The sequence below is a fragment of the Nicotiana tomentosiformis genome, chromosome 5 (genome assembly GCF_000390325.3).
Source record: "Nicotiana tomentosiformis chromosome 5, ASM39032v3, whole genome shotgun sequence".
Taxonomy (NCBI): Eukaryota; Viridiplantae; Streptophyta; class Magnoliopsida; order Solanales; family Solanaceae; genus Nicotiana; species Nicotiana tomentosiformis.
The window spans coordinates 44,942,174-45,014,262 of record NC_090816.1 but is presented as its reverse complement, the minus strand read 5'-3'; the positions used below and the strand labels follow the sequence as shown (position 1 = coordinate 45,014,262).

Sequence of the window (72,089 nt, the reverse complement as noted above, 5' to 3'; positions counted from 1 at the left end):
TGGACGATCTAAGTGGCAATCGAAAAGACAATGCTACCATGGCAGAAAATGCTGAAACCTCATATGGAAGAAGTACGCCAGGTCAGAATGAGTTGGTCCTACATTTGGAACAGAAAATCTTGGAACTACAAGGTGAGCTTGAGCAGGTCCAAAAACTCACAAACCTCTCCCTTACTCTAAACATCCCAGACATCAACCAGCAAAACACACCCACTCAGAACCAAACACCACCGCAGTGTATCTAGCCAGATGTGGAACTGCTAGAGGATTACAAACCCCCTAAGTTTGAGATGTTTGATGGCAACGGTGATCCTAAGGTGCACTTGAGAACCTATTCTGACAAGCTTGTAGGAGTGGGAAAGAATGAATAAATTCACATGAAATTGTTCATGCGAAGTCTTATAGGAGATGCTTTATCTTGGTATATTAGCCAGAATCCGAAGAAGTGGGAAAATTGGGTAAGCATGGCATCCGATTTCATGGATAGATTCAGGTTCAATACAGAGAACGCGCCGGATGTTTTCTATATCCAGAACCTCAAGAAGAAGCCAACAGAAACCTTCCTCGAGTATGCTTCTCGTTGGAGATCAGAGGCTGCCAAGGTGAGGCCACCACTTGAAGAAGAACAAATGAACAAGTTCTACATCAGAGCTGAGGATCCACAGTATTTTGAAAGGTTGATAGTTATAGAGAATTACAAGTTCTCCGATATCATCAAGTTGGGAGAAAGGATAGAAGAATGGACTAAGAGTGGTATGATGACCAACTTCGAGGCACTGCAAGCCACCAACAAAGCTTTATATTCGGGAGGTATTTCAAAGAAGAAGGAAGTAGGTGCTGTGATGGTAGCCCAAGGCCCTAAGTCTCCTCTTAACTATCAAACACATCCAGCCACATACCAACCCTCACCTCTAAAATACCAATACCCTGCTACCACCTACCATACCTATAACACCCAACCTACATATTACCATTCACCTCCTCCTGCCCGCCAAAACTATCCTAAACCACGACCAAACTTTGACCGCAGAGCTCCCAGACAATATAACCCCATCGCTGAACCTATAGCCCAACTACATGAGAGACTAAAGGCCACTGGTTACGTCACCCCCATACCTGTTATTGCTGTTGAAAACCCTTCCTAGTGGGTTAACCCCAACAAAACTTGTGCCTACCATTCAGACATGATGGGTCATACCATTGAGGAATGTCGCATATTGAAGGACAAGATCCAGACGTTGATTGACACCAAAGTTATACAAGCAAAGGAGACCACGCCGAATGTCCGTAATAACCTTATTTCTGATCATAGGGGCGAGGGAATGAATGTGATAGAAACTGATGAAGAATGGGACCAGGAGGGATCCATCGGACTGATTAGAGAAGGGGACGCTCCCAAAACATCTCTTATTACCCTTTTGCCGATTGTGGTGCAAACCCAGGTGCCATTCGAGGTCGAGGTAGCTATACCTTTTACTATGATGGTAGCTCCAACACCATCTTACAAGTCTGATGTTGTCCCGTGGGATTATGTGGCTGAGGCAAGAAGAAAAGGAAAAGCCAAGATGGAAGAGACAGGTGTTGCGCAAGGAATGACCAGAACTGGAAGAGTTTATACACTTGACAATCTTGGAGGAACAAGCAAAGAAACCACATCTAAGCCACATATCATGGAGACAAGCACTAATGATCTTTGGAGGAATGTACGGGAGAGGGAATACTCTGTTGTTGATCACCTAAACAAGACTCCCGCCCAAATATCCATCTTGTCGTTGTTGCAAAATTCAGATGTGCACAAGAATGCCTTGATTAAGGTATTAAGTGAAGCTTATGTGCCTATCGGTATCACTAATGGGGAGATGGATAATATGGTAGGGCAAGTACTGGAGAGTCACAAGATTACTTTCCACGAAGATGAGATACCATCAGAAGCGTTGAATCACAACAAAGTATTGCACATCACTGAGCAATATAAAGACAGGTTCATTGTCAGGGTTTTGATAGATGGGGTTTCTAGTCTAAAAAAATGCCCGCTGACTACTTTGAAAGACTGGGTAAAGGCCTGCATGAGATACAGATAGAAGCATGAATGTGAAGGCATTCGATGGATCTCAGAGAGCCACTATCAGAGAAATCGACCTTGATATGCAGATGGGCCCGACCTGGTTTGATGTTGAATTCCAAGTGCTAGACATATCCGCTACCTACAACTTGTTATTGGGACGATCATGGATACACGCAGTTGGGGCAGTCACTTCTGCTCGGCACCAGGCAGTGAAGTTCGAGTGGAATCATCAAGAGGTGATTATTCACGGAGATGGAAGTAACCCTATCTGCACCAACCAGACTGTGCCAACTATCGAGAATAAGAGGAAACTGGAAGGAGAAACATACCACTGCATTGAGCGAGCAAATGCAATTAAGAAGTGTCGATGGTGGAGCAATAAGATAGAGAGCAAACTGATGTGGTTGGGGTATGAAACAGGCAAGGGTCTTGGCCCAAAACTTCAAGGGATCACGGAACCAATATGACCACAATATCATGGCACAACCTTTAGTCTCAGGTATGAATATATCGTGCAAGAATATCAGGATTAGATACCGTCATGACGTGCCACTTACTATCCATTGGAACAACCCATACCACCGTTGCACTAGACATTCTTCCAAACTGATGTAATTTAGGGATCCGAGGAAGACAAGGTTTTGGTCGGTATGAGGAAGCTATTTCTGGACGAGGAAGATATGAATTGCAGTGCAATCTTAGAGGAGAAGGAGGAGGAGGAGGAGGAAGACCTTACCATTCAGACAATGAGAGAAGGAGTTGTTCTCAAGAACTGGAATGTTGCACCATCCAGGGCTAGCCGAGTACCTGGGTAGCCTTGGCAGAATTAGCATGGTTTATTTTAAAATTATTTTTGGGCATTTAAGATATTTTCAGTGTTGTGTTTTGAAATAATTACTCAAGACATCGAGTTGTACTTGTTGACAATATTAAGTTTTGTTAATGCATTATTGCTTTTCGTTTATTTATTATTATCTTTCTACATTCTTTTTCGGCGTAATTATTACATATCCTGATGAACCTACGACTGTGACATGTAATGAGACAACGCAACATAAGGAACGTGATTCGAAATATTTGGAGGATGATATAATACCTGAGGAAATCGTCAAAGAGGTAGAGAAATTTGAGAGCAAACCAAAGTCCAATTTAGAAGAAACTGAGGCAGTTAACTTAGGGGATTTTTAAACAGTCAAAGAAACTCGCATTAGCATTCATCTATCGTCGTCAGAGAAGGAAGAGTACATCAGGTTTCTAAAGTAATATAAGGATATTTTTGCATGGTCCTACGATGACATGACTAGGTTAAGCACATCCATAATAGCTCACAAGCTACCTACCAACCCCATGTGTCCGTCGGTAAAGCAGAAGCTCAGAAAATTCAAGCCAGATATGAGTTTGAAGATAAAGGAAGAGGTTACCAAGCAAATCAAAGCCAAGGTCCTTCGAGTGGTCGAGTAGCCAAACTGGCTAGCCAACATTGTGCCAGTTCCAAAGAAGGATGGGAAAGTCAGAGTGTGCACTGACTATCGATAACTGAACAGAGCAAGCCCTAAGGATGATTTCCCATTGCCCAACATACACATACTGATCGGAAACTGTGCCAAACACGAACTCCAATCCTTTGTGGATTTCTTCACAGGATATCATCATATTTGGATGGACGATGAAGATGCCAAAAAGACACCATTCATCACGCCATGGGAGATATATTATTACAAAATGATGCCATTTGGTTTGAAGAATGTTGGGGCTACGTACATGAGGGCCATGACTACTCTTTTCCATGATATGATACACAAGGAAATAGAGGTGTACGTGGATGACGTTATCATCAAATCTAAGAGGAGTTCGAATCATAAAGCATACCTGAGGAGGTTTTTCGACCGGCTTCGAAAGTACAATCTAAAGCTAAAATCTGCAAAATATGCTTTCGAAGTACCTGCTGGGAAGTTGTTGGGTTTCATCGTCAGTAGCCGCGGCATTGAGCTAGACCCATCAAAAATCAAATCCATCCAGGACTTGCCACCGCCGAAGAACAAGAAGGATGTGATGAGATTTCTGGGATGCCTCAATTATATCAGCCGTTTTATAGCACAATCAATGGTAATATATGAGCCGATCTTCAAAATGTTGAGAAAATATGTTGCGATGAGCTGGATCGAAGAATATCAAAAGGCTTTAGACAAAATCAAGGAGTATTTGTCTAAGCCACTTGTGTTGGTCTCACTAGAGCGGGGAAGGACTTTATTGCTATATGTATCCATGTTGGATGGAGCCTTTGGTTGCGTCCTGGGGCAACATGATGAAACCGGGAGAAAAGAGCATGCAATATACTATCTGAGTAAGAAGTTTACACCTTACGAGGCACGGTACTCTTTGCTGGAGCGCACCTGTTATTCTTTGGCATGGATAGTCCAGAAATTGAGACACTACTTCTGCGCATACACTACATATCTCATATCGAGGATGGAGCCATTTAAATATATCTTTCAGAAACCCATGCCTACAGGCAAGTTAGCAAAATGGCAGATATTGCTAACTGAGTTCGACATCATCTATGTAACCCAGAAGGCAATCAAGGGCAAGCATTGGCCGATCACCTAGAAGGAAACCCTATAGATGGAGAATATGAATCGTTGAAGACGTATTTTCCCAACTAGGAAGTGACATTTATAGGAGAAGATATCGATGAAACATACGATGGTTGGAGGATGTTTTTCGATGGAGCCGCTAACTTCAAAGGAGTGGGCATCTGAGCTATTTTGGAATCATAAACCGGTCAATATTATCCGGTATTCGCAAAGCTCACGCTCCTATGCACCAACAATATGGCAGAATACGAAGCTTGTATCTTAGGACTCAGATTGGCCATCGACACGAATATTTAGAAGTTACTGGCAATCGGAGATTCAGATCTGCTAGTACATCAAGTAGTTGGAGAATGGGCTACCAAGAACACTAAAATATTGCCATATTTTCATTATGTGCAAGATTTGATCAAAAGGTTCACAAAGATAGAATTCAAACATGTTCTGAGGATTCAGAACGAGTTCGCAGATGCGATGGCTACCTTGTCTTCCATGATACAACATCCAAACATGAATTTCATTGATCCTATCCTGATAGAGATTTATAAGTAGCCAGCTTATTATGCTCATGTTGAAGAGGCGTTTGATGGAAACCTATGGTTTCACGATATCAAGAAGTATTTGGAGAAAGGAGAATACCCAGTAAATACTACACACACTCAGAAGCGCACGCTTCGAAGATTGGCCAACTACTTCTTTAAGGCAGAGGAATTTTGTATAGAAGGGCTGCTAACTTGGGATTGCTGCGATGTGTCGATGCCAAAGAGACATCTAGATTGCACAAAGAAATACATGTCGGAACCGGTGGACCTCACATGAACAGGTTCGTTCTAGCCAAGAAGATATTAAGGGCAGGGTATTTCTAGATGACTATGGAGACAGACTGCATCAAATATGTTCAAAATTTCCACCAATGCCAAGTACATGCCGATATGATACGGGTGCCACCAAATAAACTCAATGCAACGAGTTCACCTTAGCCTTTCTCTGTCTGGGGCATGGATGTCATCAGACCGATTGAACCCGCTGCTTCAAACGGACACAGGTTCATTTTGGTGGCTATAGATTACTTCACAAAATGGGTCGAAGCCGCTTCTTATAAAGTTGTGACTAAGAAGGTCGAAGAAGATTTCGTTCGAGATCGTATTATTTGTCGATTCAGAGTATCTGAGTCAATCATTACCGACAATGCCTCCAATATCAACAGTGATCTGATAAAAGCCATGTGTGAAACATTCAAAATCAAGCACCGGAATTCCACAGCATACAGGCCGCAAATGAATGGATCTGTGGAAGCCGCCAACAAGAACATAAAGAAGATATTAACGAAGATGGTGGATAACTACAAGCAATGGCATGAGAAGCTACAATTTTATTTGCTCGGGTACCGCACCACAGTTCGTACGTCAACTGGGGCAACCCCCTATCTACTGATCTACGGTACTGAAGTTGTTATACCCGCTGAGGTGGTTATTCCTTTCCTAAGAATCATATAGGAGGCTAAGCTCAGTGATGCGGAATGGATACAGAGTCGGTATGAGAAATTGGCTCTCATTGACGGTAAAAGAATGAATGTAGTGTGTCACGATCAAGTCTTCATAGTTCAAACCTTCAACACCCTTTCTCCTTTTCAAGTGGGGCCAAGTTTTCATGACATTCGCCATGGCATCATATCCACTATAACAAAATTTGTGGACCAAGTTTTCATGACATTTTCCATGACATCATATCTACTATTAGGCCAAGGATTTCTTGCTATAAATAGAGGAGCTTCTCCTCATTTGTAAATACACCAATTTAAGAGTTTTTCACTCGTCTTTCCTTCTCTTCCTTTATTTATTAAGAGTATTTTAAAAGAGAGTGAGTGTTGGAAAATACTTGTGTGAACCTTTTCTTTGGAAAGATCTTGTGAGATTATTCTCTTGGGGTATTTGGGATTAATTAGAGTATTTAAATTAATTTTGTACTTTTGTTTGTAATCTTGCTTGGGCTTTCATCGTGGTTTGAGTCACATAGATAATGTCAAACTCTGTGAGAAAAATCTGCCACTTTGCCAGTCTTCCTGTGGGCATAGCCTTCTAAAAGATGTACTTTAAAGGATCCATGAGAGAAATAAGGTAAGTAGCGTAGGACGAAAGATAATGCTTCAACTTTTGTGCCACCCAAGTCAGGGCGCAACATGTCCTCTCAAGAAGGGTATACTTAATCTTAGAAGGAGTGAACTTCTTGTTGAGATAATAAATGGCTTGGTCTTTCTTTCCGGTGATGTCGTGTTGAACTAATACACAACCAAAAGAATTATCCAGGACCGTTAGATAGAGAATTAAAGGTCTCCCAGGCTCCGGCGGGACCAGCACGGGTGGGTTTGACAGGTACCTCTTAATCTTATCAAATACTTCTTGACACTCGTCAGTCCACTTAGCCGCAACATTCTTCTTCAACAACTTAAAGATGGGCTCACAGGTCGTCGTGAGTTGAGCAATAAACCTGTTGATGTAGTTTAACCTTCGAGCAGGCTCATCACCTCGGTTTTATTCTTTGGCAGTGGTAATTATTTGATGGCTTTGATCTTCGACGGATCCAACTCAATACCGCGTCGACTGACTATAAATCCCAGTAGTTTCCCGGACAGGACACCAAATGCACATTTTGTCGGATTGAGCTTGAGGTTGTACCTGCGGAGCCTTTGGAAAAACTTTTTCAAATCCTTGACATGGTCGGACTGCTTCTTTGACTTTATGATCACATCATCTACATAAACCTCAATCTCCTTGTGTATCATGTCATGAAATATGGCAGTCATCGCCCTCATGTAAGTTTCCCTAGCATTCTTCAAAACAAATAGCATTAACCGGTAGCAATATGTCCCCCATGGCGTGATGAACGCTGTCTTTTCTGCATCTTCCTCATCCATCAAGACCTGGTGGTATCCCGCATAGCAATCCACAAAAGACCCGATCTCATGCTTGGCACAGTTATCAATCAGAATGTGGATGTTCGGCAATGGAAAGTTATCCTTTGGGCTTGCCTTGTTGAGATCACGATAATCAATGCATACCCTGGTCTTATCATCTTTCTTTGGTACTGGCACAATATTAGCTAACCAAGTGGGATATTGAGTGACCCGAATGACCTTTGCCTCAATTTGCTATGTGATTTCTTCTTTAATCTTCACACTCGTATCAGTCATAAACTTTCTTAACTTTTGCTTGACAGGAGGGAATGCAGGATCAGTTGGCAATTTATGAACTACCAAATAAGTGCATAAACCCGGCATATCATCATACAACCGTGCAAAGACATCTTTGTATTCAAACAGTGCTTTGATTATTTCTTCCTTGATTTGCGGTTCCAGATGCACACTTATCTTAGTTTCCCTGACATTATCTTGATCTCCTAAATTGATTGCTTCAATTTCATTCAAATTAGGCTTGGGTTTTTCTTCAAAGTGTTTTAGTTCTTTACTAATTTCCTCAAATGTTGCTTCTTCATCATATTCTGTTTCATCATCACACTCTACTTCTTGGATTATTATTTCAGAATTAGATTAGCTTTTAAGATTTGGCTGAAAATTCCTTATGCATGTCATGTCATTGAAACCAGCATAAAAAACTGTACAAAAGAAAAACAAAAATGAAACGCTATCAGGAATAATGGAAAACGGGAACTTGTATTTCATTGTAAATAAAAAGGATAGAAGAGTTTGAACATCATAACAAGCAAAAAATAAAAATCTGGATTACAACCCTGAAATAACCCAGATAACAGAAAGGAAAACAAAGTAAACTACCAAAACTCCTTCTGGGTAGGGAGAGGAGTAGCTTTCCAATTGCTAAGCTTCACATTTGGCCCAACGAGCTGCACATCTGCGTTACTGGAACCTTCCCCAATTTCTACCATATTAATATCATCAAACAGACTCTGGAACCTCTTGATCAGCTCTTCGTCAAAGTCGACCACAGGTTTCGGGACTAATGATATTGGACGTTTTCCGTCCCCTGGCTTGACAAAAGACTTGGAGATGTGTGGAACAAGCTTATAGAGTGACTATACCTTCTGCTTCAAATTTTTAGCCCTTTTCACGTCCTTCCCTCTGGGCGTGAATCCCAAACCAAATGTACCCAAACTTTCACGTGGACACACTGGATGCACAATACCTTGTAGAGATGAACCCAGACCTTTGCCCGGCACAAAATAATTCTTCAACATTTTATTTGCTACCATGACGGACGCGAAGGGCAGCTTCAGACCTGGAATGCATTCTCCCTCAGGAATCTTCTTAACAGACACTGTTTCAAAAGTTTGGTAGACCCAACGCCCTTTATCATCTTCATCTTCAATAAATGGAGCAGTTGTGTCATTGTAAGCAGATAGGTTCTCATCACTGTGTACAACTATTTCCTTCTTGTTCCATTCGAACTTTACCATTTGATGCAGAGAAGACGGGACTGCCTTAGCGGTATGTATCCAGGGCCTGCCCAACAACAAGTTGTAGAAGACAGCCACATCTAGCACTTGGAACTCCATAGTGAACTCAACTGGCCCTTGTTCCTCCATTTACTGCTTATTTTGTGCTTTATAGCTGTTATATGACTTGTCGGGTTAGTCGATTCGGGTTCGGAGAGATTTCAGAATGAATTGAGACACTTCCTCTCAAAGTTGCAAGCTTAAGTTGAAAAGATTGACCGGATGTTGACTTAAGTGTAAACAAATCTGTAATGGAGTTTTGACAGTTCCTTTAGCTCTGTTGGGTGATTTTGGAGAAGTGTGTCAGGATGGTGGTTTGGAGGCCCATAGTGGAATTAGGCTTGAAATGGCAAAAGAGAGATTTTTAAAAAGTTTGATCGGGAATGGACTTTTTGATACACACTCCTAAGTCCAAAATTACCATACGGAGCTATCGAAACCATCAAAACTCTATTTCGGAGCCATTTACTCAATAGTCTACATCATGTCAACTCTTTTAACTTTAGCTTCCAACCTTGGGACTAAGTATTCCAACTCATTCCGAAACATCCCCGAAACCAAACCAACCACCCCGGCAAGTCACATAACAAAAAGTGAGCACAGAATAAGCAATAAATGGCGAAACAGGGCTACAACACTCGAAACGATCATCTGGGTCGTTACATCCTCCCCCTCTTAAACAAACGTTCGCCCTCGAACGAGTCTAGAATCATACCTGGAGTCTCAAATAAGAGTGGATATCTGCTCCGCATCTCCCGCTCGGTCTCCCAAGTAGCCTTCCCCACTGGCCGAACTCTCCACTGCACCTTCACTAAAGCTATGTCCTTTGACCTCAACTTTCAAACTTGCCGATCCAAAATGGCCATTGGCTCCATATCATAAGTCAAATCACCATCCAACTGAACCGTGCTGAAGTAGGAAATATGAGACAAATCACCGACATACTTCCAAAGCATAGAAACATGAAACACTAGGGGAAGACTAGATAGACTAGGCAGAAATGCAAGCTTGTAAGCCACCTCTCCGATCCTCTCAAGCACCGCAAAAGGCCCGATATATCGAGGTCGCAACTTGCCTTTCTTCCCGAACCTCATAACACCCTTCATGGGCGAAACTCTGAGCAGTACCTTCTCCCCATCATGTAAGAAACATCACGAGCCTTCCGATCAGCGTAGCTCTTCTGTCTAGACTGTGCCATGTGAAGTTGATCCTGAATCAACTTAACCTTGTCCAAAGCATCTTGAACCAAGTCTGAACCCATTAGCCTAGCCTTATCAAATAGAGTAGCAAGGGCTTCCAAAAAAAAGGTTAGATCGAAGCAATTCACACCTGGGCAATTAGTGTTGAATTGGATCTTCCCGCACCAGAAAGAAGCAAAAGGAAAGTTCTCACCAAATTGGCAAGGCCGTTACATGGTTCATAGAGTACTGATAGGAGGAGCGCTTATACTTGCAGAGATGGATGGAGAAATATAGCCAAAACCTATCAATTCGGATGCTGTCAAGAGATATTATATTTAAGATTGTATTTGCACTTTATTTTGATGTAACCTGAACTACGCTTGACCTTATTCCCGTTTAAGAGGGGATACGTAGGCAGCCCAGTGGGTTCGGTCACATCATAATAAAATCTTCATTCCCCTCTACGGTCAGGAACCGGGGTAAAATTTCGAGTTTTGTCAGTCTTATTACGTCAAGGATCGCTAAGAAGTGTATTGTCGTAAGTATGCATTTAAACTGGGGCAGAATTTTGAGGAGGGTCCTCAAAATTCCGAGTTGAGAAGGTTGCAATGTCTCAAAGCGTGTCACAAGTCTCCGATTCGACAAAATTATTTGTTTTATGCATCATCACATATTTTAAACAACTGAATTTCTCACAAATTATTTATCACAAATGTATATTTTCGAAATTTTCATTTTTGTAGTAGCCAGATGTTACCCAGGGTGACGTGAACAAGGCGTCAAGGCGAGGAGCAAAGGCTAACTGAGGAATCAAAGGCACGAACCGACCTTTCCCCCAAAAACTCATGATTTTTCCTTGGATGCAAGCACAACGGAAACAACAATCACGACTAGAAATTAGAAATATATACAACGAGACCACTCTCTTCATACCGACATATGTCGCCAAGCGCAAACGTGTCAAGCTAAGAATCACTTTCTTAATCTTCGCCTTTCTCTGCATAGGGCTAAGCACTGCCCTCATTCTTTGCATAGGGCTAAGCACTGCCCTTATCATTGCATAAGGCTAAACACTGCCTTTCTCTGCATAGGGCTAAGCACTGCCCTCATTCTTTATATGAGGCTAAGCACTGCCTCCACTATTGCATAAGGCTAAGCACTACCTTCCTTGCATGAGACTAAGCACTGTCTCCATTACATTGCATGAGGCTAAGCATTGCCTCCACTATTGCAAAGGGCTAAGCACCGCCTTCCTTGCATGAGACTAAGCACTGTCTCCATTACATTGCATGAGGCTAAGCATTGCCTCCACTATTTCATAAGGCTAAGCACCGCCTTCCTTGCATGAGACTAAGCACTGTCTCCATTACATTGTATGAGGCTAAGCATTGCCTCCACTATTGCAAAGGACTAAGCACTGCCTTCCTTGCATGAGACTAAGCACTGTCTCCATTACATTGCATGAGGCTAAGCATTGTCTCCACTATTGCATAAGGCTAAACGCTGCCTTTCTCTACATAGGACTAAGCACTGCCCTCATCACATACAAGGCTAAGCGTTGCCTTGTCTCATTCTCGCATATGACTAAGCATCACCTATTCCCTCTATCAAATGATTGATATCGCCGCATCTTTACATTTCATAGGTTGAAACATTGCCATATTGTCCAAAGGCATCATAGTCTGAAGGCATCATCCTCATAGCCCAAAGACATCATGCCATAGCCTGAGGATCTCTCGAAACTGCATATCATTATTCAAAGGCATCATCGTCCAGAGGCACCATCCTTATGGCCCGAGGGCACCATTTCATGGCCTACGAATCCCTTATTATACGCTTCATGGCCTAGGACATCATGGTCGAAGGACATCATCCTCATCGTCCAAAGACAACTCTCATGGTCCGAAGGGAATCTACATCATGTTTAAATATCTGAAATAACCCTATATATTCGCGTGCATTGTGTATTAAATTTTTCTATAACTCCGGAGGTAACTGTTCTACAAACGGGAGCTATTCTCGCTCCGGTTTCCGTTCGCAACGTTCACGTCCTTTGGTTATCTCAAACGTAACCAATGATCGGTAATTGATTACCCTTTGTTCCGTAACCTCCAAAACATTTATCTTGAATATCCGTAACATTCAAATTCGCATTCATAGTTGCACCTGAAATTATCCGTTACTCACGACACTATCCTATCCAAGACATCCTTTTTCGAAACACATGGCAACTCTTATAACAATTCCATCGGTTTCGTTCATCGTTGGATCCAGAACTACACACGCCCTAATTCCCGTAACACCGGAGATATGTAGGCAACTCAAGAACTAGGGTTCGGCCCCTATTTTTTCAAACACACGTCATCCTTGCTCCTTTCCGACAAAATTGGTCATCATTTTCTTTACCCGCCAACTCTTTCATCATTCCCGGGTGAAGAGGGGCAACTGTTGATACCCAATTTTGCCCTCATATTTTATAAAATATTCCATATACTTTCAAAATACCATTTTTGCATTATACTACAATTTACAAGACTCGTATAAGTATTTTTTATAATTTTTAAAGCTTTAAAATTAATTTTCTTGCGTTTAAATTATTCAAATATTTAGTAATTATCCCTTCAAATTATTTTGGGGTGATTTAATCATCCAAATTTATTATTTATACTAACATGTATGTTTTATAATATCTTTACTTCATTCTATATGATTACATTTGTATTTTGAGTTATTTACACAATTTTTGTAATAATGACCTATATTTTATACATAATTATATTTATTGCATTATTTATGCTAAAAATAGCATTTTATATTCTTATAATGTTGAATTATTATTTTCAAGCATTGTTTATAGCATAAAAAAAATTCATTTATTAAACGCTTTAATAATTTATTTAAATTAGTTTTAGGGGTTACAAGAGCTGGCCCAAAAGCAGGCCAATTTTTCGGACCAAAGACAGGCCCAAGGAACTTAGCCCATCCCATTTAACCCTTTAGTATCCCAAACCAAACAACCTATTCATTTAACCCAAACGTGACCCGTCTCATGACCCGCCCCGCTCCCTTTTCGATCCTAGCCGTTGATCTTAAATGATCAACGGCCCACAACAGTCCTTCCCCTCTCTTTATAACCCTTGTCCAAACCCTATACACCCGTTTTCCCCACCCATCCACCTCGGTATCCTCTCATCTCTCCACTCTCACACTAATCCCTAGCCGACCATAGAGATTCTCTCTTATCCCTTCCTTGTACGCGTTCATATGCAGATTTTACTTACCTTTTCTACTATTATAACTCATTTGTGGTAACTTTCGTTAACATTATACTAATGGAAAGTTCGATTTTCATAGATCTGGCTTTGATTCTATGGTTCTAGGTGCGATTGTGGTTCTATACACTTAAGAAGAGAAAATTTCTCTTTTATATGGTATGTCGGAGATTCTGTCGTGACTAGGGCCTGTGAACGATTTTCCCTAAATCCGACTCCAACTAGGATTTGGAGTTCTTACTTCCTCTGTTATTTTTAAGTATGCATGGGATATATTCTTTCCTTTTTTGTGTTAGTTGATTATATTTCCTTATTCGCCCATCTAAGTTTGCTACTATATAAACCCCTTCCCCGTTCCCCTTCGAGCACTGGAAAAACCATTTAATTTACTACTACTACCACTACTATTCTCTCACTCTCATTCATAATATTCTGAGACATTTAATTTTGGCCGGCTGAAAGCCAAGGCCACCGGAATCCTTTTATTAGCTTCCTCTAGTGCAAGCACTGCTCGGAGCCCACTTCAAGGGTCTTGTGAACTCTGAAGCACTGGAGATTTGGGGTTTCATTTTTCTCCTGCAATCGCCGCTATTTCTGAGATTTTGAGTTTCTCATTCTTTGTTCGCTTTGTTTGCAACTGGTTAGTGCTTCATACCCTCGCAATTCTACTTTCTTCGGTTTGTGTTTATGTTATGTGCACTAGTGCTACTTGAATTTCTTTGAGTTCATGCAATTTCAATATTATGCCACTTCGTATACAAGCTTGTTTGTCTTAATACTATTCTACAGTAGCTTCAACTCTGTTCAAGTCTTGATTTTAACTCATGCATAGTTAGCTAAGTTGATTCATGACGTTTTTCCGGTTCGTAATTAAACCTGATTGATATTTATTGCACCTTGTTTTGATTTCTTATACTAAAATCCTTAGGAAACTATGTTCTTGCTCAGAATTACTCCCTTCCTGTTGAATCCTTTATGTATAATTTGTTGTTTCTCTACAAATCATGTGATAACATTATTTAAATTCTTAGCCCAATAAGCTTTCCTGACATTACTAGCCTTAATGCATGCCCATTATAGGTATCCAACTTGATTGATTGCTCATCTTTATGTTTAAGTATAACATGTTGTTGCTTATCATGAATCCATAACTTAGAACCTCCTAGGGAGTTAATGCATGCCTAGACTTAGTCTAAATGAACTGCTTTCTGTCAAGTCCTTCATGTACAATCTACTATTTTCTTAGAGTCAAATCATGAGGAATCTATATGCTAATACTATCCCAACTAGGTCTCTCTGTTATTTGTAACTCTAATGTTATGGTATTACCATCTACTCGTCGATTGCCTAAGATTACTAGGAGGAGTCTCAATATATTCAACCTATTCTCCCTATATGGTCAACTGGAATAGTACTAATGTCTATTTAACATGTTAGTATGGAGTTAATGTGTCTTCCTACTATGATACTTTGGACTTGGGGATCTTTGTGTTACACTCAGCATGACTAGGCTTCCTATTGATTGTTTTCTTGTCTATTTGTTATGTGTAATTGTCATTCCCTAACCATGACTCTGCTTGACCATCATAACTTAGACTCCTAGGAACAAAATTTTCTTTTAGGCTAACTATGGATCATGCTCTATTCTGAACTCATTCTGGAAAACTTAGCATGTTCATCTCGTATGTGTCTAGTGTGTTTACCCTGTTAATCCCAAATGGCACGTCTCCCTAACTTTCCTAGTGTTATGTCTATCTTTAGCATGCTATCACCTGCCTAATGGTAAAATCTATGTTGCATTTACCATGTTGGAAAACAAGTCTTTTGGTTCACCTAGTTTCTTGTTCTTTGCTTAATCAATCATGTCACTCTTGCTCCTGAAATGCCAATGTGTTTATGAATCCTGTTAAATATCACACAATCATGTCTCTATGAGGTATTGCTCTAGGGTTGTTTAGTTGATTTCCATGTGTGGTCCATTAACTTATTTGGTTAAGTGGTCAATATTGTAAGTGTTGGGTTTGATCTGAGTCCATATGTGGCTTTGGGTTGGGCAAATGGACATACTCTCCAATGTTTGAGCTGAGTTCGGGTATGGGTCTGCTACTTATTAGAGGAACGAGCATGTTGAATGCCCAGGTAGTGCTGGGTTATCTCCTCTTGGGTCTACTCTTTTTTTTGGGCTTGTAGTCATCTCGATTATGTAATATTGGAGTTTGTTTCTTCTTTTATCATTGGGCCTGTAATAATTTGTAAACAAACGATGTGGAATATTAATGAAGGGGGGGTTGGGGTATCCTAATTCTTGAATGAACGGGTAAAGAGCATGCCTATAGAATCTACTTATTTTGTTTGCTACTTTGTTCGACATGCTTTATTTCTGTACACACATAGAAACCATGCCAATAGGAAATCACACACTTCACTTAACTTGTCTAATACCCGTACACTATTCAAAGCATGTTGGTTTGAGTAAATGTTGTAACCGTTTCCATATCTACTATTGTGCACTATTAGGCAGCATGTCCATAGGAACCAAACGCCAATAATTACTTATTTAATTATTAGACAACATGCCTATATAATGTAACAATATATGTCTTTTTTAATGCTCATCTAGATACCATGACTATAGGGCTCCAATTAATTAACTAATCGACCACCTATATTGTTTCATTTCTTCCACTTAGAAAGCATGCCTATAGGAATAAGTATGGTAAAACCAAGTTCAAATACCAACTATTAAAAATCTTGCCGATAGGATACTGTTACTCGCGTAAGGAGCCTGTCTATAAAATCAATTGCTGGTAATTCTGAGTTTTCGAACTGTTTTACTGCCTCATTGCGCAAACAATTTAGAGATCCTGCCTATAGGGTTTGTAATATATGTAATCTGCAAATTCGTTAGTCTAAAATAGCAGTACTGCTTGTAAGACACTTGAAATCAGAATCACGTAGAAGCCATGCCTATAGGACTTAACGACTTTAATGCGTCTTAATTCTGAAACTGTCTACGGCCTAATATAAGAATCTGCCCACGTGCATTTATTGTTTGTGTGTGGAGGCTAACTTGAGCCACTTATTGTCTTTTTATGTAGTCCTACATATTTTGAATGTGCGCCTAGTTTTATCATTTTGAGCACCCTAAGTAAAGTCTAGAACCACCCAAATAGTAGGTCCAAATCCTCCTGGACCATAGGCATGGGACGGGTAATGCATGCATAGGACACGGTTTAGAATTGAATTAGAGTGCTTTAGGTAAATAACCTTAACATAGTAATTGGATAGCAGGAGATGATAGTCTATGCCCGCTGAATAATATGAGCAATCCTACCCTAAGAGAGTTGTGAAGTATTATTTATGTTGTACGGGGTGATCCTATAGGCTAAAAAACTTAGGACCCTCCTCCCCCTCCTTTATATGTTTATTGTTCACACTGTGTCTTTTGAACGTAGAATAGTTAAGTTGCATCATGTAACTGCTAAGTACTTGTACTGATTATTTATATATAATCCAATTCTTGTACAATTCTCTTTATATTTGTTTACATCATAGTAGAACTTTTAAATTCCTTGCCTTTCCTCACTCACACGATCACATAGGACAATTATAATCCAACAATCCCACATAGCATAATTTTCGGACGGGACCCACAGTTGTGGACCTTGAAAAGTATCTAAAACATTCTCTTTGAGGTAATTTGAGTCCTTACCCGATCTTTGGTGACACGGACTAGTTAAAACAGAGTTATTTACAAACAGGTGCCCTAATACACCTTAAAATCGTTAGGTGGCGACTCTTTTCTTTTAACACCCATTTAATGGAGTTGTCACCTGTCGAAACCTGCTTTCGCTAGAAAATAGGGCGTGCGACACTCAAAATTCCTAATTTCTACCTAAATCCCTTATTTCTAGCAAGAAAAATCAGAGATTAAAGATTAAAATCAATGGGTGTTTATGGAAATGTAATAAAAATAATTTAAAATCTACTAACCAATAAAGTTGGGATGAAAAATCTGTTCGAAATCGCCTCTAGGTCGAGCTCAAACTTGAAAATGGATAAAAATAGTGAAAGCACCTATTTTAGAGTGTTTTAGTACCTAGGCGTCAGGTGTTCTTCGTGTTCGGGAAGCACTTAACACGTTCGCGAAGAATAGCGGCCCAAATGGCCAATGCGTTCACGATGTACCCTTCTTGTTCGCGAAGGCTTCTCCCTCCTGGCCTTCGCATTCGAGAGTCAGGGCTTGCATTCGCGTAGAGTACCAGACTTCCTCCCCCATACCCCATTAACTCTTCGCATTCGCGAGAGGACAGCAGCATTCGCGAAGGGTAAGCCCCTCACTGCTTCGTGTTCGCGACCTTCGCGAATAACAATCGCGAAGCACAAGGCATCAGACACCACCAACATTTGAAAACCAGCAACTTTCTAAGTCCAAAATGGTTTGTCACCTATCCGAAACTCACCCGAGCCCCTCTGGCTCCAAACCAAACACACAAAATGCATGAAATTTTTAAAGAAACTCAAGAACTTCAAAAATCACAACAGAGCATCCGAATCCTATCAAACCAACTCCGATTTGTACCAAATTTTGCAGACAAGTTTCAAATAGCAAAATGAACCTATACCAAATCTCAAAACTAAAATCGGAACCCGATAACCACAAAGTCAACCAAAGGTCAAACCTAAGAATTTTTCAAACCTTCAAATTACTAGCTTTCGGCAAAACAAGTCAAATCAAGTTAGGGACTTCCGATTTTAATTTCGGGCATACGCCCGAATCCAAAATCATGATACGGACCCACCGGGATTGTCAAAATATTGATCCGGGGTTATTTACATAAAATATTGGCCGTAATCAACTCACGTTTTTTTTAAAGCCAAAAATTATGTTTTCTTCAAATTTTCACATAAAATCTTATCGAAATAAGACACGGACCGCGCACGCAAATTAAAAAATATTAAATGGGGCTAATAAAGGTCTCGAAACACGAAAATAAGAGCTAGTACTCAAAACGACCTATCGGGTCATCACACTAACGGAAGCTCAAATAATAAGAACGAGAAAAACAAAAAAGGGCTAGAGAAATCAATAGTTTCTTGAGGCGTTCAACTATAATAATTATACCTTAATTAGGATAAAAACCTTTTGAAACCAGAGGCGGATATAGAGTTATAACACCGGATTCAACTTAACTCAGTATCTTGCAAAGCATAAATTTATGTGTAAAAATTTGTTAAAATTGTAGTAAATAATAGGTTTGAACCCATAAGTTTAAAAGTGCAATGGGTTTCATGACAAAACTTCTTCGGGATTGAACTCATAGAGCTTAAATCTTACGTCTGCATCTAATTGAAATTAGAAAAGAAACACCCCAAATGCGAACCAAAAAGTTTGACATAAAAACTCGGGGTCGTAATATTTTAATGTTCTTAAATTTAAATTGTCTGTCATTTTGTTGGCATAACTTTATTTAATAATTTCAAATAATTTATGTAAGTATGAAATTATTGAAAACATGCTGAAGTTTCTGAAATTACTGGCATTTAAATTTTAAAAAATTGGGCTGCCCGCATAAAAACAATTGTGTAACATGCAGAACTTCATTTATTATTATTTTATGTAAAAAAGAGGAGGAGGGTCTATTCATTCTTTAAAGCTATCACGAGATCCTTGGGGCGGCACATACTTACAAAAAGAAGAGTCCAGAACCTATTTGTGGTTCTTTTTGACAAAAAAAAATGAAAATATGTGTTAAAAAAAGAGTGACCTAGCTATGTAAAGAGCGTTATACCTTAACGGACGTTTTGGACGTTAAGGTATAGCGCTCTTTAAAAGAGCATTATAAATATATAACGCCCTTATAAACAGCGTTATGCCCTGGCTGATAAGACAGTTATGCATAGCGCGGTATATAAAAGCGCTATATGTATAGCGCTGTTATATACCGCGCTATACATAGATAAAAAGGGTCTCATTCCCTTCTTCCCCACGATTAAAACCAGTCCCCTTCCCCCATATTTTTAAAAATCTTCAGCGCCCCCTCCCCTCCCCCCCCTCCCATTTTGTCGATAGAAAATTCGAGTGGACCCCATTCGTCCCATAAAAAGATATGATTGTTGGTCCCACATCCTAGCCATCCATTCCTATTGTTGTGGTTTGCTTGTTTCGGACTCAAATATTCAATTCTTCAACTTTCCGAAAAAATAAATCGAGGTATTCCGATTTAGTTTATGTCGAAACTCGTATAAATAATGCATATTAGGTGTTTTGAATGTGTTCCGTGTTGTTTTGTATTTTTTTTTTGCGTTTAAACTGGTATGTTATTTTTATCCGGACTAAGATATTAGTGTTCTAAAAAAATATGTAAAAATTGAGAAATTATTATTATTTGTTAATAAAAATGTTAATAAATTACTTTTACTATTTTATATGTATTTTCGTGTATGTTTTGTGATTAAAATATATTTGTTGATTTTATCTAGTTTAGATTATTTATTTGTTTAAAGACTAGTAATATAGTGCCCTTTTAGCTTAGTAAAATATAGAGCCTTTTGCGTAGTATCCCTGTTGTTTAAGTATATCTTATACTGATAGATCAAATACAAACTCTGTCCAATATACAAAAATTAATTATTTAATTTACAAACAAACATATAAAATTATGAAACTAACATGTAAAATAATAAAATTGACACACATAAGAATTCAGGATAGCTTGGTGCTACTGGGCCTCAAATATCGAGCCTGGAACCTATATGTGAATACTTTGTCCAATTAAATATTGTATAATTATAAAAAATAATTATTTAATTTACAAAACAAACATACAAAATTATGAAACTAACATGTAAAATAATAAAATTGACATATACAAGAATTCAGGATAGCTTGGTGCTACTGGGCCTCAAATATCGAGCCTGGAACCCATATGTTAATACTATGTCCAATTAAATATTGTATAATTATAAAAATTAATTATTTAATTTACACAACAAACATACAAAATTATGAAACTAACATGTAAAATAATAAAATTGACACATACAAGAATTCAGGATAGCTTGGTGCTACTGGGCCTCAAATATCGAGCCTGGAACCCATAGATATATACTCTATCCAATTAAATATTGTATAACTATAAAAATTAATTATTTAATTTACAGAACAAACATACAATTAATGTTGTTTAATTTACAGTAGACGGCATGGACTTGCCGCTTATGCATCCCGGACCTTTCTGCGATGAGCTATTAGTATTACAGGACGATCATAGGTCCGCCCACATATGGGAGGGAGAGTTACTGGCCCAGACTCTCCGCTCCAGGAGAGTGGACGACATGTGGGATTTTATGAAGGACAGAAATCTCCATCCTCGTGTAGTCCAGCGCCTGCGGGTTACGGGCTTCTACAAAATTTTGGAGATCGAGCGGTTGCAGCTCGACTGGTCTTTGGTCACGGCCCTGATAGAGCGGTGGCGACCGGAGACGCACATATTCCACTTGCCCATTGGCGAGGCCACCATCACGTTGCAGGACGTGGAGGTTTTATATGGGCTGTCCATTGATGGACTGCCCGTTGCATTGCCTCAGGCCATGAGAGAGATGACGCGTGTGAAGTATTTGGACATGCTGCAGCAGCTCTCTGGTTTCAGGCCACAGGATGATACTGCACACTCAGGGGCCAGTCGCATGAGTTTGACAGCTATTCGACAACATTTGGAGATATTGCACCCCGACATCACTGGCGAGACAGATGATCTGCATATTCACCGGTATACGAGGTTGTTGCTGCTCTTTATGTTTGGAGGGGTCTTGTTCCCGAACACTTCGGGGAACCTAGTCAGCTTGAGATTTCTTCATCATCTTCAGCGGCTAGATGATTTACCCCAGTACAGCTGGGGTGTTGCTGTTCTCGCCTACTTGTACAGGCAGATATGCCGGACAAGCATGGGCACCCAACATGACGTATGTGGATTTTTGCCGCTGTTACAGGTGACAACATATTCGAATACTCTATTCATTATAATATATCTAGTAAAAATTTATCTTAAATTTTACGTCAACTTTGTATGTTAGGTTTGGGCCTGGGAGCGGTTCCTGCAGTTACAGCCACCTCTACCACCATTACCTCTGGATGTACCACCTTCTTTTCTTCCTCTAGCTAGGAGGTGGGTTCTCCGGCGGGGATACGTACATATCTACGAGGCTCGGCATAATCTCCCTCTTTGTAGGGATTTGTTGGATATGTTGGAGGGCGCACAGGTAAATGCATACCTAAGTTTACTTGGTATAACTTCACATATATTGCGCATACTCATATTTTCTGTTGTTATTTAATAGTTCATCTGGACGTCATACAGCGACGACTTGAGGGTATTTCTACTTTCCGTCAACATGCTAGCTTGCACATGAGGGTATTTTCGGTATTTCTCAGATTTTATGATGCTGTACTAAATGCTATAGTGGGTGTGCTTTGTCCCTATGGGCCCCACCTGAGCCTCCTTTTCATATCTGATGTCAACAAATGTACTCTAACGCAGGCTCTATTAGCAGCCTTTTGATGTTTTATCATGACCATGTGGGCCCCAACTTAATTTATCATTTCAATAACCAGCTCTCTATTTGAATTACAGATCAAATTACCTTATTTAAGAGTAACTTATACCCCTCGGAAAGAGTAGTTAAGTTTGACTCTTTATGTAATTATAGAGAATTTACAAGAAAAAACATGTAGGACAACTTTGATTATTCATGATCACTGAATTTTAAGAAAACACTTGATCATCCGAATAAAAAAGGATTAGATAATTATTTATAATTCAAATTAAAAAAACATGAGAGAAAACAGATGGACTCAATCCAAGTAAACAACTTAGCCGAGATTGATCAAACACCCAAGAAGAAAATCGCCACGTAGCTCAAGAATCAAATAAGGTAAAACTAAAATTCCACATGGTATTTCTAAAGATAAGAACTCTACTTGAACAGAGAGCGATAATGCACTGAAGGACAAAAAAATTGAGTGCCTAAATCAATATAATAGGAGTTTCTGAGTAGTAACGAGGATATATGCCAAGTGACTTAATCACTAATGGGCCAAGTTTTTCCTCATTCCCCACGGCCCACATTACACGATTAGTGTTCTCACAACTTTGACCAGTTAAGATACCATGTAAGGGTGGCATGTAGGCTGGTTAGGATCGGGCTCGGCTCAGGACCGCAAGCTCAAATGGGCAATGGGCCTAAACGGTTCTAACCGGATAGGATCGAGATCGTGGGGAGGTGGGCTGGGTAGTGGGCCGGTCTCATACGCGAGGCCTGCGAGATCGGGACCGGCTGGGAAGTGGGCCGGTTCAAGCGGTCCTAAACGGGCCTATCCGGGCCCAAGGGTTAATTTTAAAAAAAAATTAAATCTGTCACATTATAGCCTTTATGGTATTTAAAATATGGCCGTTTTACCTGCCAAAATAGCCGTTAGCTATTTATAAATAGGTATTTAACCCCCTCCTCCACCCCCCCTCCCCAACTTTGTTTTAAACCCAATTTTTTTATAATTACATTTTTTCTTATATATATATATATATATATATATATATATATATATATATATATATATATATATATATAAGCACATTAAATAAAAATGTATGAGCACACAAGAGTCAAACAAGATTAACAATAAAAATAAAAAACCATTAAGGACATGAATAATTAAGCTAGAATAATAACAAAGCAGTGATATATTCTGCTTCCTAAGAACACAAATATCAGGGAGCTGGTAGAATTGTAGCAATAAAAAGTACATCCACATTGTATATTTTTTATTAGTTTCATTTCAATTTGACTTTTGATGTAGCTTAAAAGTTAATCAATTTGTATTCTTAGTTTTGAAATATTTTGAATCAAATTGTATAGATTTCTTCCAGCTTTGTTTTATGACCTGTAAACAAATTTTTTTTTTATGTTAAATAAAAAATTAATAAGGTTCTTGGGCCAGGGCACAGCCCGGACTACCTCCGACTAGTAGATGAAATATAAAAAGAGAATGTTAAAGCAGTGCTTATCTTTTTATACATAATTAGTAAATTGAGAAGGTCCAACTGGATAACAGTGTTCTCTCACGTTTGAAGGACCATCACGGATAGACTTATCAAATTTTATTAGCTGAGTTTGTTCCTCTAGTCATGATTGGCTCACTATATATGCTTCTTCAACTTTTACCTCTTATAGGAACTCACTCTCTTTGTCGAGTTGAGGTTGTTCTTGAAAATTGGCCATTAATTCTTCCACTCTAACCTGCAGTACTTTGGTTAGACTTTAATCCCTCAAGAAAACTGTCTAGGAGATCCATCTTCAGAAAAAGTCCAAAATTTCTGAAATTTCTTCTCAATTTTTTTTTTTTTACAAAAATCACTACACTAAGAAAGAATATTACAATTAAGCTAGGATAGCATAGAAAATCACCCAAACAATCTCCTCACCTCACACTTAAAATTGTGCAATGTCCTCAATGCACAATGTAAATAACAAGAGGGTAAAAGAGACTCCCTGGTAGGCCACAGGTCGAAGCATTAGCAGCTCACGGGATACTTAGACTTCTCCCAGGTATGATCCTTTGTGCGGGTACCTCACACTTAGTTTCAACTGCCTACTCGCTTTTGCACACGCCTATTGGCTTTGACTCAATGCTCCTACTCTTACAAAACACAAAAATAACACACACAAAAAAATAATAGAATTGGGTTGCCTCCCAACAAGTGCCTTATTTATAGTCGTGGCACGACGCCATCACTTTCACCACTTTTCCTTCCACTTTGAGGATATGAATTGCGTCCCCAACTTTGCATCAATTTTTCTATCACGTTCTCGTGGCGGTAGTGTGAAAGTAAACCCAACCAATAGATATCGCATCTTACACTTCTTGGTATTTAAGTGAGGGATGTCATTTTGTCTCCTTGGCATTGCAAATCTCAGAATATATATGCTTTCTTCCTCATCCATTGACTCCTCCATAGGCTCGAATGGATCAATTCTCGTATCACCAATCAAATACAATGTTGAAAAATGATTAGAATGAGGTCCAATACGCTCCAACTCTAAAAATGCTTCAATTTTAACATCCTCATTTTTGCACACTTAACATTGGCATCATTAATAATATTTTGGTCGAATGGTTGGAACTCCTCTTTTTGCCCTACAAGCTGGCCAGTATCCACAATAATTTGTTGTTGGGCATCAGAATAATCAATCTTTTTAGGAAATTTTACCTCCTATAGCAAAGGTATACACCCTATTTATTATAAATCAAAATTATTTTAAAATATTATTTTCTGTAGCTACCTTTTATATTTTATAGCAAAATAAGTATTTATGGTATATACTACCATTGAGGCATGAAATAAGGCATAAAATATGCTATTTATGTTTTTCCTCTATCTTAGACAACCGGACATACCTATTTTTAAGGTGATTGTCGATACTGTATTCATGAATACATGGCACGAATACATGTGAATACATGCGCATACAGCTGGACTGCCCTGATTTTAGGCACTTTTTACTGATGTATTCATGAATACAGCAACGCGAATACATGCGCGTACAGTTGGACTGCCCTGATTTTAGGTGCTTTTTGTTGTTGTATTCATGAATACATGGCGCAAATACATGTGAATACATACGCGTACAGCTGGACTGCCATGATTTTAGGCATTTTTTACTGTTGTATTCATGAATACAGCAGTGCGAATACATGTGAATACATGCACGTACAACTGGATTGCCCTGATTTTAGGCGCTTTTTACTGTTGTATTCATGAATACATGTAAATACATGCGCGTACAGCTGGACTACCCTGATTTTTAGGCGCTTTTTGTTGTTGTATTCATGAATACAGCAGCGCGAATACAACGAATACACTACCATAACAACTGTATAGTAGATATAAGAAGTAATTATGTATATGGTAGCTATAAGAAGTTAATAGCCACTAAACAATAATGGTTTCTGAAAATTCCTCATCTTTTTATTCAATTGAGCCTGCAGGTCATGGATATCTGAGCCAAATTGGTTTATCTCTTGTCTGAGCTTAATTCTTCCTTCTATCAATTGTTCTATCATATTTGAAGGACCATCACGGAGAGACTCATGAAATTTTATTAGTTGATCTTGTTCCTCTAGCCACGATTGACTCACTATATCTGCTTTTTCAACTTTTACCTCTTGTAGGAACTCACTCCATCCGTCGAGTTGAGGTCGTTCTTAAAAATTGGTCATTAATTCTTCCATTCTAGCATGCAATACTTTGATTTCTAAGGCAGTCTTTTTCTGAATTTCATCTTGTTGCTCGGCTACTTGCCTCACCATGTCCATAATACGGGCAGCACGTTCCACATCTTCCACCTCATTGCTCCTATCAAAGTCATAAACATTATTAGAAAAATCATAATAAGAGCTCGGAGAAGGATAATAAGAATTAGGATAGCCATCCCAATGGCCACCTTCATAACCACACACATTACAAAAATTTCACTCATAAGATTGAGATGGTGCACCCAACTCGCTCCCGAAAATATTCTCACAATTTTGCCACAAGTGCGGTCCTCCACAATATAGATAAGGATTACCAAAATAAGAATAACCAATATTTCACCAATTCTTATTCCAAGATATCATGTCAACAACGATAATAAAATATTAAACTAAGATAAAATAAAATAAAAACTTGAATAGACAAAAAATAAAAATCTAATCTAGTAAAATAGTTAATTTCTAAGTCCCCGGCAACGACGCAAAAAACTTACTCCCAAACGCACATGCAAGTATGCATGGTCAACAAGTAATATATGATTGTAAGTTCAGATATTGTACCCACGGGGACTTGTGATTAACTATTTACTAAATTAAACTAAGACAATTAATATATTCAACTGATCTTCTAAAATATGAATATTTAACTAAAACTAATCTAGAGTAGCAAACTAAGCAATTACAGATAATAAGTCGGCAAACTTAGAGACGAATTCAATGGGAGAAAATATTTCAGAGTTATGGATTAGCTAACAATCCCGTTGAGTTTTTCACTTAAATTATCTAATTAATTTTTCTAGTTTATTGATTGATAGGGTTAATATTACTCGTAGTATTCTCCCGAAGTACTACTCGCCTATTCAAGTTAACCTAACGCCTATATTCCTATGGAATTTAGATTAACAAGAACGCATTAATAATTTCCGTATAATAACCAAACAAGGCAATTAAGTATATCCCTATCCTAACCGCAAATCTGTTCCCCGTAATTCAGGTTCAAGATCTCGCTCTACTCAATCTTATATGCAATCTAGTATTCCATCTCCCGAGTGCAATCCTAGATTCGTAGATAGTATTCAATTGGTGATCAATCAATCAAATAATTAAGCTTAAGATCGAATAAATAAACCAATATGATAAAATAGTAAGAACAATCTAAGTTTCAAAGTACAACGTTCATGTAGCACCAAAAACTCTAGAACTAATAAACTATGAGATTAAAGGAAGAGAAGAGAAGAAAAACTAGTTAGAAGCCTCCTCCAAGCGTGGTATGTATTCCCCCACGTGAATTTTCCTTCAAAGTCTGTTAGATATCCTCCAAATTAGATTTAGGATCCCTTTTATACGAGTTGAGAATGTGTAGGGGCGAAATAACTTTATCCCGGACGAAATAAAAAAAATAAGGCATGCAAGGTGTGACGCAGAAACCGAAAACATTTTCACTTTCAATTCCTTCTTTGCTTTCACTTGCATTGCCCTTCCCTTTTGTGGGGACAAACACCAAAGGTGTCCCCCCTTTGTCTCCTTATTTTATTCTTTTATTTTCCTTTTTTTCGCGTTTTATTTAATTTTGCTCCAAATCTTTTTATATTCACGCCGCTTTATTTTTATATGGTTAAAATATAATATTAAATATAAAATAATATAATTAATACTCAAAAGATGATTAAAAATATTAAAATATGAAGCAACAACGATTAAATATATATATTTTTGACCGAACATCAATTTCTTTTTGAAAATTTAAACTGTGAACTGTGAAGGAGACACGAGGTGCATATGGGTGCAACAATGTCACGCTCTCATACGTTATATTACTAGATGAAAGATGAAACTCAAAGTCATACATAATAGTATATGTTATTTTAGTGGTCTTTAGGAACCTAGCTATCCACAAGGATTATTTATATTCCTAAAAGATGCTTCTAATTAACAACGTTAAATTCTCATAGCACGTTAAGCTTATTTAATTACAACGTAACAACCCTGTCATTACAGATTCATTGATCAAATTACATATTAAATATAACTAATATGCTAAGGTATGTTCAATTCTATCATCTATTTTTACAGAAAATCGTGAAATTCTCCGTTCACAACACAACAATAAAATAAATGACAATTAGTATTGAGCAAACTCGAAACTAGTGAGAGTTGAGAACCCATGATTTAATGGTCAAATGACTTTAAAATTTGTCATTTGAATCGGATTTCATGCGGCAATATGACAAATATAATTATTGGAAACTCTATCAAGAAAATATTGTTCTACATCTCGATCTTAGCTACTCATAAAATGATATGCATTCTTCACTTTCAGATCTCTTAAGGAGAAAAATGTGTTTTGACCCTCTTACTCACTCTCTCGTTCGTGCTACATGTAACATGATTTTGTTTGGAATTTTTATTTGTTAAATTTATTTACTAGTAATGATATTAATAATATTTGTCTGATGTGTTAAATACATTTTCAATTAAATCAATATTTTTATCAATTATTCATATAATTTGAACGGTTTAAATAGTTCAAATATAAAAGCATGCAATGTATTCATAAACGATATATGGAGGAAACAAGAACAATTAGTGAGCAATTATATATGGTGGATTGAAGATGAGACATAACAGCAAGTCCACAACCGCACCTAATAAATTGTTCACCTAATTAATCTATACAAGCTGGATTTGAAGCTGTCACGCCCCCCAAACTGGGTGGGACGTGATTGGCACCCAATCTATTTTAATACATTGAGTGAACCCTGTATAACTAGCTGAAGATCTGAACTAAACGCCATACTTAAGAAAGTTCATAATAAAGTCTTAGGATAATATTAATCTGAAATCTAAATACTAACTAAACATGAACATGTATGCAATCTAACCCACCAATAAGTCATGAGCCTCCATTAAAAGTCCGAATACATATGTCTATGAGGTATTCCCCTGGTATAAATTATAATATCTGAAAGAAGTAAGAGTCTAAAATGAATCGCTACCGCTGGGATGAAACCAACGGAGCCTGCTAGCTGAGTCCGGAACGTCTACCCCTAGCCACGTGCAAGTCACCTGCACACTCAACGCCTTCCATACGACATGGCGGACCCAAACGGGCTAAGTACCACCAAAGGATACCTAGAAAGTCTCGTTAACAACTCCCTAAGCGGAGGACAAGACTAGCATGGGCTATACACAAATATAATAAAATGCAACAAGCAGAGCAGACAATTTACATAACAAAAACTGAATAATTTGAAAACTAAAACTGATTGAGAAAACTAACTACAAACTGGAAACTTAGAGCTAAAGCTGAAAACTGAGTCTGTATCTAATAACTGAAAGCTAAGTCAAAAACTGATATTTAAAACTAAAGTTAAAAATTGAGTAAATTTTTAATAAATAACTTTTATGAAAACTTTGCGCTAAGTAAATTTTGAGCATAGAGAACACGCACGGGAGAGTGTCAGCCTATCTCCCCAACAAACAATAGCCCCTGCGAGTGTGGGGTAGCTAACCGTGGTCCTTATGGCACTCACGCAAGGGGAGGTCGGCTAGTTCTCCCTTTCTTAATGTAGTCACATAATCTAAATCAGAACTAAAGGTCTAACAAGTAATTGCACATAAGCAAATAAATGCAACACATCATTTTCTGTCATGGTAGTTTATATTTGTGTGTATTTTGAAAAGTAACTCAAGCAAAAATATGTGCATTCTACTCTAGTCCTTGACCTAGGGAAGAAACCTCAACTCACCTTGGTCCAAGCCGATGTGCTGCTCTTCAATTCGCTTTCCCGTGTCGAACCTCTTCTAATAACTCTATTCTTGATTGGAAAAAATAATATATTAGCCGTGTAAGCTTTCGGAGTTGTTGTGTGCTTAATCTAACGATGTACTTGGATTTGTAAACTGATAGCAAAACTTCATTTTTCTTCAACCGCGCGTCTGAACTATACGCAGCTACTGTTGGAATCATAAGCTCGCTGAAATTTTTCCAATCTTGTCCAAGCATCCTTGGTCGTCACTTTATAAAGCCCAAGCTTTAAGAGCATGTTCTCATTTATAGAACAATGATTTAACCTTCCCCTAAGTATATCATTCTATGTATTTCATAAACCAGCTTCAAAATTTTTAATTACCACAATAGAAGGACCACATGTCGATTTCCTTTCCAAATAAGCCAAAACTTGATCTTTCCTCCAAGAATCTACATAAATGATCGATCCCTTTTCGAGACTGATCCTTCATTTAAACAAACTGTAGTACCCCGAAAAATTTTGAAGTACTTAAGCGTTATTAAGAAAATTAATATGCGCTAGTTATATTATTTTGTGTGCAAGCGAGGACTATTATTATGATGAATATTAATAGGATATGATAATAAGTGTACGAGACATATTATAAGTGATGTTGGGTCTAAGGATAGCCCTAAATCTAAGTCAAGTTGAAAATTACATGATAGACTAAAGCTCCAAATGAGTACGCACAAGACTAAACTTTGGATGAGTATATCTATATATATATATATAAAGAGTTATGTAATATACAACCTATAAAATGAAAGATTTTTGAGTCTAGTTTCTAACTCTTCAAACCGTTTGTCATTTGGACATTCTTACAAGAAGTTATGATCAAATTACCAAAGGCTAGCAGAGGAGTCTACGGATGCGAAGCATCCGAGGTCGCGTCCAAAAGAAAGACTGGCAATGAAGTGCTGCCATAGCATCCAAGTCCGCATCCGAGCTTCAAAGAGGAGTGAAGTGGGGATGTGAAACATCCAGGGCCACATCCAAAACCCAAAACTCTCGGCTTATAAATACAAAATTGGGGGAAGAGAGTATTTTGTGTATTGGGGGTTAGGGTTCTTAATGGTGAAAAGACGATTTTGAGCTCAAATCAAGTCCAATCAACTAAGGTAAGTTGTTAATGATGTTTTGAATTGACTCTTACTCAATATACATGAGCTCTAACATCATTCTTACATCCAAATACTAGATTTCATCATCAAATCCTCAAGAATACAAAAATCACCAAAGTTGTGATTTTTCAAGATTGATCTACTAGAGGTAATTCCAATGCTTCAAACTCGTTTATTATAAGTAGTTAGAAGTATTTGAAGCATTTGTTACAAGTTTTAATGGTTGAAAGATTGGATTATAAAAAACTCTAGTTCATGGCATGAATAGTACATTTGAAAAAATAAGAGAGAAAATGAATGGTAATCTGGGCGATGAAATTTATGAATACAATGAACCTATGGAATTATTTGTTAGTAAAAGATCGAAGTGATCAACTAAGTAATCACCCGAATTGTATATTTTTCAAGTGTTGATTATGGAAGACGATGAATAGTAACTTGGTGGCAATGGACAATTGATGTAGTATTAAAAACTTGTGAATGGAGGAGGATTGAAAACTTGTGAATGTTAAAAAAGCGAAAGCGATGTAAGTTGATTAAAACTTACTCTTCTTGAGGGACTTTCTCTAAAAGCATGTTTCGAGTTAATACTTAAGCTGTTTTGCAAATGTGCTTTCGTGCTTGTGGGGACAAACAAGTACGGATGTCTCCATGTATTAAAATATTATGTTGCATATGTAGTGTCATACTGTTTTATAAAATTTTATTTTAAATCTTGTTGTCAAAATGACACTCAAGGTAAATGTTATAAGTTTTTATCAAAACTTACATATTTACAAGAGTATACATATTTGAGTGCTAAAGATAAGTTTTTGTGGAAAGTATTTCTTTTGAAAATTAACGAACATAATGGCACTTGTGGTATCTTTTAAAGATTGATGTTAAATTGCTAAAGGCTTTAGCATGTAAAAGGTTATTTATTTAAATTTTGTTCAAAGGATTTAGATTTTCTATAAATGGTATGATTTGATAAAAATAGATCATTTGAGGCTACTATGCTATGAATCTATTTTTGAAGTATCAAATATTTTGGGAGTAACTTGTGTTCACCGAAATTGACTTTGGATATATCGTATTCGTTGCCATAAAACTACATGTGTTGGTGTAGGCGTAGATGGCCACTTTGTGGTATAGACTACGGCAGAGTGCTCTCCCTCGAGAGAGTACTATTTTGTGTCATTATTAGTATGTCTGAATCGATTCGTACGACACTACGATGAGACGACCTGAGCAAGTAGGTTATATGATACTTGCCGCTAGGTACATAACCTAGTTGACCTTCTTATGTCGGTGATGGTATAGTACTCCTAGTGAAAGGTAAGGATGATTTTCTTATGTTTAGGCCTAAGGAACCGGAAGTGATTTCGATGACTTAAAGCAAATGGAATGATTTTGTATGATTTTATCTAAAATCTTGGATTGACGTAAATGTTTTAAAAGTTTATATTGTGGGTTATATTTCACTTGATTGTTATTTAAAATAACAAGGGTCGTGAATTGGTAAAATTTCTTATTATTTTATATCAAATATTGGTGCATTATTTTTTTATAAAGTTTGTCCCAAGAACTTGAGTTAGAGAGAGTCTATGACACTTATTGAGTACCGATGTGGTGTACTCAGCTCTTAGGGGCCTGCTTACATGTTTCAGGATGATGCATGATACGTGGCATGCGGTCAGGCTAGGATGACTCTCTTTCCGAGGTATTATAAAGCACCACTTTTATTTTGTGGTAACTATCATGTTCTTCATTGTTTTATTTTGTTGGAATTACTCCAATCGTTGGTTCTATTCTTTGGTATAGAGGCTCCATAGATAGTTGTGAAAGGTTGTAGTAACGGGGTTGTACACGACATACATGAAAGTATATTTATTTTACTTAGTCTTATTGTTATTATCATGAAAGGCGTCATGTGTGATTTTGAATTGGAAAATATTTTATCATTTAACTTGAAAATGTATATGATTTTCAAGGATCTTCCGCAGTTAAATTTGTTTTCATGCATATGATTTGGGTGCATTACATGGTTTGGTTCGCTCGGCTCGGATAGTATGCCGGGTGCCGGTCACGTGGTTTTGGGTCGTGACACAAACATTATCAGCTCTAGTGTTTCACCGTTTGTCTCTATTAAAATGGGATATACAATTGATCCAAAAGCAACTTCAATCAAGATTGAGTTTTTTACATGCTTGATAATTTTTTAACTATTATTTAAAACAAAATAGAATCATTTATTGTTTATTTCATAAAGAGTACTTTTATTTTTATTATTAGCATATTATAAAAATTAAGCTCAATATTTAATAAGTTAACTGACTCACTAATCACAGGAAGTACTTTTTTTGTCCATCTTCATTCTCCCTTTCCAACATTCATCTTCTTCACTTAACTTTTGAAAATCTGATGCATATGTGAATGCCACCTAAATTCAATATGTATTGATTTATACGTCTTTTATACTTTGTATATTAATTATCACTTTAATTCAAAATATATTTTTATATATATAATTTTTGTATATTTATTTGTGAAGTGCCATCTTATTTTAAGATGTATTTTTAATGTATATTTTAAATATATTTTATATGTCAAGTACCATTTTAATTTAGAATGTATTTTTTATGTATATTTTTTTGTATATTTATATGCCATCTTAATTAAATTTAAGATATTTATTTTTATGTATATTTCACATGTCTAAGTGTCATCTTAATTGAGGATGTATTTTTAATGTATATTTTTTGTATATTTTATATGTGTTAATTCAATGTATATTTTTTTATATATACGTTTTGTATATATTAACATATATTATTATCGAAGTAAGATCTTTATTTTACGAAAGGAAGAAAGAAGGAAGAGAAAAACTTAAGAAAGATAATTAAAAAAAACAAATAGAATAAATTTAGAAAATATATTTGCTTCGGCAGAAAATAAAATTAAGAAGATAAAGAAAAAGAAGGAAAGCTAATAGATAAAGAGAAAAAAGTATGGTTTTTGTACAAGGAATTATTGACTTTTCATTCAAATTGCTTATGTTTACGAATTAATAATTAATATTCCTATTTTAATGAAACTGTGTGATACAAATATAAATATTTTTTTGCTATAACTGTAATATTGGATTTCTTGCTAAGAGTTATATTTTTTTTAAAATGTGACAGAGTTACGTAAAGTTCCCAGGAGTGTCGCAGCCGTCGTCAAACCCCAATAATCCCTGATGTAGTCTTTTTCTTTTTTCCTCCTTTCGCAGCCACTTATACCCTTCGTTTATTTCTTTTTGTCCTTCTTAGGGCTTTGCAACGTGAGATATCCAAAAAGAACGGATTGGCCCATCAGTTTAATTAATTAATTAATATCCATCCTATTTGGCATATGCACATCAGCCCATTAATTCTATTTCACTAAAATCTTGCATTGCATAATATTTGTATTTACACAACTTAATTCCATATCATCTTCTATCTAAGCACTTATATCAACCGAGGAGTTAAAAATCAATCTTACCATGTGATTACTAACGAATGAGTATAATCCAAGACTTATGGAATCATTTTAAAAATAGGAGGCTTTACAGAAGCTGCACAGCAAAGAGCAGCATTGATAATATTGGTCAACCATAAGTTTTTTAATACATTATTTGAAATAGTAACTTTTATACCATACTGGCGTACACTTTTTATTTTGGAACATCAAAAAGTACGTGGTATGATTTTAAAAATAACATAATAAAAACAATGAGTATATCTCAATCTCAAGTAAATTAGAGTCGACTATTTGAATCCATCATCGTATATCAGTCTGTCTTAGTTCAATATTATTTTTAAAAAAATGTAGTTTCTTAGTATTATTCTACACAGTTTTCAAATATTTATTAGTTTAGGTGCTTTTTATTATTTTATGTGATATTTTCTTAATGAAAGTAAGTAACTTTTTAACTATTAATTTAGTATTTTATGAGACAAATTTAATATTTTAAACTTTGGTCTCCAATTAAATATCGCCATACAAAATTGATAAGGTGGAAGAAGGGATTACAGTTTTTTTGTTTTGTTATGTAAGCCTCTGAAGCACAATGTGTTCAATTGCTCTCTAATGTGGATTATACCATCATTTAATGAAACATTAGCGACAAACTAGCAATAAGAGGGTGGACAGGTAAGCCGCACAAGCTTTTTCGCCAACCACTAAAGCATTTTGGAGAAAGACAAATTCGATATTTTGCCTTAATTCACATTATGCCTCCTAAATTTAACATAATTTCCTAAATTGATCCCAATCTAATTGAAGCTTCTCAAGCTTTTTTTGTTTGAAACAATGAGGAAAAGTAAAACAAAAGAGAAAAATAAAAAAATACATTTAACAAAAAATCTTGCAAAAAATTAAAATTTTACTTTTTTTATCCCCTCACTCTCTTGTATACACTCTACCTGCCACGTGGGATTAAAAGGGGTAGTTAATACTCCCTAGTTTGAAGTTGTTAAGGGGGTCACAAGACTTCCCAAAAGTATAACTATTCAACTGATAAGGTGAAACAATTTTATAGAGATAATAATTATGTATTATCCGTATAATTTACATGCTCTTTGTCATGAAGCAGAATTTGGGGTAATAAAATATCTTGCAAACATAGAGCCTGCATACATATAATGATTACATCATGAAAAGCTGAATATTCAGTAATCATAGTTAGAAGTAACATTACTCATTTAATTTATCCTCATTTTCGTGGAAAATTGAGAAAAGTAAATTTATATGAAGTACCTTGTCACTTTTCTAAAGTAAATTTTATATGAAGTACATTTTCACTTTTGTCTCTTGATTTCTTCACAATTTTCATCACAAGAAAATTTATATAAAGTAATGGCAAATCTATGGGTGAACTTCGGATTGCATATGAAAATTTCGGTTTGCATTTTCGGTTTTCGGTTGAAGAAATGACAATCCAAATCCAATCCAAATAAGTTCGGATTGGATTGAATTTTTTAAGTTTAGTTTCACATTAATCGGTTTAGATATTTTGAATTTTCGGTTTTGCACTTATAAGTTGAGATATTTCTTCTTTTTATAAAAATGAATATCCAAATGAAATACTCATGTTACATTGTGTGAAAAATTCATCATTCTCGCCACAATCATTCAAATGAAGTATTCAAGTAATGAAATTATTGTCAAAAAAAATATAATAGAGAAATTAATACGATCGATAAGAAGTAGAAATAGTAAAATCATGTCCAAATAGAAAGTATTCTTACAGTAACTTAGCAATTAATATTGAATATATGAGATAATATCTAATGGGTAGGGTATTGAACTTATTACTATTGACATATGAATAATGTACTAAATATAAAATTATAAGAATTTCGGATTTTCGGATATCCAAAAATTCGAAGTACGAAATCCAATATCCAAAATTTTTTAAAATTAAATCCAAAATCTAATCTGTAATTCAAAAATTCAAAAAAATCGGATTTCGATTTGAATTTCGGGTTTGCCTAAACTATGCACACCCCTATGTCAATCTCTTATACAAAATAGTGATATGTCATATTGAAGGCGACACAAAGAAGGCTTTATGATTTGATAAAGAAAAAGATTCACCAATGGAGAAAAACCAAAAGTATTTAAAGGTGAAAAAGGAAAGGTGCTTTTTTATCTCTCAAAATAGAGAAGTACTTGCGTTAAAATTTAAAATTTAAAATTTAAAATTTGATATTAAGAGTCTTATACTAAGATAGCTCTTATAAATTACATGTGTGTTACTTAAAGTACATACAAATTATACATTCATATGTTAGGACAATACTAAAAAGATTATTCTCACGAAGCTTAGCAAACCCAAGGACTACAATTTGAGCAACAGTGTCAGTGTGTATAACATAAGGGACTAAATACAAAATAGCCAAAAACATAGTATACGTAGTGCAAATATAAGAAGAAGAGGAGTGAGTGTGACAAATACTCTCCATTTCCTATAATAATTTATAATTTATAATTTATAATTTGAAACTTCGAATGAAACATCGTCACGCCAAAACATAGAGAGAGAAGATTAGAGAGAGAAACCTGAAGTTCTCTTGACAATCAAAGTGTCGAAGACTCTCCGTAAACATCGCTTACTCCTCTTGTAAGAATTTCAGTCTTTTTCTTCTTACTCAATTTCTTTGACCAAGTTTTTCTACTTTGATTTTTTTTAAATTTTAATTTATACATGAAAAATGAATCTAGAGCCTAAGATTTTGATTCAGAGGCAATTAAACCTGATAAACTGATCTGGGTTTTTTTTTTTTGTAGTAAAAAAAATCTGCCTAAATGTACAATTTTTTCAGCTAAACCCCTGAAAAGGCTAATCTTGCTTAAGCATGGAGCTATTTGTTTTGATTTTTTAATTTATTACATTGTATTAGCAAATTATAAGTTGTATTCTCACGATTTTATTTTGGATTTTGTGTAATGTTTAAATTTTGTTAGTTTTGTAGTTTTTTTTGGAGAAGAATGTTATCAAGAATGGATTCTAGGAAGAAAATTGGTGAGAAGACTGGAAATGGGAAGTTGTTGAATGATATTGAAGCTATAAGTAAAGCCCTATATTTGGATAAAACCCAGCCTCGGATTTTGATGTCTACAGCTAGTAGTCGTTCTAAGTCTGTTGGGAAAGCCCGTTTACCCGACCCCAAATCGAAGAGCAAAGACAATAATGGTAGAGATTTGTTAGACAAGGATAGTAATAAGAAGTCCATATGGAGTTGGAAGAGCTTAAAGTCCTTAACTCATGTTAAAAACCGAAGGTTCAATTGCGGTTTTTCGCTTCAAGTCCATTGCATTGAAGGGCTGCCGCCATTTTTTTATGACCTTAGCCTTGTCGTCCATTGGAGGAGGCGAGATGGTGAGTTGATGACATATCCGGTTATGGTTTGTGAAGGTATAGCTGAATTTGAGGAACAGTTGAGTTATACGTGTTCTATATATGGCAGTAGGAATGGTCCCCATCATTCAGCAAAGTATGAGGCAAAACATTGCTTGTTGTATGCTGCAGTTTATGGCACGCCTGAACTTGACTTGGGGAAGCATCGGGTTGACCTTACCAGGTTGCTTCCTCTTACATTAGAAGAATTGGAGGATGAGAAGAGCTCGGGTAAGTGGACAACTAGTTACCGGTTGTCAGGTAAGGCTAAAGGTGCAACCATGAATGTTAGCTTTGGGTATCACATAGTTGGGAATGGGAACACTTCTGCCATGCTTCCGAGCAATAGGGACGTTCGAAACTTGAAGCAGAGCAGTTCAAGTGCTGCAAAACTTCTTGCACAATCTGAGCAAAGTGATGAGCTGAGCATAATAAGGCGAGCTGGAAGCCTTCCTCCCCGGTCTTCTACTTCACAGCAGTACGCAGAAGAAGTAAAAGATCTTCATGAGGTTTTACCAATGCGTAGTTCTGACCTCTCCAAATCAGTAGAAGTTCTGTATCAGAAGCTCAAGGAAGAGAAGCTTGAAGTTTCAGATATTGATGTTTCCTCTAATGCTGTTGAGAGCCTCAAGCCAGAACTATCCTTGCTATCAGAACCTGGGAAGGGAAGTGTTGAAAACGAGTGTGAGTTTTCTGTGATTGAGCAAGGCATAGAACTGCCCTTGAAGGAACTGGAGCAAAAAGAAGATGATTCTGTGAAAACTATTGATTACCCTGTGTTGGAGAGGCATGTACCTGCTAGTACTGTGAAGATGCCCATTGAAGAGGAGGCACAACCTGAACTATTGGACAAGGGTCTTGACAGTGCAAATGACCTACTTCCGGTGAATGCCAGCAATTTTGAGACAGAAGAATTAATTATGAAAGAATTGGTGTCTGCATTATACAATGTCTCTGACTTAGCAAACGAGGGATTAGATTCTCAAGAACATGACAATGAAGTTATAAATCATGATAGTTACTTGGATGCTAAAGCGAATTATAGAGAGGTTAGGAAGGGAAAATCCCTCAGCATGGATTACGTTACTGAATCCGTGGCTAGTGATTTCCTGGATATGCTAGGGATTGAGCATAGTCCATTTGGCCCAAGTTCCGAGAGCGAGCCTGATTCCCCAAGAGAACTATTATTGAGGCAATTTGAGAAGGACACTCTGGCTAGTGGCTGTTCTTTGTTTAACCTTGATATGGGCATTGAAGAATTTGCTTCTGATGCTCCAAGTGGATCTCAATGGACGAGCATCTCCGAGGAATTTGGTTATTCATCTGCCGAACCGTCATATGAGGAGATGCCCAAGATAGAAATTGAGGCAATGAGTAACAAAACAAGGGCTTCCACATTGGAGGACTTGGAGACGGAGGCTTTGATGCGTGAATGGGGCTTGAACGAGAAGTCGTTTCAATATTCTTCTCCCAAAAGTTCAAGTGGTTTTGGCAGCCCAATTCATATGCCTCCTGAAGACCCTTACCAATTACCTCCTCTTGGAGAAGGCTTGGGACCCTTGGTACAGACTGAAAATGGAGGATTTTTAAGGTCAATGAATCCTGCAATTTTCAAGAATGCTAAGGGTGGAGGGAATTTAATTATGCAGGTATCCAGTCCAGTGGTGGTGCCTGCGGAAATGGGTTCTGGTATAATTGACATACTGCAGCATTTGGCCTCCATTGGAATGGAAAAGCTCTCCATGCAGGCAAGTAAATTAATGCCTTTGGAAGATATAACTGGTAAGACAATGGAACAAATAGCCTGGGGAAATGCACCGAGTTTAGAAGGACCTGAAAGGTTTGTCGTTTTGTTCACATTATTTTTTGTAGAGTTGGATTGCAATTAGCGTACCGCAAATATACATGCACCTACTTATATCTCGTTTGAAATTGTTTTGCAGACAAGATTTATTGCATCATGAATTTGAGTTTGGGCAAAACATGGCCAGCGGTCGGAGTAAAAAGGGAAAATCGCACGGACCAATGCCAAGTAAGTTGGAATCAAGTTCTACTGGGACTCATATGGACGCTGAATATGTATCCTTAGAAGACCTTGCTCCTTTGGCAATGGATAAAATTGAAGCCCTTTCGATTGAGGGTTTGAGAATACAGTCGGGCATGTCAGATGAGGATGCACCTTCAAACATCAGCGCTCAATCCATCAGTGAGTTTCCAGCCTTTGAGGAACAAAAGATCAATTTTGGTGGAGCTGTAGGTTTGGAAGGGGCAGGTGGATTGCAGCTTCTGGATATTAAAGACAATGGTGATGAAGTTGATGGGCTTATGGGCTTATCTCTAACATTTGATGAATGGATGAGGTTGGACTCGGGAGAAATATATGATGAAGATGTGATTAGCGAGCGAACCTCTAAACTGCTAGCAGCTCATCATGCTATCAGCACAGACATGTTTCGGGGCAGGTCGAAGGGAGAGAAGAGACGTGGAAAAGGTAAGAAGTGTGGTTTGTTGGGAAACAACTTTACAGTGGCACTAATGGTGCAGCTCCGTGATCCTTTACGGAATTATGAGCCGGTTGGTACACCTATGCTTGCACTTGTTCAGGTAGAGAGAGTGTTTGTACCACCTAAACCTAAGATATACAGCACAGTTTCTGAAGTTAGAAACAACAATGAAGATGATGATGATGATGATGAGCCTCCTAAGAAGGACCCGAATGTGGATATCAAAGAAGAGAATATCACCACCGAGGTTGAACAAATACCACAGTACAAAATAACCGAAGTGCATGTTGCAGGTTTGAAGACAGATCAAGGTAAAAAGAAATTATGGGGTTCCACAACTCAAGAACAGTCTGGCTCTCGTTGGTTGCTTGCTAATGGGATGGGAAAGAAAAATAAACATCCATTAATGAAGTCAAAGGCTGCTAACAAATCTTCAAAGGCAGCTGCTTCATCAGCAACAACTACAGTGAAGCCTGGTGATACACTATGGAGTATATCTTCTAGGGTTCATGGTACAGGCGCTAAATGGAAGGAAATAGCAGCACTAAATCCACATATCCGAAATCCAAATGTTATATTGCCAAATGAAACAATCAGACTGAAGTAGTGGTTCAAACTGGGGGCAATGAAATTTCAGAATTTATGGTGAAAAAACTGGGCAATACAGCTTCAAGTTTATATTGAAGGTCAAAGAACGGGTGATCGTGCTGAACCAGTATATTTTTGTGCAATGACAATGTCATGTCAAGGGATGTGCTCTTCTGTTCTTGAAGTATTCTCTTCTGTAAATGTGCTTGATTTGTACAATGTTGGCAATTCGTTGTTGTGGTTGTCATGGGGAACATTGTTTTCCTCTTCATCACTTACAGAAAAAAAAAATGTACCGACTCTTGTGACGCCTTGTGTTTGTTGCAATAGCAGAAAATTTGTTCCTAAAAAGGGCATCTCGGTACACAAAGCATATCGCATTCATCCAGGTACGGGGAAGGGCCGTATCTCAAGGAACTGCAAAATGAATCGTACCCTTTTTTGGATATTAAATGTGGGTGCTTTATTTCTCTATGTCAAGAGCCATCGATGGCAAAATTTCCTATTAAACTTTTCTGGTTGATCTGAATTTAATCTAAATCTTTGTTTTAAGGAAATACCAATCTGTTTTGAGCTTTTCATCTGAGACTCTCCAACCACTAAAACTATAAGAAAATGTCTTGTTAAGTTTGGCGAAAGGATGTTTTTGAGGAAGGAAAAAAAGAAACAACTAAAAACTCATACTAGGAAACAAAAGATGCTCAAGACGTTCTTCTGGTGTAGTGTAAGACATGATTGAGATAATAGGGAAATCGAAGTGGGTGAACACAGGTAGAATAAAGGGGTTAGGGGTACTTATTGCACAACCTTTAAATGGTAACTTTGAAGGAAGTTGCTGGCTTGCTGCATACATAAAAGTCTCAGGGATCTAAATAAGTAGTGATACCCCACAAGAGAGAAGTTAGCAGATACAGATCTTAATATAGAAAGCTGCTAAGGAACGAACACAAGCACCTTTCAGTTCCCACACTGAACTCATTGACCTCCAGTTTTAAGCATCGGGCTTGTAATTCGTCATTCCTTATGTTTAAATTGCCTATTATATGCCTTGTCAATTAGATCACAAGCCGCAACCACGAAAGCAGAGCATTCGCTCATAGAATCATTCAATTGATTGACACCAGCACAATTTTCAATTAAACATCAGGCTGCAGATGCTTCAACTAAACTATACCTGCGAAACCACACTCCAGCTAAGTTTTACAAGTTAGAATATATCACAGGAAGATGCTTTCCTACAAGATCCCTATACGTCCAAATTTTAACTAGTAGATTATCCAGAAAAACAAAGAGTAAGGACGAGAACTTTGAATGAACATGCCCTGCTGATCTACGTAAGATGGCAGTGTCCTACAGGAGACAAATACAAGGGTGGAACTTTAGCAAATTCAACAGGATGTCAAGGGCGTGGCCTCTTGTTGCTGCATGTTGGGCATTTGTACTGCTTTATATGCTCAGCCTTCGCAGGTGTGATCTTCACACACTTACCATGGAACCACCTCTCGCATATGTCACAACAAATCCAGAATTCATCTGAAGCATAGTTCTCACCACATGCCCCACACAGGGTATCGCCGTGCTCTTCCTCCTCTTCATCTAATCCATCATCCTCATCTTTTACTTCGACCTTTGAGTATTTACCCTGGATTTCAACATGAAACTATTTTCATACACCTATTTGTTAAGTTCCACACCAAGCATAAGAAAACACACTCAATTCATGGAATTGCTTTTAATGATTTCTCTATGATAATCTGGAAAATGTATGGTAGGAGACATGGTATAGTTTCAAATAAGATAAACAAAACCCCGATGCATACAGTGAAGAAGTGATAGATAAAGTGATGGCAACAAAAAATGAGGACTATAAGAAAGTAGTGAACTTACAGAATATATAAAGCAAACTGAAAGTAGGCACAAACCTCAATTTATAAGGCACCTTGACCAAAAAAATATTAATGAAGAGCAAATTCAGTTGTGAAGATTCAGCAACATGAAATGCTAAGTACAATTGTGAAAACAAGACATTAGAATCAATTGAAAACTGTAGGTCAGTATCAAACACAGCTCAACTGTTGAAAATTTCCGCGTTGCCTCTAACAAGGCACAACCTCTTCAAACAACGGGCATATAAGCATACACCCAGAAATGTCACTCCATTAGTTCATAACAACTCAAAATAACTTCATTATTCACTTACTGCTACTACATCACCAAACCTGAAGCCCAGCTAACTCCCACAAGTCACAACTCACATAGCAACATATAAACCTAAGCCCTTTTGATACTAGATGTAGTACATCAAATAAGCCTCCATACTTCAAATAGAAAGAAAAATCAACGTTTATCAACTTGAGAGGCTTGTGTAGAATTCCGGGACTACATAATCTATAGCTGGTTACCACATGGTACGCAAATCCTTCAAAATCACCCGTTGCACTCGTGTCGATCCAACACAATTTGGGTGTGTGTTGGATGCACCCCGATCTTGGTCAAGTCACCAAGGGTGAGTTATAATACATTATAATACAATTTAATAGTCATACCTCAACAACGTACTTGTATTACTACTCATATCCTCCAAGATCTAGGATTTAGGTTATGACAAATTCAATTTTTAGATTCATAACTGTATCAAATATGTACACCCGTATCCATGTAACATATAATATAACAGGTAGAGATGGTTTTGTCACTGATTAATCATCAGAATCATTATTCCAATCTGTTGGCTAGTAAAAATCACTACAGATTTGGGGTTTCTAGAACGTAGCTGATGAGCCAGTGGTATGCCCTCTTGATATTCACCTGATTGTTGTTCCAATTTGGTAATTAAATTAGATGACCAGCGAGGTATTATAATTTCTTTTATTCCAATAGATTTTTTTTTTCTAGATTTGTCCCATTAGGATGAATTGCATTGAATACAAAATTCACAAATTCAGTTCTGTTTTTCTGAATTCACTTATCAACCAACATCAATCTCAAACTAGTTGTGGTGAGCTCTAATTGACCCCACTTCACCAATACACTATAGGAGAAAAATGCACAGATTCTTGTCTCGTTCATTTCATTCATGTTAATTATCTGTCATGACAAAATTGTTCTAATCACTATAATCGTTCTCTTTGCACTGCTTACTACGCATATGAGTTATCAGTCATCATAGAAAATACAAGTCCCTAATGCTGACGTAAGGAATTCACAAACATATAAGCAAATAGAGATGGGTTGGAATAGTTGTTTCATATCTGTGGGGTCAAATCCCAACTCCTGTTGCTGATCTCTTGATCAATACTTTCAGCCCCCCCCAAATATTTTTTCCTTATTTAGGATAAGTACCTTCAGGCCACAACCTTAAATTTCAAGTTTACTATTTAATGTTCTCGTTCCAAGAGTCCAAGGCTTATGTCAGAAACTATCCACTGCTATCTTTGTTATGAATACTGCATAGCAATGGGTTATCAAAGAATCAACATTTTTATTTGGGAGAGGGTTGAAGAGTGGTAGTGTTGTACCACTTTAGAGTTTGACTTGGATTTGGTGCTGCTATGGTTAGAGACTGATGATCTCTCCTTTACTTGCTTCTTGGCAGCTCCAGTGACAACCTCATATATTGTTGGCAGATCATTTATCATATTGAACAGGCGTTTCCTGAACCACAGATACCACAAACGTTTAGCAAAAACAAGAAACTTTTCAATTTAGTAAAATGAGTAGGTAACGGCTCTTCTGCATTCATGACCAAGCACATGCATCGCTTGGGACCATTCACATACAATGGCTTTACAGAGTGACGCTGTTTAGTTACTTAACAGAATAAGCAACTTCTAGTAGGCTATATGTCCACAATAAAATCAAGAGAAAAGGGCCAAATATACCCCTCTACTTTCATATATTGTCTATATTTAACCTCTGTTATACTATCGGGCCAAATTTACCCCTACCGCTATACTATTGGGCCAAATTTATCGCTACAATCAGCAAACTTTTAAAAATACCTCTTGATCTGTTAAGTAATCCAAAATCTCCCAAATTCTTTTTATTTAAATCACTTGTTGTTCTTCTTGCTCCATTATTTTCAAAAATTACTATTGATGCGATTGTTAAAGTTACTAGACTATACAAATTATTCATAATTTTTTTTTAATTACCAATGCACCAATTTCTCTTCTTGTAATAAATAAAATTAGTATAGAATTTTATTTATTTTTCAATCATATACACACCGTAGAATTTAGTGGGCCTATTTATTGTGTATTATATGTAGCTGATCATCATGTATGTACATGTATATTCAAATATATTTTGTCATTGCCTAGTTACTATAGAGTTCGATCGACTAACTTAAGAGTGCACAATGTGTAGGCATTTAATTAAAGCAAAGTTGAATCAGACAATGTAAAGTCTCCGAGGAACTTCAAATTCAATCACTGATACTTGCAAAGTCTTCATACATTTGGTGCAACGAATTCATTAAAATTGAGATGTTGTAAATACTTTTAGAATTTAAAAAAGCTACCTAATTTAGATTTTTCAATTTACTATACTTTGTTTATTCTGTTGTATTATTTAATAATTTTTTCTCTTTTTTTTTTCTCTAATTCAGAAAACAGGTAAATGCCAATTATTTCAAAAATAGTGGACCAAGAAGAACAACAAGTGATTTAAATAAAAGGAATTTGGGAGATTTTGGATTACTTAATAGATCATGGGGTATTTTTAAAAGTTTGCTGATTGTAGGGGTAAATTTGGCCCGATAGTATAATGGTAGGGGTAAATTTGGCCTGATAGTATAACGGAAGTTAAATATAGACAATATATGAAAGTAGAGGGGTATACATGCAAAAAGAATTCATCAAAGGAAGATCGGATAAACACAAAAAGGGCAGGCAAAAGGCAATGCAACTGTTTTTGTAAAATCTGTCAAAAAATCAAGTGTACCTATCAGCTTTGTCAAAGCCAAATCTGGCACCAAAGTAAAAGGCAACAGAGAGTAGCCATGCATCACTGTGAACAGCAACTAGAGCCAACCAGTCCTTTTCTTGCATCCCATCTCTGGCGAAGTTTATACCCAGTGCTGGCTCTGGAAGCTCAGGAGGCACCTCCTCAGCTGGCAAATTGACTTCCCATTGCTCGCTTGGAAATCCATAGAGGCAAAGATTTTCCTTTTCTGCAAGGTTTTCATGAGAGAGAAAGAGAGAGGGAAAAGAAAATTTTGAGATTGCGATATCATCAAATAGTTTCAGATGAGCTAATCAATTTTTCAGAAAGCACTTATTCAATAAAATAATATGTCAACGAAACCATAAAAGTCCTTATCGAAAGAAAAAACCATAAAAGTACTTGAATATCTGTTTTAATGTGTAAGGTAGACATTACAAGATTAGAAGTCTTGTTGAGCTAAAGGATATTTCAGGCTTTATGCTCAGGAGTAATGTTGCATTCTTTTCATGGATTTCATATGTCAGGATTATGAAGAACTATAAGATTTTCCAAAATCATAAACTATCATGAGGCATATAAAACAAAGGATTTGCAATTTGTTTGACCCAAAAGATGATAAATAAAGCACAAAGCTTTGCTGTCAAGTCAAATGTATTAGACAGATTTTGAGCCCTATATTTATGGACCAGTCCACATTTCAAGCCATAAACAAGACCAATATATTGAGCCCAAGTCTTCCAAGATATTTCTGCTTAAAATGCCCAAACATTGGAAGCTGGAGTCAGTTTTGAGACAACAACTGAGTGATGAACAAGGAAACATTTGCTACACTTTTAGACCAGCTCAAGCAACATATAAGTAGCAAGTCCAATGGACCAGCTAGTTTAAAAAAACATATTTTTCGGGCCCGTTTGGACATAAAATTTGGTTGAAGATTTTTCCAAAAAAATTTCGTTTTTTTTCGAAATCAGCGTTTGTTCATAAAATTTTCAATTTTCACTTGAAGATGCATTTTGGAAATTTTCGAAAATTTGAAAAACTGCAAAAAACTGTTTTTCAAAATTTTCACTCACAAAACTTCAAAAACAACTCAAACTGAAATTTATATCCAAACACAATTCTAAATTTCAAATACCATTTTCACTTGAAATTTTTTTTCACCATTTTTTCGAATTTTACAATTCTTATGTCCAAACGCCTACTTCCAAACTTGCATTTTCAATTATACTCAGCTTTGTTTGTTTTCTGATGTCTTGCTGTATTATTTATTTCCCTCATCATACTAGTAATTGTCAAATGATTCACATTGCATTCAACCCGAGACAAGAGGAGGTCCCCATTCTAAGAAAACAATTTTGTAGGTTGGGGTGGGGGTGTAATTATGGCCAATATTTTGGCTAATGGAGTCCATCTCACATAAGCATAAGCATCTTTGCAAAGTGTAGACTTTGTTGGCAATATTCTTTGGGACCCAAAAATATTGCATTGTGTGTTGGACATCATTTGCACAAGTTGTATCTCTTCTTTTACACCTAAGAGGCCAAGACTTTTTTGCCTATAAAAGAGAAGGCTATTAGTTCATTTAAGACACACCAACAAGACTTGAGTCTTCATTTCTTGTTTCTTCCTTTCTTCCTTTATTAAGAGTGTTTTGTATGAGAGTTAAGTGTTGGGAAGCACTTGTGTGAACCCTTTCTTTGGAGTGATCTTGTGAGGTTATTCTCTTAGGGTATTTGGGATTAATTAGAGTGTTTACTCTAATTTTGTACTCTCTTTTGTACTCTTATTGTTATAGTAAATTGCTCCTCTCCGCTTGTGGACGTAGGTCATTTTGACCGAACCACGTTAAATTTGTATCTTCTTTATATTCTTTAATTGCCGTTATTATCAACTTCCATTGTCTTTGTTATTGTCATTATACCGTTGTTTGGCTAAATTCCGCACTACCCGGGTTCCCGATCTTAACAAATTGGTATCAGAGCCAGGTCTAACCGGGTTTGTTTCAGTAGCCAATATGACTCTAACAAAGTCTTATGTTGAGAAATTTGATCGAAGTGCAAACTTCGGAATGTGGCAATTAAAGATGGAAGCTATCCTAATTCAGGATGGCTTAGACTTGGCGTTGCAAGGAAAGGAGAAGAAGCTGGATAAAATGACGGATGAGGAGTTTGCCGTCATAGACAAAAGGGCAAAAGCAGGTATCATTTTAAATCTCTCAAATGAGGTTTTACGTGAAGTTTCTATAGAAACCACAGCTAAAGGCATGTGGGAAAAATTAAAAACCTTATATATGAAGAGTACGGTAGAAAATAGACTTTACCTGAAGCAAAAGCTTTATACAATTCGTATGGGTGAAGGTACCTCTATTCTCTCTCATCTTGATATCTTTGATTCCATTCCTATAGATTTGAGTAATATAGATGTAGAAATTAAAGATGAGGATCAAGCTGTGTTACTGCTTTGTTCTCTACCCCCATCTTTTAAGCATATAAGAGATACTATGCTTTATGCAAAGGATAATATCTCTTATAAGGATATTAAATCTATCTTAAAATCAAAAGAACAGATAGATAGTGATATTACTGGGAAGCTAGTGGAACTCAAGCGGAAGTTGGCTTGTTTGTTAGGGGCAAATCTGACTCCATATCCAGATACAATAATTTACAGTGTCGCTATTGTCATAAGAAAGGTCACAATATCTCCGAATGCTATAAGCTGAAAAATAAAGAAAAGCATAAGGAAAGGAAAAATGAGCACAAAAATACTGACATTGCCGAAGCAAGTGTAGCTGCTGATGAGACTGCGGGAACTATTTTTTTAGCAACTAATAATAGTTTCAAATCTAACAATGAGTGGATTTTAGATTCGGGTTGTTCTTATCATATGTGTCACAATCGGTATTTATTTACCACATATGAATCTATTAGAGGTGGAGTTGTCTTGATGGGCAACAATGCTGCCTGCAAAGTTTTTGGAAAAGGTACAGTCCGAATCAAAATGCACGATGGTGTGGTGAGAATTCTCACTGATGTTAGACATGTTCCTGACTTAAAGAAAAATCTCATCTCTTTGGGCACTCTAGAATCTCTTGGGTGCAAGTACACAGGTGAAGGTGGAGTTCTGAAAGTTTCTCATGTTGCTCTTGTGATCATGAAAGCACACAGATTTGGTTCGTTGTATACTTTATTGGGATCCACTGTTATAGGCCTTACTACAGTTTCGGTATCAGACAACTTGTCTGATTTTGATGGCATTAAATTTTGACATATGCCCATTGGGGCTTTTTGCGGAGAAGGTGGAGAAAATTTACTATATCAGCCAAAATTAGGCCAAGGTGGAGATTTGTAATTATGGCCAATATTTTGGCTAATGGAGTCCATCTCACATAAGCATAAGCATCTTTGCAAAGTGTAGACTTTGTTTGCAATATTCTTTGGGACCCAAAAATATTGCATTATGTGTTGGACATCATTTGCACAAATTGTATCTCTTCTTTTTCACCTAAGAGGCCAAGACTTTTTTGCCTATAAAAGGGAAGGCTATTAGTTCATTTTAGACACACCAACAAGACTTGAGTCTTCATTTCTTGTTTCTTCCTTTCTTCCTTTATTAAGAGTATTTTGTATGAGAGTTAGCATAGTAAATTGCCCCTCTCCGCTTGTGGACGTAGGTTACTTTGACCGAACCACGTTAAATTTGTGTCTTCTTTATTTTCTTTAATTGCCGTTATTATCAACTTCCATTGTCTTTGTTATTGTCATTATACTGTTATTTGGCTAAATTCCGCACTACCCGGGTTCCCGATCCTAACAGGAGGGCTGATCTGGAACCAATGAGCTATGACCTATATAGACACTTCGAAAAAAAACCCTAATTTCATGTCTCCCTCCCTCCCCCCTCTCCACTTTCGCTCATTTTCAAGTGCAGAGTGTGCCTTCCCACTCAAAGAAAAGATTTTTTTTCAATAGTTTTGAAGGAGCGGAAAGACCCAATCGTGTATTAGGCTTGTCCCTTGGGGACATCTAATAAAAAGGTTTAATTCAGGGAAATCGTAGCAAAGAGAAGATGTCCACAAATAGAGCCCCATCTAATAAGTGAACAGAACATAATTCAATATAATCACACTTATATTCCAGAACTCATGAGCACATAAAAGCAATTACATAAACAACCCGGGAAAACTGAAAAGAAAAGGAGGTTAAAACAACAATAATGCAGCAATATTTAACAGCAGAAAATTAGCAAATATTTCTTAACAATAGGAATCAGAACCCACTGCAAATTTATTCAATTGAAATTTTTTTTTTAAGAATATATTTATTGCAGTGAGCGAAAACTTACCAAATAAATAAATAGTAAATGCGAATAATACTTAAACACGAGCTAATGGGAATTGAAAACAAAAGTAAGGATCCCTAAAACTCACCAGGGTCACACTGCTGATAAAATTCCTCCACATCTGCAAAAAGAATTGCCCAAAATTAAAGTCTCACAGAGTACAATAATAATACATGCTAAAACCCAAAAAAGAAAAACTCAGAAAAAGAAGAATTTTGGACAGCAAAAACAAAAATAATGATATACATGCAGTTTGCAGATAAGGGAATGTGTGTGTGTGTGTGAAAGTATACCAGCGGTGAGGGCTTTGATTAAGCCGGTACGACGGCCTTTGAGATCCCTAAAAACTTCCTCCACAGTGCGAGGATTATACTGTGCGCCTCCTTCCATTGCCCGATTTCCACACTCACTGCAGCTGCTTTTTTCCTCTGCTTCAACTTCAGTGTTTTCAACGACTTTTAAAGGGTACGAAAAGAATATAAAGGTACTACTCCTAATTGGAAACACAGGGGCATTGTCGTAAATTTGATGGCCTTCAAGGATAATTTCGGTCGGCTATTATTGAATTCATAGCCATCTATACTTCACTTGTGGGATTACGCTTAAATTTATTGTTATTGTTATTATATTGAATTCATACCTGCATTACACAAAACTTGCAAAATTTATTCACTTTAAAACACACTTCAAAATTCGCATTGAACTTTCAAATTTAGGATTTTGTAAGATTTGAAGTTCTTCTATCACTTCAAAATGTGACTTCATAATTGAATCTGAATTTTTTCTATCGCTTAATTGCAACTTAAAAAAATTGGATCTGAAATTCTTCTATCGCTTCAAAGTGCAACTTCATAATTGGATATGAAGTTCTTCTATCACTTCAATACAACTTTAGAAAATAGGGATATGAAGTTCTTCTATCGCTAGCAACTTCAGAAACTATCACGACTCAAAATTCCACCAATATCGTGATGGCACCTAACCCAACCCGCTAGGTAATTCAAATAACATATAATACAATTTGAAGAAAAATCATCAAAAAAATAATAAAATAAGAATGCATAAATTATTACAATTATCCCAAGAACTGGTAGTATAAGTCATGAGCGACTACGAATATGATTACAACACTAATATGAAGAAAGATCACATTATCTATTTGAAATATATATATATATATATATATATATATATATATATATATATATATATATATATATATATATAAACAGGAGTACAAGCCCTAAACTACCCTGAACAAAGTGGTGGCTTGCAACTGAAGCGCTGGTACATCTTTAATACTAGCCTTCGTCATTCAGAAAAGTTCAGTACCTCTGCACGCAAGGTGCAGAAGTATAGTATGAGTACAACCGACCCCATATACTCCATAAGTATCAAGATTAACTTCAACAAAGTAGTGACAAGGTTTAGTCAAAAGATACTCAATTTATATAACATGTCAGCTCAATAACATGTATAATAAAATACAAATAAGCATGGAATAGTCAAAAAAACAACGGCAATCAATAATAAGGTACATAAACTGCAGAGAAGACAAAAAGCATATTGTCAAATAACCAAACCAAACATGCAACAAATCTGCATATCAATACAAGTTGCACCAAATAGCTTTTATTCAAGTACTCCTACATGATCATAAAAGGGACTATGCATGATAGAGATTTATTTTCTCACACTTTTCAGATAGCATTTATACTAATGCTCTATCATTAGTCTAACTATCAATGCATGATAAAGTCTTAATATGTACATCAAACCCGACACACTCTAAGTGTTCAATAATCCGCTAATAAGTCTCATGCATACAGAGGATGTGTGAATGTACATATATTAATGATATATATGAATGTTTATACACGAGTCTAGGATGTCAATGCATGCTCAAGACTCAATCTTTTCTACAGAATCAATACCAACACACACATATACACACCCACACACATCGCTCATAGGGCCCAAAGTACAATGGATTATCACCTTACTCCGGAGGGATAAATCCATATTCAAGCGTTGCACGGACAACTCATGTGCTAATAATAATATCGCTTGCCCGGACAACTCATGTGTTGCATGACCAACTCATATGTCAATAATAATATCTACCGGCACAGATAACTCACGTGCGATACTCAATATCAATATCATCAAAATTGCACGACAGAAACCTCATGCCATAATTATCATAATTGTACGGACAACTCACGTGCCATAATCTCGATCCATATAAATGGACCATATGTAGAGATGTATGCATATAAATAAGAGATAGGCATATATAATACATATCGGCAGAGAAGTAATCATGCAAGTATGTATGTATGTATATGAGAGATGATCTCTAAGTAAGATGCACACCTACGTTAACATATGACAACGATCCCAACATATAATCTATCATCTAAATAATTATCATGTCTAACGCGAATAAGGAGGCTCAAGTAGCCATACAACAGTTTAAGGTTTATCGCAAGAATAACATGTGCGGATGTATGTTCATAATATAATGTGTGACTACGATCAAATAAATATATCAACAAATCTCAAGAATAACCCATCGAGCTTAAATAAGATGTCATAGGTTAAAACATGATCTGTAGCATGAATAATTGTTCCACATAGTCATAAAAATCAAATAGAGCATAAGTAAAGAAGAGCTCTTACCCATTCAAGGCATAAAGAACCTAGAATCTATCCAAAACATGATATAACCTCGGTATCTGCATATACGCTCGTTACCTCGCATATACATCATCCTAAAACACATAGCACGTAGCAAATAATTCTATTTTTCAGAAAAATATTCCCTCAAGTCAAGGTTAAGAGAGATACTTATCTTTTGTAAGTCAAATCAACCTTCCAAAAATTTCTTTCCTTTAGAAATCTCCTCCGACTTGCTCAAGTCTAGCCAAATAATATTCAATAAGGTCAAATAAAGCTATATAAGTCAACTCCAAATAATAAAGTTTCAATCTTTAATCAGATATCAAAAGTCAAAAAAGATCAACCCGGACACACATAGCCAAAAGCCAAGACCAAGATCAAATCCCGATGACTCTTAACTTCGCGAGACCAAATATATGATTATTTCCCAAATCCGAGTCCAAATCAGTGTTCAAAACCTCAAAATAAACTTTCTTAAATTGTATACAAAAACTCCAAATTTTACTTTAAAATTACATGTTTTAGGTATATAAATCCATAGAAATCATGATATATAATCAATGTTGCCCCCTACTTTGCATGAGTCAAAACAAGATTTAACTTGTGATTTTTCTGTTGATGATAAAAGAGAGCTGCCACTTAATATTTAAAGGTATACTAAGGTACCTATTTAATTACTAATGGTCATTTCTTTATCTGCTAACCGGTGAGATTGTGGGTAAGGGTTCTTGTTCTTCCAAGGGGAAGGTGTTAGGCATCCCTTAAAATCTACCTGAGGTAGCTCCATAGGACTTAGACTAGATTTAAAGGATTAGTTGTCTATATTATGCTTAACTAGTGTTAAAGGAGGGGTACATTATACTATATTAATTTAGAACATGATACTTGCAAAAAGGATGTGTGGTTTTAAAAGGATATCAGTTTAAAAGAGTCTTGAAGATAATGTTTTTATGTATATATAATTGAAAGAGTTTAAAACATGTACATGATGTTTATGTTTATGAAATATCACAGTGATACCATACCACATAAGTATATATATATATATATATATATATATATATATATATATATGTACATGATGTTTATGTTTATGAAATATCATAGTGATACCATACCACATAAGTATATATATATATATATATATATATATATATATATATATATATATATATATATATATATATATATATATATATATATATAAGCAGAACACCATAGGACTACAAGACAACCTATTCATTTTGTTGTAACCATATTTCAAAAGCTAAGTGTATGATTCACAATGAATAACATGTTAAGTAGGCTCAAAAGAAATCAACTTCAAGCATATATAGAGGCAGAGACATTATCAGATTTCTGTTAAGGAACCAAACACCCAAGATCATTTATCTTAAGGATAGAAAGAGTATATAGTCAAGTCTGCAACAGTTTATGAACACAAATATATTTGCCTTAACAGTCTTCAATTAGACTAATCAAAGATTGGTTTTAACTTAGGTCTTGTCTTCTAGCACACACATAGGTTAACAGTTCTAATTGAAACTCCTAAAAAGTATTAACAAAGATATAGACCAACAGCTTCAATTAAACTTCTAGGGGGTTTAAGAGAGGGCAGATTAGTAATTACAGTTAAGACTTCTGAAGAGTGTTGACCGCATTACAGGTTAATCACTATAATTGATGCTCTCTAAAGAGTTCCAACATAGATACAGGTTAACAACTTCCATTAGATCCTTCAAAGAGTATTAATAAATATTCAAACCAGCAGTCATAGTTAGACCTTCTACAGGTACTATCAGGGATACCAAACTACAACCAGAGTTTCTAAAAGTATTAACAAGGTCACATATTCACAAACTTAATTGGAACTTCTATGAGTATTAACAGGATTATAAATTAACATACTGCAATTAGAACTTCTAAAGACATTAACAAAGTTCCAGACTCACAAATTTGACTAGAACTTCTAAGAGTACTAACAGAATCTCAGACTATTAGTCCTTCTCAACTTTAAAATCAATGGCATAATCACTTCTTTCTAAGAGTTTTAATTTCACACAAATCTCATTGAGAATAAATCACGATGTTATATTTAAGTAGTAGCAACAAAAGATTCTCTTAGAGTTCACAAGCTAAGTCTAATCCATTTCGGAAAGCTTAGTGAGGTTTTAAAGACAATGCAGGCATGTATGTGATCATGAAGGCAATCAGAGGCATTGAAGAACAAAAGAAGTGCAGGTCACAAGGACACACACAAAGAGACTTAACAAGGATCATATTGTTTCAAAATAAAAGTGTTATCATCATAGGATTAGGCTGTCACTATATGAGTTTCAGAAAGGGGTAGAGGTATCATCATGTTGGGAAAATTTGTTAACCATGTTTGGGATGGGGCTTCAGATATAATGGAACTTAGCAGCAGTAATTTAGCTAAACAAATGTGACATTACAACTTAAATACATCTTGTCCATACCTCACAACTTAAGCCAAGTATATAACAATCTCAGAATATGCATCAAAATGACACAAAGATCCAACTAACTTAGGACATGCTTACATAAATAGTTATGAATTCAATCAGGTATTTAACAGAATCACAGAGGCATATCAAAGAAACAAAACATGTTTGAAGCTCATGAGCTAGTGTATCTAAACTAAGGTAACAACCTGGTTTTCAACATTAAATAGATTCATTTTTTGTTTTAGTCTAGGTTATTGAGTGTAAAGAGGAAATAAAGTATAAATCTATGGGCCGTTGATCTAGGAAATGGATGACCCGGATTAGTTGTGTTTATTTTGTGAGTATGAGAGACGAGTGACGTGGCAGGTCATGACTAGCTGAGAGGTGATGGTAAGGATTGCCAACAGGGATTAAGGGGGTTGTTTGGGTTGGGTATTTTCGGATATTGGCTTGAATATTGGGCCAAAATTGATTTAAAAGATTACCAACCCATGTTTAATTAAAGAATTGCAATCATAGCCCTTTGGCTTTTAACCTCTTTGAAATTAATTTAAATAAACTTAATTATTTTGAAATAAATATAGTAAAATTATAATTATGAAATATACTACTATTATTGTAATTAATTATTTATAAAATACTTTTTTTCTAAATTGTAACACTAATTTCGAATTATAGCATAGTAATCTAATTAATTAGGAATTAAGGAATAATTCATTAAATTAATTATAAAGCTTGTGTGGTGTATATATAAACTATTTTAATAATCTAAAAATAGTAAGCATGGTATATTATAATTTTAACATTGAATTATCAATTTCAAAATTAGTAGTACTAAATTAATCTTGTAAAAATAGGTGTTATTGATTGAAATTTTTTTTAAAATATTCATTGTAAATTATTTAGTATAAATAAATTAATTCTAAAAATGAGGGTCAAAATTGGCCGTCAACAATCAAAATCAAGTAGAAATTACTTACCTCAAGGTATGAGTGAAATTCATCTCCAAAATCATCTCTTCCCGTTTTTCAAAACTCAAAATAGTGACAAATTAGTAATTCTCATAATTCTGGACATAAAATACCCCTGATAGCATTATACTCTTCGCGATTGCGACCCCCTAGCTTATGCGTTCACAATGCACTGCCTCCAATTCTTACTATGTGAACGCAAGATACAACTTGCGATGATGATTCTCTGCCTACCAAAACCATGCGATCGTGGAACATCATACGCGATCCCGAAGCACAGGCTTCCTGCCAAAGACTTCCCTCTACGCAATCGTGGAATACCCCTTCGCAAACGCGAAGCACCACCAGTCGACCTTATGCAATCGCGGACGCACACCTCGCGATCACAAAAAGCAAAGTTTCACCTGCCATTCCTCTTCTACGTGATCGTGACACACCCCTCGCGATCATGAAGAGCATCACCGACTGCAGAAAAATTGGCAATCAACTTAGCTCAAAATGATCTGAAACCACCTCGAAACTCGCCAGAGCCTCTCAAGACTTTGTCTAATCATACTAGCTTGTCCGTATACCTTCCATGAACTTATCCAAAGTGTCCAAAACACAAATAACAACATCAAAATCAAGAATCTCGCATCAAAGCAAAATCTTCCAACCTTTTTAAGTTCAAATTTCAACCTCTGACTAGAAGCGTCGAATCAACCCGGAGTCACTCGAGGCCCGAACCAAATATACGTACAAGTCCAAAATCATCATACGAACCTATTGAACATTCAAATCACTAATTCGAAGTCGTTTACACAAAAGTCAAATCTTGGTCAACTTTTCCAACTTAAAGCTTCCAAATTAAGAATTACTCTTCCAAAACACTCCCCAATCTCTCAGAAATCAAAACCAATCATATGCGCAAGTCATAAAACATATGAACTTACTTAAGATCTCAAATTACAAAACAGAATGCTAGAACTCAAAATGATTGGTCGGATCATTACATTCTCCCCTGCTTAAATATACGTTCGTCCTAGAATGTGGCAAGAATCATTCAAAAGCCGTCAAATAGATGCATAAGCTCATCATACACATTCTCACATGTGATATCATGTCACCTCAATCCATACAAACTCGTAAACACATTATGAGCCATTGAACCCAACTTCAATACTTCGAACATCCTCTAAGATTTGATGGTTGTATATACTCATTATATTTATCTCAACAAGTTGTATCAAGTCATAAATATAATTCCAAGATATAACCACATATGTACCCCATAAGTCATATACCTATAGCAATAGCACAATAATTATTCATTACCAAACCCAGTATTAGTAAAATATCTCATCTCAAATAAATCATTGTTTTAAGCCTTCACATCACTACTAATGATGAAAGAAACCTATAGAAACTCATAATCACCCATTATATCAACAAGTCATGGATCTCTTTCTCGTCCGGTAAGAACCATTGCTTGTCCTAGGCTGCCTAAAAGCATTCTCTTCCAAATATACTCTTATGCAAATCCAATCGCGCATTCCAGGTCCATAAACTTCATCTCATGTAGTACAAGTTGCTCGACCAACAAGTCACGCCAAATTTTAGATAGAACCTCAAACGACATGGTTTGTACCATATAAATAATAATTCAAATATCACAAATCTATAAAAACACAACTTATTATCCAATGGCTTCCCTTATATGCGGTGTTCTTCTAAACCAGTCTAGGAGTGGTCCATTATACAATAAGAAAGCAAACTCAGGAAAACTTCACTAATGTACCCAAACCTCCTGGCATAACTACCAAAATGACATGGTGAGCTGTCACTCCATCCAATCCGACAGTAGCAACATCCCATATAACTATCACCCTTTTCGGTTGACACATAATGTTGTATAAGCAAATCTGACCCATAACAATCCAATCATTTGACAACCAACATGATTCCATATTCCTCTAAAGTAGTAATAAGCCTTACATAAGCTAATAAGGATCCATTTTAACTTCCACTCATGAACATAAGAAACCTCTAACTCACCGGCCTCAACTGTGAATATATATACATGCAACTCGTTATCAACCCAATTACCAACGACACTACTCATGATTAGCTACAACCTCATGGAACCCAATGCAATGAATATACAAATCCTTGAGCCTCTAAAGTCCTTCCTTAACTTGTTCATATCCCAACACACAAAAATAATGTCAACAACCTCTCAAGACATACTCCTCAAATCAAGACCTCTAAGAAGGATATATCACTAGACCTAAGCAGACCATATCACACCAAATACCAAAAAAAACACAAGCTCTACATGCACAAATCTCCTCAAGTCATCCATCGCAAACACACATACGACTAATTATCTAACTATTAACACACTTCTGCTATTCACAACTCCAAGAGATAGTCTCACCTCTAGAAATCCAATCTCTATACCTCAAAAGTACAAGATTCCTTATCCTAGCGAACATGCCTAATCAAACACAATTCTGAAGTCGCATATACAAGGATCTCGAAATGTGCATTTCTAGAGATTCATCCATGTCAGTTAACTAAAATCGGGACCTCAACAACTACTATCATACAAATATCGTAGTGTTTAGTCGAACTGCCCATATACCCCATTAGTAAGCATACTCTGCAACAAATTCTCTTTCTTGGTGATGTTGAAATCAGTACTACTATATCTCTTAAACAACCTAAATTATCTGTGCTACCTCTGATCTAACCATAATTCTTCCAGAGTATAGAAACGTGAAACACTGGGTGAACACCTGATAAAGTAGGTGGCAATGCAAGTTTGCACTCTCTCAAGCACCTCAAAAGGGCCAATATATCGAGGGCTCAACTTGCCCTTCTTTCTGAACCCCATCACACCCTTCATGGGCGAAACTCTGAGCAAAACCTTCTCACCCACCATATATGCAACATCACAAAGCTTCCAATCAGCATAAATCTTCTTCTTGGATTGTGCTATACAAAGCCGCTCCTAGATCACCATCACCTTCTCCAAGGAATCACAGACTAAATCAGTTCCCAACAACGTAGTCTCCTCAGGCTCAAACCAACCAATGGAGAACGACATCTCCTCCCATATAAGGCCTCATAAGGAGCCATCTGGATACTCGACTGGAAGTTGTTGTTGTTGTAGGCGGACTCTGTTAACGTAAGAAACTGATCCCATAAACCTCCAAAATCAATGACACATGCACATAATATGTCCTCCAGTATCTGAATAGTGAGCTCGGACTGCCCGTCCGTCTGAGGATGGAATGTTGTACTCAACTCAACCCGTGTGCCCAACTCTCGTTGCACCGCTCTCCTAAATTACGATGTGAACTGAGTGCCTCGATCTGAGATAATAGATACGTGCACACCATGAATGTGAATAACCTCATGAATGTAAATCTGAGCCAGCCACTATGAAGAATAAGTAATCATCACCGGAATAAAGTGTGCAGACTTAGTCAACTGGTCCACAACAACCCAGTTTGTGTCAAATTTCTTCAAGGTCCGCAGTAAGCCTACCACAAAATCCATAGTAATGCGCTCCCACTTCCACTCCGGTATCTCTAATATCTGAATCAACCCTCCCAGCTTCTGATGCTCATACTTCATCCCTTGGCAGTTCAAACACCGAGAGACATAAGCAATGATATCCTTCTTTATTCTTCGCCACCAATAATGTTGTTTCAAGTCACAGTACATCTTAGTGACACCTGGGTGAATGGAATAGCGCGAGCTGTGAGCCTCCTCAAGAAACAAATATCTCAAACCCTCAACATTTGTAACACAAATCCGACCTTGAAGCCGCATAACACCATCATCACCAATCACAACCTCCTTAGCACCACCCTGATGCACTATATCCTTTAATACCAACAAGTGAGGATCATCCAACTAGCGAGCCTTTATACGCTCCAACAACAATGAATGTACCACAACATAAGCAAGAACACGGCTGGGCTCCGAAACATCCAATCTCACAAACTGATTAGCCAAAGCCTGAACATCCGTGGCCAGTGGCCTCTCTACTATTGATAAATATGCCTAACTGCCTATACTCTCAGCCATCCTACTCAACATATCAGCCACCATATTAGCCTTCCCTGAATGATATAGTATGGTGATATCATAATCTTTTAGCAACTCTAACCATATCCGCTGCCATAAGTTAAGGTCCTTCTGCTTGAATAGATGCTGGAGACTTTGATGATCAATATAGACCTCATATGGAACACCGTATAGATAGTGCCTCCAAATCTTCAATGCGTGAACAATGGTTGCCAACTATAGATCATGCACATGGTAATTCTTTTTATGAACCTTCAACTACCGGAATGCGTAGGCAATCACCCTACCGTCCTACATCAACACCGCGCCAAGTCCAATACGCGACACATCACAATACACGATGTAAGATCCAGAACCTGTAGGCAATACTAACACTGGGGTTGTAGTCAATGTAGTCTTGAACTTCTGAAAGCTCACCTCACACACGTCGGACCATCTGAAAGGAGCACCCTTCTGGGTCAATCTAGTCAAAGGTGCAGTAATGGATGAGAAACCCTCTACAAAACGATGATAATAGCCTGCCAAACCCAAGAAGCTCTGAATCTCTGTAGATGAAGACGGTCTAGGCTAACTCTGAACTGACTTAATCTTCTTTGGATCCACCTTGATCCCCTCACTAGACACTATGTGGCCCAAGAATGCCACCGAATCATGCCAGAACTCACACTTGGATAATTTAGTATATAGCTTCTTCTCCCTCAAGGTCTGGAGTATATTCCTCAGATGTTGCTCATGATCCTCCCCATTGCATGAGTACACCAATATATCATTAATGAATGCTATGATGAAAGAATCAAGATACGGCTAGAACACACTGTTCATCAGGTGCATAAAGGCTGCTGGGGCATCGATCAACCCAATAGCCATCACAAGAAACTCATAGTGACCATAGCGGGGCCTGAAAACTGTCTTCAGAATATCTGAATCTCGGATCTTCAATTGATGATACGCCAACCTCAAATAAATCTTCGAGAACACTCTGGCACCTTGAAGCTGATCAAATAAGTCATCAATGCATGGTAGTGGGTACTTGTTCTTAATTGTAACTTTGTTTAGCTGCTTGTAGTTAATACACATCCTCATAGTACCATCCTTATTCTTCACAAACAGAATCGGTGCACCCCAAGGCAACACACTGGTCTTGATGAAGCCCTTATCAAGTAACTCCTGAAGTTGTTCCTTCAACTCCGCTGGTGCCATGCGATACGGTAGGATAGAAATGAGCTGAGTGCCCGGCACCAGATCAATACCAAAATCAATGTCCCTGTCGGGTGGAATGCCTGGCAAGTATACACGAAACACTTATGGGAAGTCTCTCACTACCGGAACTGACTCAACGGTATGAGCATCAGCACTAACATCCCTCACGAAGGCTAAATATGCTAGATGACCCTTCTCAACCATCCATGGAGCTTCAAATATGAAATCACCTTACTGGGAACATGATCCAAAGAGCCTCTCTAATCCAATCTCAGCAACACCAACATCGCCAATATTACAGTCTTAGTGTGACAATCCAGAATAATGTGATAGGGTGACCTCAAACAGCTTGAGTCCCATCCCTAGCTGGCTGTGCGGGTGATGTAGCTACTGGTGCTGACATCATAGGCTGAGAGCTATGCTGTGGGACCCTAATCAATAGTGTGGGGCAATCCGTCTTGAGATGACTCAAGTCCACTCATAACAACCCCACCTCACCCTGACCAGATGGAGCACGGTAGGAACTCTATGTCAGCATCGCACTGAATAATGACTGAGCTGGGCAAGCACTGTGTCTACCATGGCTAACTGAAGTACCATGACAGGCTGCTTGAACGGGCCTATACGGATGATCTCTGCTGTAATATGACTGGCCTCCAGATGAGGCACTGCTGAAACCACCTAAACCATGAGGCCTTTTGGCCTCCTGCTCCTCATGTTCAAGACTGCGGACCTGCTCTAAGCATCTAATAATCTCGACCACCTGGTCAAACCTAGCATACGTCTCAGCCTCTCGAGGCACACCGTAATGCAAACCATATGTGAGGCCATCAATGATGCTCCTAATATTCTCCCTCTCAGTGGGAACCAACCATATAACATGACGTGCAAAATATTTCAACCTCATCTCGTACCAGGTCACAGTCATATCTCCCTGGCGTAGCTGCTTAAACTTCATACATAACTCCTCTCTATAAGTCTATGGAAAAAACCTCTCTAAGAAGATAAATGAGAACTCATCCCACATAAGTGGTGCTGCGCCATAGAGCCTGCCTAACTCAATAGTCTACCACCATTTGTCGGCTTCCCCTGTCAACTCAAAAGTAGTAAAGGAAACCCCACTGGTGTCCAAAATACCAGCTTTGTGAAGAATTTGTTGACACCGATCTAGAAAAGCTTGAGCATTCTCTGACTCTGATCCGCTGAACTCTAAAGGATTAAGCCTCCCAAACCGCTCCAACCTCTTCTTCTCCACATCACTCATAGGTGGACCAACCTCGGTCCGAGCAACAGTAACCGGCTGAACTAGTAACGCTTCCGGCATCTGATGACCCTTACTTAGCTGCTCTTGAGTACGAGCGACAGGGGTCTGGGTACCTCCCCCAGCCTGTGAGGTAGCTGGTGCAACTGGGATCAAAACTGCTTGAGCCAGGGTCATGCACACAATCAAAATTTAGGCTAAGCCTCCTGAAGGCCAGGAATAATAATAGGAACTGCCGGTGCCTGAGCTGGCCCCACCGGCTAGACAATATATGGTACCGGCTCCTCCGCTGGAGCAACTGGTGGCTGCACAAGTGTTGCTCTGGTTGTAGTGCGAGCCCCACCTCGGCCTCGGCCTCTCGCAGCCCTAACTGGTGGTAGTGGTGGCCATTCGCCTGATCTGGTCGCACGTGTCCTCACCATCTGTGAGAGAATAGAAGAGTCAAGTTTAACTTTCCGAAATAACAAATCCGCACGACAAAAATGCAAGAAAATAAAGTTTCCTAACAGTTCGGTAGCCTCTCAAAGATAAGTACAGATGTCTCAGTACCGATCCGCAAGACTATACTAAACCTGCTCATAACTCATAATACCTACGAACCTAGGGCTATGATACCAACTTGTTCACGACCCAAAAACCCAACCATTCGTGATGGCGCCTAATGCACTTGCTAGGCAAGCCAAACATGCCAAAACAAACTATAAATACTAAAAACAACTGAATGATACAAGTCTAAAAGCTTTAACACAACATAATATTACCAATACAAGGTAAATACCCCAGAACTGGTAAATACAAAGTCATGAGCTCTAATATAGAAATACGTCTGAAATGATCAAATGCAATACTGTCTGAAGTAAAGACAATAGTACATAAGAAAAGAGATGCCAAGACGCGGTCGAGAATGCAGTTCTACCTCGTCTCTCAATTATGCTATAAGCCTCAGCTACTGATGACTGGGTCCGACACCTAGATTTGTACAATTAAGTGCAGCGTGTAGCATGAGTACATCCGACCCAATATACTCAGCAAGTATCATAACTAACCTCGGCGAGGTAAAAAAAGCAAGAATTGTAAATAATACTTGCTATAACCTGTACAGTTTCATAAACTCAACAAGTACAAAATATTAATGTGATCAAGTCATAAAACACATAAATGAACCATACGTGTGTGCAAAATTACTCAAGTTCTCTTCTCAGTCAATAATACAACATATAAAGATGATATGCAAATAAATCAGGTAATTAACCATGAAAATTGCAAGTAAAGTTGAAATGCAAAATCCAAAACAAACACTAGCCAAAATTTCCTCAATATTTCCATATCTGTACCAAACCACTAATTAGTTTTCCTCAAATTCGCGTGTACACCATCAATAAGGCACATGAGAGGGTGACCCTAGGGGAATGGATCCATATCCACACGCAGCATGACCAATTCAATGTGCTATCAGCCTGGCGTGGTCACATGCTCAATATCAAAATCTACCCGACATGGTCACATGCATAACAACACAATCCGTCCGGCGTGGTCATATGCATAGCAACACAATTCACTCGGTATAGTCACATGCATAACAACATAATCCGTCCGGCATGGTCATAGGCATAACAACACACTTCGCCCGACATAGTCACAGACATCCAGTCCAAATCATATCACACAGAAGTAAGTATACAAGAATACATATATATATGATGAATAAATATCAGATTTCATGCTCCTGGACTAGTATAATGATATGCTATAGTGTAGGAATGTGTAAAGTGTGCTATCATAGCTCAAATCAGCAATTTCATTACATAAATAGCAATTATCAAGTTCATTCAGGGAATTAGCCTCTATGTAATCTCAAACATAGATTAAATAGTTCGCAACAAGGTTACAAATATGAGAAACATCACAATGTTAAAGCTTAACAATCAATACAAGGTATATCATAGCCTAAGCACTACCCTGAACATGGATAAATACCCCGGTGCTTACACATGGGCTCAAACCCCACACATATACACACCCATAGCACGTAGTTATCACAAATAACTCAGGCAACTAATGCCTCAACTACTTTTAGGTAAGATACTTACCTCAAGCAAGCCAAATCACTCCTCTAACAAGCCCTTCTCACATGTATCAATCTCCGGACGACCCGAATCTAGCCAAATTAACTTAGTATAATCAATAAAAGCCATAGAAAATGATTCCAAAAGATAAAGCAAAGATCTTTAAGTAAACCCAAAAAGTCAACCCCGATCCCGCACCTCAAAACTTGAAAAAATTCACAAATTCTGAACACGCATTCGATTACGGGTCCAACCATACCAATTTCATCCAATTCCGACTTCAAATCGACCTTCAAATCCTCATTTTTCACTTCAGGAAAGTTTTTACTAAAATCCCCCATTTCTTTACTTTAATTCATCAATTAAATGCTAAAGCAAAGATGGAATCATGAATAATAACAAATCCAAGTCAAAAACACTTACCCCAATCCAAAGCGTGAAATCCCCTCCAAAATCGCTCAAAATCGAGCTCTCTAACTCTAGATATGATATAATAACCAAACCCTCAAAATAGAGTTTTAAAACATTCTACCCAGGCATTACCTTTCACGATCGCGAAGAGCAAAATTCTCCAGGAGCCAAAATCTTCTACGCGAATGCGACGAACCAGTCATGGACGCGGTGACCAAATGTCCCATGCCTACGCGAACATGAAGCCAATCCCACGAACGTGAAGGCTTAAGGTCGGATTCCCCAAGCCGACCTCCCTTCTACGCGAACGCGACATCCATAACGCGATCACAAAGACCACTGCATACCAAACCATCGCGAACGCGATAACCCCTTTGCAAACGTGAAGAAAAAGCTGCCTGCCTTATAATAATACACTACGCGATCGCGACTTCCTCTTCGCGATCGCGAAGAAGGAAACCAGAAGCATTGAACCAACAGTCCAAACATGAAGAAAATGGTCTGCAGCCCATCCAAAACACACCTGAGGCCCCCGAGACCCCATACAAACACACCAACAAGTCCTAAATCACAATACGTCAAAGCCTTAAATCACATCAAACGACACCAAAACTATGAATCACACCCCAATTCAAGCCTAAGGAAACTAATGAACTTCCAACTTTTAAAACTCATCGAACTATATCAAATCAACTCCAAATGACTTCAAACTTTGCATGTAAGTCCCAATTGACACAACAGACCTATTCCAACTCTCAGAACTAAAATCCGAACCCGATATCAATAAAGTCAACTCTTATTCAAACCTATCAATCTTCCAAACATTCAACTTTCCAACTTTCACAAATTCAAGCCAAAACAACCTACGAACCTCCAAATTCACATCCAGACATATGCCTAACTCCAAAATTACCATATGAAGCCATCAAAACTATAAAAACTCAATTTAGGAGTCATTTATACAAAAATCAAACTCCGGTCAACTCTTCCAACTTGAGCTTCCAACCTTGGGACTAACTGTCCCAATTCACTCCGAAACATCCCTGAAATCAAACCAACCACCTCGGTATGTCACATATCCACAAATGAACATAAAAGAGCAATAAATAAGGGAACGAGGCTACAATATTGTAAAGCCCTGTAAATACTTTTTAATTAACTCCTACTTTTGAGCTTAGGAATGCAATTTAATTCAACATGAGTTACGTGATATTTCTTGAATAGAATACGTCATTGGAACACTTGAGGATAATTATTCTATAAAAGGTTTAATGTTGGATTAAGGAAAATTTAGAAGGTTATCATTAACCCTTTGATATAAATTTTTGTATAATGGGATAAGTGCTTGAAAAATATTAATCTTGAAAAATAAATGTGGGGAAATCATGTTTGGAATAAGATGGAAAGAGAAGTTTGGCAAGAAGTTGGCAGTAACTAAACTTGGAAGACAGGGACAAGGGAACAATAGAATTAATTATGGAAGAAAAAAGCAAACATGTTATGTTGGGAAATGAAATGAACAAAGTTGAAGATCAAAATGTTGCTTCAGTGATGGACGGTACACTTGATGCATCGCATCTCCATCGCATCCAAATAAGTTGGATCCCATCAGTCGCGCCCCGTTTTCTCGCGAAAGCGGGTTTCGACGTGTGACGACTCTTTTAAGGGAGATATTAAAAGAGAAGAACCTCCACCTAGCGATTTTGAGGTGTGTTAGGGAACCTATTTTCAAGTAACTCTGTTTGACTAATCCGTATTACCAAAGAACGGGTAAGGGCTCAAATTACCTCAAAGAGAAGGTGTTAGGCACTCCCGAGGTCCATAATTGTGGGTCCCAGCTAAACTTTAAACTATGTGGACCATGTAATTAGACTAGGTGATCAAATAAATAAAGGAAAATTTAGAAGTCGAAGAGTCTTATTAGGGCACGTGAAAATCGACACAAATCTTAATGACTACAGAGATACAACTACATTGATCTATGTTAAATGACTAAGTGTAAATAACAAATACATAAAGAAAGGGGGGAAGGTCCTAAGTTTTAAGCCTAAAAGATCACCCCGTGCAACATAAATAATACTTCGCAACTCCTTTGAGGTAGGGGTTGCTCATATTATTCAGCGGGCATAGACTATTGTCTCCTGCTACCCGATTACTATGTTAAAGTTTTTTACCTAAAGGCGCTCTAATTCAATTCTAGGTCGTACCCTATGCGTGCACTATCCGTCCCATACCTATGGTCCAGGAGACTTTGGACCTCTATTTGGGTGGTTCTAGACTTCACTTAGGATGCTCAAAATGATAAAACTAGCGCACATTCAAAAACATATAGGACTACACATAAGTACAATTAAAGGCTCAAGTTAACCTCCACACATAAACAACAAATGCACGCGGGCAGTTAGGCAGTAGACAATTTCAGACGCATTAGAGTCATTAATTCCTATAGGCATAGTTTCTATGTGATTCTGATTTCCAGCATTGTACAGGTAGCGTTGCTGCTTTAAACTAACGAATTTGCAGATTAAAGATATTATAAAACTATAGGCATGACATCTACATTGTTCGTGCGATGAGGCAGTAAGGCTGTTCGAAAACTTAGGGTTTACGACACTGGTTTTATAAACATGTTTCTTAGGTAGGTGATAATATCATATATGCAGGATTTCTAACAATTGACAATTGAAATTGATTTTATAATGCTTTATCCCTAGAGGCATGTCATCTAAGGCGGGGCAGTATGGTAAAAGTAACGAAAGTAGTCGATTGATTGATTAAGATCCTATAGACATGATATCTAGACAACCAGTATACTAAAAGTAATAAAGGCGACTGATTGATTGATTAGTTGGATCCTTATAGACATGGTATATAGACTAGCTAAGCACATTCTATTGCATCCTATAGGCATGCTGTCTAAACATGCACAATGAGAAATAAGTACAGCAAATGCATAAACTAACATGCTTTGAGTGGTGTACAAGTATTAGACAAGTTAAGTGAAGTGTGTAATTTCCTATAGGCATACTTTCTATTAGTGTATAACATACTAAACTAGATAACATATAAGGCATGCTGAACGAAATAGTAAATAAAATACATAGACCCTATAAGCATGTTTTCTACCCTTTTATGCAAGCATTAGAATACCTCAACCCCTTTCATTAACTTCCCCATCATTCGTTATTACAAGTTATTACAGCCCGAATGAAATAATACAAATTAAATATGAATAGCTGCAGAAGAAGACAACTATAGGCCCAATGATAGGCCCAGTACAGATAACCCAGTGCTTTTCCTAGGCCTTCGACAGCTCCATTAGAATCAAAACCCAGCTCATAAGGCCAGCAGTAAGTCTGAATCCAACAGCCAAGCCCAACATCACATAGAATAGACACCAAGCCCAAATGAAGGATTCACACATGATTACAAACAACAGACTATATGTTGAACTAAGTAAACAAGGAAGGAAGTCCGCACACCTATTTCTTAGGACTGTAAATCTAATTATCACCAAGACGTATAGACAAATTCATATGACATGTTGGAAGGACATACACAAGACAAGTTCATGCTTGCATTTTCCAAGTTTAGGGGACATGATTGATTATCACAGGATAACAGACTACTTCTAAAGAAGTTTCAAACATTAATAGGGTCAAAAATAGCTCAAGGTAATTTCAAGTAGGGGATCTAATTATGAAAGCTGAAGGATCAACAAAGAACAACCTCAATAAAGTCGTTTTAGCATAAAGACTGACAATATAGGTTCATAACAAGCGGAAGGATATAGCATGTGCAACATTAGCAGAGTTGAGGAGGCATATCACTTAGGTCAACATAGTAAGCATACATGCTTAGTTTTTAGAACAACAAGATTATAGTAAAGTATGAATTAGGCTAAAAGAGACTCAAAACTAGGAATTTAAGGCATGAAGGTCTAACATGATCATAGTCAAAGAATGGCAAGTAAACAAGCAAGTAGGCATGGTCTATAGCAGCTAATAAGAATCTTAATTGCGCTGAGTATAACACAGAGGTTCCCAAGTTCAAAAATATCATGGTAAAGGGTATTACCAACTTAAGGTCAAGTAGAGCAGACAAATTTCAGAACTTAAACCAGTCAACCATGCACAATACAGAAAAATAAGTGTATTAGGATTCAACTGGGAACCTAGGCAATACTAAAGAGCATAGAGTTTGTTAAACACCACATTACAATTCTTAAAGCCACATGTTTGGTTAAACATTACGACAACAATTATGGTTCGTGTAAGCAGATATAAAAACAGAGTTCACATAAAGGGGTTATCAATAGAAGTTCATTAAGGCAAATTCTGGGTATGAGACGATTCCATAGGAATCTCAATGCGAGAATCCAAAACAAGGCATGAGAAAAACTCATAATAAATAGCAGAACAACAAAGAAAACTTAAAGATACAAATTCATTCAAGTTGAACACATAGGAGTTTAAAGAATTAGGCAGGTTGTGACACTAGGAGATTCAGAACTGCAGAATAGCTATAATGCAGGTAAAACTGCCGATGATTACAACACAATATTGGAGTCATATTTGGTTCGAACAACATGGATATACGAAGCACTGGAAACAAGAAAAAGAGGATAGAAATGCAAAAGTCAAGAGACTCACCAGTTTGCAGATTCAACAGACAAATAGAAGAGAAGGCTAAATGTAAAAAATAGCTCGAATATAACCAGCAAAGAGAACAGCAAGAAGACCCAAATCCTAGTGAGTCAGAGTTCACAGGAGCCTCAAATGAGCTTCGAGCAATGCTCGCACTAGTGAGGTCGTTAGAGAGGGTTCTGACGGCCTTGGATTTCAGCCGGCCAAGAGCAGTAAATTTAGAATAGTATCGAGTGAGTGAGAGTATGAGAGAACAACAATGATTAAAGTCCGTTAACGGGGATTAGGGGAGGAGTTTATATAGTAGTAAAATTGAACGAACAAATAAGGAAACACGATCGATCAAACATAATAAAGGAAATAATAGCATGCAGAATCGATTTAGAATCGGATTAGGAGAAAAATTAGGTAAACCTTAGTTCAAGATGGAGAACCAAATAGTTAAAAAATCTCACTGAATCAGACCCATATAACCTGCTGGTGAATGTATCAAGTCAAGAACATGGCGATAATATAGAATCAGAGTCGAATGAACACATGTTGATGAACTTCAATAAATAAATCAGTACCAAACACATTGTAATGTTTAAGAGATGGTAAGAATCTCCGTGTATGCAAGAAAGGAAAGGAAACACGGAAGATTTCCATGTGATATCAGATTGGGGCTGTGATTTGAGTGAGTCGGCTAGGTTTTGTGAAGTGAGGGGAGGGTTTGAGAGAGTATAGAGGCGACTGCTAAGGGGAAAATGGGATTAGGGTTTGGGTGGGGGGATATAAGGAAAATGGTTGGTTTATTATGGGTCGTTGATCATTTGAGATCAACGGCCAGGATCAAATGGGAATCGGGGCGGGTTATTTGAAGGGGTCCGACCGGGTTGGCTTAAAAGGACGCTTGGTTTGGGTTGTGGGAGTATTGGGCCATCTTTTGGTTCTAAAATTCGCCTATTTTTGGGCTAGATTTTAAATAAAAGAAATTAGAGAAAAATAATTTAATAAAATATCTAAATAAATATAAAAAGTACTATTTGTGAGACTTAATATTTTAAAATAATAGTTGAAAATTACAAAAATATAAAAAAATTAATTTTTGACCCTGAACAAAATGTTAAATGCAATTAATTATAAAGTATAGGCTATTGTTGCAAAATTGTATAGAATAGCTTTAAAATACAACTATAATTATATAAAAACAAAGTAAAATATTATGAGACATATTTATGGATGCAAATGAAAACTTTGGATGATTAAGTCATCCTAAAATAATTTAAGGGGTAATTAATGCATATTCAAGTAATTTAAATGTAAGAAAATTAATTTTAAAGCCCTAAAAATAATATAAAGAAGTAAATACATCTTCTGTTTGAAAATTACATAAATAGAGTTTTTATAAATCTAAGGCTACTATGAACAAGAGGCAGCTACAACAGGAACGCATGTACATCTTCAAATCCGGCAACCATCGAGCACAACAACAACAACAGCCAATATCTACACATAATGTGCAGAAGTGTAGTATCAGTATAACCGACCCCATGTACTGAGTAAGTAACAAACCTAACCTTAGGTTGAAAGAAGTGACGAGCTGGAACATAGGTCGGGTCTAATACCAATAACCAATAGTAGTTCATAACAACATACAGCATATAAATAAGAAAATAACTCAGAGATAAAAAAAATGCTCAGCTTTTACACAGTTTTCCGAAAATAGCTCCATTTTTTCAAGAATATTAGTGAAAACTCAAATCCTTTACCGAAATCGTAGTAAAAATATGAGATAGTTGAAAACTGTAAATTTTTCCAAAAATCCTCTCCACAATAATTAGATGTTTCGTTTTCTTTCCAAATAGCAAGTGTAAAATGCCTCTCTATGCCCACATATTAATGTGTGTAAAAAAATAATTCATGAATAACGTGATACCGTACAACATGAGAAAAAATGCATCTCTATGCATGTATGTCATGTGTGCATACCAATGCCATGTATCTCAAAGATGAATTATGTGCTCACGCTCTCAGAGCACTCAATCTCACTATCTCACAATTTTCACTCATCATGCTCAACCACTCGGTACTATATATGGCCCATACGACCCACGAAAATCCATCCCGGAACATATAAAAACTGACTGTAAGTCAACCAGTACCGAGGAAAATGGGCAATCCAACCCTGTGGAGAAATCCATCTCCAAGTATCAAATACTTCGGACAAATCCTGTGGAGAAATCCAT

The 72,089-nt window shown here is 37.1% G+C and overlaps 3 protein-coding genes and 1 long non-coding RNA gene across 5 annotated transcripts; 2 read left to right on the top strand and 2 right to left on the bottom strand.

Annotated features, from left to right (window-relative positions):
* The first annotated feature begins 20,914 nt into the window (after positions 1–20,914).
* Positions 20,915–22,137, top strand: LOC138892269 (serine/threonine-protein phosphatase 7 long form homolog). The gene is made up of 3 exons (XM_070175974.1): positions 20,915–21,568; positions 21,653–21,838; positions 21,937–22,137. The coding sequence occupies exons 1-3, from the start codon at positions 20,915–20,917 to the stop codon at positions 22,135–22,137; spliced, it is 1,041 nt and encodes a 346-aa protein (XP_070032075.1).
* Positions 22,138–25,347: 3,210 nt separating this feature from the next.
* Positions 25,348–29,882, bottom strand: LOC138891509 (uncharacterized). Its single transcript, XR_011407780.1, has 2 exons — positions 29,636–29,882; positions 25,348–25,989 (listed from the first exon to the last, which is right to left on the bottom strand). It is a non-coding gene; the product is annotated as an uncharacterized lncRNA (long non-coding RNA).
* Positions 29,883–36,798: 6,916 nt separating this feature from the next.
* LOC104111742 (protein PLASTID MOVEMENT IMPAIRED 1-RELATED 1) lies at positions 36,799–41,148 on the top strand. 2 transcript variants are annotated; one of them, XM_009621498.4, is made up of 3 exons: positions 36,799–36,928; positions 37,273–39,545; positions 39,649–41,148. In XM_009621498.4, exons 2-3 carry the CDS (start codon positions 37,297–37,299, stop codon positions 40,814–40,816), a joined length of 3,417 nt encoding a protein of 1,138 aa, XP_009619793.1. In that variant the 5' UTR covers positions 36,799–36,928; positions 37,273–37,296; the 3' UTR covers positions 40,817–41,148. The 2 variants fall into 2 exon arrangements, with proteins under 2 accessions (XP_009619793.1, XP_009619794.1); XM_009621499.4 differs by having other exon boundaries at positions 36,819–36,928; positions 37,281–39,545.
* A 738-nt stretch (positions 41,149–41,886) lies between these two features.
* LOC104111743 (PHD finger protein ALFIN-LIKE 4-like) lies at positions 41,887–50,537 on the bottom strand. Its single transcript, XM_070174844.1, has 5 exons — positions 50,376–50,537; positions 50,171–50,203; positions 45,742–45,970; positions 44,316–44,451; positions 41,887–42,439 (listed from the first exon to the last, which is right to left on the bottom strand). The coding sequence occupies exons 1-5, from the start codon at positions 50,470–50,472 to the stop codon at positions 42,197–42,199; spliced, it is 738 nt and encodes a 245-aa protein (XP_070030945.1). The 5' UTR covers positions 50,473–50,537; the 3' UTR covers positions 41,887–42,196.
* Positions 50,538–72,089: the final 21,552 nt, after the last annotated feature.

Excerpts from the sequence above, each read along its gene's own strand:
- LOC138892269 (XM_070175974.1), top strand. The coding sequence starts at position 20,915 with ATGTGGGATTTTATGAAGGACAGAAATCTCCATCCTCGTGTAGTCCAG. Across the intron at positions 21,569-21,652 it reads GATTTTTGCCGCTGTTACAG|GTTTGGGCCTGGGAGCGGTT; the intron begins GTGACAACATAT and ends TTTGTATGTTAG. Across the intron at positions 21,839-21,936 it reads ATATGTTGGAGGGCGCACAG|CGACGACTTGAGGGTATTTC; the intron begins GTAAATGCATAC and ends GACGTCATACAG.
- LOC104111742 (XM_009621498.4), top strand. The coding sequence starts at position 37,297 with ATGTTATCAAGAATGGATTCTAGGAAGAAAATTGGTGAGAAGACTGGA. Across the intron at positions 39,546-39,648 it reads AGTTTAGAAGGACCTGAAAG|ACAAGATTTATTGCATCATG; the intron begins GTTTGTCGTTTT and ends ATTGTTTTGCAG.
- LOC104111743 (XM_070174844.1), bottom strand. The coding sequence starts at position 50,472 with ATGGAAGGAGGCGCACAGTATAATCCTCGCACTGTGGAGGAAGTTTTT. Across the intron at positions 50,204-50,375 it reads AATCAAAGCCCTCACCGCTG|ATGTGGAGGAATTTTATCAG; the intron begins GTATACTTTCAC and ends TTCTTTTTGCAG. Across the intron at positions 44,452-45,741 it reads GGCTTTGACAAAGCTGATAG|GAAACGCCTGTTCAATATGA; the intron begins GTACACTTGATT and ends TCTGTGGTTCAG.